Source organism: Schistocerca gregaria, chromosome X (genome assembly GCF_023897955.1).
Source record: "Schistocerca gregaria isolate iqSchGreg1 chromosome X, iqSchGreg1.2, whole genome shotgun sequence".
In the NCBI taxonomy this organism is placed as follows: Eukaryota; Metazoa; Arthropoda; class Insecta; order Orthoptera; family Acrididae; genus Schistocerca; species Schistocerca gregaria.
The window spans coordinates 119,570,049-119,630,996 of NC_064931.1; the positions used below are offsets into that span (position 1 = coordinate 119,570,049).

The window sequence follows — 60,948 nt, forward strand, 5'->3', positions numbered from 1 at the left end:
ACACATCTGCCGAGTTTGGATTCATTCGTAGTTTCTTTGTTTTACTTCCACATATGGTATATTAGTGTATTATTGTGACCGTATCTCATTTTTGTGATTACATTACCATTTTAATCTAAACTGAGAGAGAAACAGCAACCGTTTGCGGAAATCATGAACTTTTGTTCTTTGTATTTTCCTGTTTCAACTTTTGAATGCCGTTTCTCTGAGTCATATGCAGGCTGAATCAACTAAAACCTGCACCGCAAATATTTCACAAATGGAAAGTGCTGTTGACTTGCGATTTTCACAGAATGGATTGGTAGTCAGAGACTCGCATTGTTAGCCAAGAAACAAATTGTAATAATACTTAGAAAGTGCATTTTTTGTGCAAACATACACCTTTTTAAGTGGTACAATGCCTATTGACATCAACGAACCAAAAATATGGTAAATTAGTATAGCAGTGGTGTTTGTTGCAGGATTCTAGTGCGAGTCATTTACAAGATACCGTGATTTGAAAAGTTTGTACTGCGACACTTGTTTGTGCCATTCAACCTGCGTAGAACCTAGGGACGATGTTGTCATGTTTACTTACAGCGTTCTTGTGTGTTTCTTGTGTGCACTATGATTTGTTAGTCAGTTAGTGTGTGACAGTCCAAGCAGTAGGTAGTGAGCGGACGATGGGATTTACCATTGCAGAAAAAGCCGACATGTTCATGGTGTATGGAAGGTGTAGGAAGAATGCAGTTCGTTTTTGTTTAGTGTGTGCAGCAAGGTATCACAATAGACGTCGACCATCTTGGCAGTTATTTATAAACTTCCTCAACCTGTTACGTGAAAGTGCTAGTATAACACCTAGACAATGGAACAGAAGGAAACAGGTGACGACAGAGGAGGAGGAAATTAAGGGAAGTGACCTACGCATTCTAGATCGGCATTGGTTCCATTCCTATCACATCTCTCTCTAATAGCTGCATGGAAACAATTATGAGAATCTTGTTAGCTTCTGTGCATGGACATTAAGGCAGGTATCTTGTTTAGTGATGAAGCCACATTTACCAATCATGGCCAGAAAACCGCCGAAATACGCACCATTGGTCTATTGACAATCGCCGGCCGATGTGGCCGAGCGGTTCTAGGCGCTTTAGTCTGGAACGGCGCTGCTGCTACGGTTTAGGTTCGAATCCTGCCTCGGGCATGGATGTGCGTGATGTCCTTAGGTTTAAGTAGTTCTAAGTTTAGGGAACTGATGACCTCAGATGTTAAGTCCCATAATGCTTAGTGCCATTTGAACCATTTTTTATTGACAATCCCTGTTGCATTCGTCAGGTGAAACGTCATCGTCCATTAAAAGTAAACATGTGGTGCTGGATAGTGAATCATCGGCTCATAGGCCCCTTTCTCATAGACGGAACACTGAACGCGCACGAGTATCGCAGACTCCTAAAAGATCATGTTCCACGGATGCTACAACACGTTCCTCGGAACCTGTGGTGTCAGCCTGATGGCTCTCCAGCCCATAGTGCACGAAATACTACAGCATGTCTTCGCGAATTGTTTCCAAATCGTTGGATTAAACGCAGAGGGACTGTACCTTGGCAGGACAGTTCTCCAGATTTGACGTCTGTAGGCTTTTTTCTGTGGAGAAAGCTGATACACACTGTCTACAAGGACAAGCCAACTACATCTGATGATATGCCACGATGTATTATTGAGGCTTGCTCGGACGTCTCCGCTGAAATCTTAGCATGTGAACAGCAGTCGTTCCGTATCAGGCGGGAAGCGTGTACTGCCGCTACCCGTCATGACGACCAGTTTTAACACATGTGATGGTAAATTGTCTCCTTACTACATGATTGACTGACAATTGTTTATATACACGTGTTAAAACTACTAAATACAAAACGAAATGAAAAGTCCGATAGTCCGCTGTAGCTGTATTCATTTAAGTCAATTATAGACCCACACAACCGGTTTCGCAATTTTTAAGTAGGCCTAACCGTCTTTTGGTTAGCGGGTAGTTACAAAATGCCACAAAGTAAGAGTTGGCGTGGCTATGCAAAGTTCTCAGCCCTCTTCAATGTCCGTCGCCGTATCAGTACCCGGACGGCATCCACAGCGCAGGTTTGACAACCAACACACGGGGCATAGTTTATGTTTTTATCTGCTATGTTGGTAACAAACACACATGAGCATGTCGGCTTTTGGACCCAGTACTTTCCTCGACAACATTTATGAGGGGCATTATCTGTTGCTTGGCATATACCGATTTTTTTTTTTTTTTGGTCATCAGTCTACTGACTGGTTTGATGCAGCCCGCCACGAATTCCTTTCCTGTGCTAACCTCTTCATCTCAGAGTAGCACTTGCAACCTACGTCCTCAATTATTTGCTTGACGTATTCCAATCTCTGTCTTCTTCTACAGTTTTTGCCCTCTACAGCTCCCTCTAGTACCATGGAAGTCATTCCCTCATGTCTTAGCAGATGTCCTATCATCCTGTCCCTTCTCCTTATCAGTATTTTCCACATATTCCTTTCCTCTCCGATTCTGCGTAGAACCTCCTCATTCCTTACCTTATCAGTCCACCTAATTTTCAACATTCGTCTATAGCACCACATCTCAAATGCTTCTATTCTCTTCTGTTCCGGTTTTCCCACAGTCCATGTTTCACTACCATACAATGCTGTACTCCAGACGTACATCCTCAGAAATTTCTTCCTCAAATTAAGGCCGGTATTTGATATTAGTAGACTTCTCTTGGCCAGAAATGCCTTTTTTGCCATAGCGAGTCTTTTTTGATGTCCTCCTTGCTCCGTCCGTCATTGGCTATGTTACTGCCGAGGTAGCAGAATTCCTTAACTTCATTGACGTCGTGACCATCAATCCTGATGTTAAGTTTCTCGCTGTTCTCATTTCTACTACTTCTCATTACCTTCGTCTTTCTCCGATTTACTCTCAAACCATATACCGATAAGAACATATTTTAATGGGTAAAGTGATGACAGTTCGTGATTTTAACATATACGTGACAGTCATCACTGATGATGGTTTTTATCAATTGTGTGGGCTGAGAACTTCGCCTAGCCACGCCGACTCTTATTCTACTTGGCACACTGGACTCGCATTCGGGAGGACGACGGTTCAAACCCGCGTCCGGCCACCCTGATTTAGATTTTCCGTGATTTCCCTACATAGCTTCAGGCAAATGTCGAGATGGTTCCTTCGAAAGTGCACAGCCCTTCCCTAACACGAGCTTGTGCTCCATCTCTAATGACGGCGTTGTCGACGGGACGTTAAACACTAATCTTCTCCTCCTCTTTGTACTGCGGAATTCTGTAACCGCCCCCTAAATGATATAACATAACTTTTGTATACACCATAAGATGGAACTTAAAAGTCTTGAAACCGCTTGTGTTGGTCTACAATCGACTTAAACAAATACAACTACTGCGTAATATTGGACTTTTTACTCAGTTTCGTATCTAATAGTATCTAATCTATATGTAAACAAACGTTACTGTATGAATTTTCAATGAATCATGTATAATTATTTTACCTCTGTTTGCCCCAATTTTAAAATTATCGGTGTCTCGTTACTGATCAGAATCCCCATAAGTAGTGTATACACTTGAGTTCCCCTTTAGTGGGTCCTACTGCAGGTACTGTACGATTGTCGGTGTGGAAACTTTTGAAAATATTCGTAAAAGACTCGCACTGGAATCCTGCGATGAACACCACTAACGTTCTAATTTACCCCAATTTTAGTTTGTTAATGCCAGTAGGCATTGTTCCATTAAAAAAGTGTATATTTGCACGAAAAATACACTTTCTTCATTAATTACAATGTATTTATTGGCTAACAATACTAGCCCCTGACGATCAGTCCATTCTGTGAAAGCCGCACATCAATATCACCTTCCATTCCTGCAATATTTGTGGTGCGAGTTTTAGTTGATTCACTCTTTATAGGGAAATAATCTAGAATTTTCCTAGATGGCGTCGACAGCTCATGATCTCCTGGTTGGTGTTCTTGACTCTCGATCTCGCGGCCCCGTGTTCGATTCCCGCTCTGAACTAGGTGTGTGTGTTGTCCTCATCTTCATCTCATCACCATCGACGCGCAGGTCACCGAAGTTTCGACAATTCAAAAGACTTCCAATAGGTAAACGAATCCCGGGAAGGTGGATCCCAACCATAAATACCATACGTACTTTTCGTTTCGTTTTATTTCCAGGATACCTGTGGACGGAAGATTAAGAACAATTCATTGATTGGTGAGTATAACAGACCATAAGTCGTTAATTTAATGCGCGTAATTGTTCCCAGCCTGGTTTATCTCCCTGTCTCGGAAATTAGTGCTACCCTCGTTAAACTGTGTGTCCAGGTAAGCAGACTCGCATATCGTCACGTTAGCAGTATCACGAATGTAAAGAACATTTGAGACAGTTCAGTTCATATTGTTTATGCATGTCGCTCAGCATTTCTTCTCAGTCCCAAATGCATTTCTTGCTAACATAAATACGATTGACGCCACGGGAACACAAATTTAGTAAGAAGGACTGTGGCATGTGAGGTGTAAGGTTTGAGAGGTTGAGGCGTACATGGATATGTTCAAGTGGATGAGTAACGCTAGTGAAAGTCAGGAACGTCCGTGTTCACACATGCGGTTTCCATTTGCAACTGACATTCACCACAGTGAATATTCTGCAAAAATTACGCTTTAATTTCTCTACCCATACAACACCGGATAAGGAAAAAACCAGCAATCGCACGCATACATCCGACCGGTTAAGCACGTTATAACTGGTTCCAGAGTTTCGGATACCGAATCTTTTGTGACTTGCGAATATTAAGACAGTAATATTAATGATTCTTGTGTTCTTCCCCGCACTTGATTTCTCATTTGAAATACGTGAGCGGAAATGTAGTAAATCTATTCTATTTCCGATGATACCTTAAATTAAATGCAAAAATATTAAAGAGAAGGGAAATAAAGGGAATGTAACATGGTTCAACATATTTATAGGAACGAAAGTCAATAGTGTTTGCAATTGTGTAGGCGTAAAGCTCTCATTAATTTATGATTCAAAATTCCCAGACGCGATGCACAATCACTGTCGGTGAGATCTTCGTTATTGGTTCATTGTGAGCCTTTGAGATGTGACGTTGGTTGGTTCTGTCAATAGAGGAATCGCAGCAGTGGTCTGCTGCCTAGAGTTCGTACTCGACAGTCTGTCGGTGCGGTGGCTGCGTGAGAGAACGAGATGGGTCCGCGTGACGTGGCGACGTCTGACCTGTCGCGTACGCAATACTGGCACGCTTCCCACGAAATACCGCTCAGCTCCAAATGCCAGGGTTCCGTAACCTCCCGAAAGCGGTGTGACCCATCTGAGCGTTCTACTCACCACCTTTGCTCAATACTGCAACAGTGCAGCTAACTGCAGTGGAACGCGTTGAAAAGTCATTCCCAATTCAGTCAATAAATTAGTGGCTTTGTTGCTCCCGCGTGGGAAAAGAGACGTGTTCAGGTTGCTATGAAATCGAGGCAAAAGTTTCCCAGGATCTAAGTTATGCATATACACTATGTGATGAAAATTATCCGGACACCTGGCTGAAAATGACCTTCAAGTTCGTGGCGCCCTCCATCTGTAATGCTGGAATTCAGTATGGTGTTGGCACACCTTAGTCATGATGACAGTTTCCACTCTCGCAGGCATGCGTTCAATCAGGTGTTGGAAGGTTTCTTCGGGAATGGCAGCCCATTCTTCACGGAGTTCTGCGCTGATGAGAGGTATCGATGTCGGTCGGTGAGGCCTAGCACAAAGTCGGCGAAGTCCCAAATGTGTCTATAGGATTCAGGTCAGGACTGTGCAGGCCAGTCCATTACAGGGATGTTATTGTCCTGTAACCACTCCGCCACAGGTCGTGCATTATGAACAGGTGCTCGATCGCCATCCCCGAATTGCTCTTGAACAGTGGGAAGCAAGAAAGTGCTTAAAACATCAATGTAAGCCAGTGCTTTGACAATGCCACGCAAAACAACAAGGTGTGCAAGTCCCCTTCATGAAAAACACTACCACACCACAACACCACCGCCTCCGAATTTTACTGCTGGCATTACATACGCTGGCAGATGACATTCACCGGGCATTCGCCATACCCACACCCTGCCATCGGATCGCCATGTTGTGTACCGTGATTCGTCACTCCACACAATGTTTTTCCACTCTTCAATCGTCCAATGCTTACGCTCCTTACACCAAGCGAGGAGTCATTTGGCATTTACAGGCGTGATATGTGGCTTACGAACAGCCACTCGTCCATGAAATCCAAGTTTTCTCACCTCCCGCCTAACTGTCATAGTACTTGCAGTAGATCCTGATGCAGTTTGGAATTTCTGCGGAATGGTCTGGATAGATGCATTCCTATTACACATTACGACTCTCTTCAACTGTCGGCGGTCTCTGTCAGTCAACAGACGAGGTCGGCCTGTACGCTTTTGTGCTGTATGTGTCCCTTCACGTTTTCACTTCACTATCACATCGGAAACAGTGGATCTAGGGATATTTAGGAGTGTGGAAATCTCGCTTACAGACGTATGACACAAGTGTCACCCAATCTCCTGACCACGTTCAAAGTCCGCGAGTTACGCGGTACGCCCCATTCTGCTCTCTCACGATGTCTAATGACTACTGAGGTCGCTGGTATGGATTACCTGGCAGAAGATGGCATCACAATGCATCTAATATAAAAACGTATGTTTTTGGGAGTGTCTGGATACTTTTCATAACATAGTGTAGCCTCATAAATCCATTAGAACATATATCAGGATTCCTGCCACTGACGTGTCTTATATGCAGCAGTTGCTTTACTTTTTATTTAAAAGAGTCACTGCTTATATTAAATGTACATGGGAGAGCAGCATATTGAAAGAAGCATGTGTAGCTTGCATGACAGAAAATTATGAGCGACCCTTATGAGGTCTCTGAATGTAGACTTGTGATTGAACATAATTATTAAGACAGAAATAACTGAGCGCGAAGACGTTTCGTTATGGAATACAGAGGGAGATGCTAACTCACATGGGAGGCCAAGACGTCGGGATCATAGATTTACTTCACATTTTGTACATCTTTAGTAGGCCATTAAAACAATATAATGTGTACTACTCTGGTATTTCCGAGAAAATCGCAAGAGAAGTTTTACGCCTTTAAAAATAGGGTTCAAATGGCTTTGAGTACCATGGGACTTAACTTCTAAGGTCATCATTCCCCTAGAACTTAGAACTACTTAAACCTAATTAACCTTATGACATCACACACATCCATGCCCAAGGCAGGATTCGAACCTGCGACCTTAGCAGTCGCGCGGTTCCGGGCTGAGCGCTTAGAACCGCTAGACTACCGCGGCCGGCTGAGGAAACTGGATGGCAGTTGAAGGAGCAGTACGTTTGAACAGTGGCAACTGGTGCCACGGCACCAGGCAATCAGAAAAGACGTGTTACAGATGGCTTCGAACACCGTTGAAATATTATTAAATGATTTTCGTGGGAGCATTGGATGAAGTGTAGCCCTCGCACAGGGTATCCTTACAGCTTTACACACTAAGACGAAGCAGAGATTGTGAGACAAGTAAAGAATGACTCCCAAGAATCTTAGCAGCAGCAGAATAAGTACCGGGAGCATTGGTACATCCCGAAATCATTCGTGAGGTATAACAAGAGGTTCTATGTTATGGTTACATCTCTCTACAAAAGCCGTTCGCGAATATTATGGAGGAAAATCTCCGAAAAAATGAAAACATCAGATCAGTTAGAACTATCCTCTGCGTACTTGAACAGGGCGATTACATTACATTGTTTTGAAAAATATAAATTCTTTATTGTGCCCCCGTCGTAATAAGCTCTCGTCGCATTTAAAATGCTGAATGCGCACTCCACACCGTGACTCGCTTTTACTGAGCGTTCATTAAAGCCCTTCTCTGAAGTACGTAATTGCTTTGGGGATAAGAGCACATAAGCTATGTCTTAAACGGGTATGCTTCATCGTCCACTAAGACATGAGGCAAAGCTATGTTCGTACCGAGCGAGGTGGCGCAGTGGTTAGCACACTGAACTCGCATTCGGGAGGACGACGGTTCAATCCCGCGTCCGGCCATCATGATTTAGGTTTTCCGTGATTTCCCTAGATCACTTCAGGCAAATGCCGGGATGGTTCCTTCGAAAGGGCACGGCCGATTTCCTTCCCCATCCTTCCTTAATCCGGGCTTGTGCTCTGTGTCTAATGACCTCGTTGTCGACGGGACGTTAAACACTAATCTCCTCCTCCTCCAAAGCTATGTTCGTACCTGGTTGCACTTGTTTGTGCATACGTTGACAGAATAATTCTACAGTTGTCGCGAGAGATTAAAAATAGAAAATATGCCACTGTAACTTTTTACCATACGCACTTCACTCAACAGTGATAAATTTGTAGTTTGTATCTACTACAGATTCCAGTAAAAGCAAGAAAAAGTACACCTGTAGTAACAATATATTTCCTGAACGGGGCACGCTTTAATCCGTATATCACTCCCATAGATAAGTCGAGATGATTTAGAGAATCTTCATTTTGTCCAAAAACAGTTGGCTCCATTCACCGTAAATCTGACTTTTGCAAACCACAGATACATTTCCCAGTGTTTGTCGCATATCACTAGTATCACTAACTGTTACACCTCCAGTATTATTGCCCATATGCTCCTTCCTCCCGGTATTATTTAAAACCCTAAATGAACAGCAACCTTTTGAATGATGCACCAGTTGCCACACACTTTTTCGGCCATAAGAAGTTGAAATCGAGCTGCTAAGTGCTGTTATTATATCACTAGCCCCACTTCACCCCTTTCACCTTGTTTTTCTGGAGAAGGGATGACGAAACAGGGGATAAGCCTAAAAGATAATTTCAGAACAGAACTAGATAAAAGTTTCCTGTTTATTAAAGGCACAGTGTCTCTCAAAAGTCATAAAGGCCATACCACAGAAATCCTAGAGGACATTGATGCTGACTGCTGATGGGGACTGTGATGATACAACTGCATGTTCAGCCTCTGACGCCTCGCCTTCACATGCTACGACGTCGTCAAACAATAATGAATATACTACGATTAAGCCATTCAAAAACCCTTTAATGCAAGCTGAAAGAACAAAGGCACAATCACGTCTTCGGAAAACTGTTGCAGGCTGGAAAGGAGAAATTGAAATGCTTTCAACAATCAGTGAACAATTCTCATACCGAGTTTCTAATGAGTCTTCGACCATATTCGGAAGGTGGTTACAACCATCATAAGTTAATGGTACAAGCAAAGTTACAGCAAGTTCTAATAGATGAACGTAGTACTGTATCACCTCCCGAGCAAAATTCACTCAGAATTGTTGAAAAGAAAGATTGTATCCACAGTATTCTACTGCTAGTGTTGTTCAGCAGAAATAATCGAACAGCGTTTCCTTCAACAATTACATTTTTAATTTTGATCCACTAAACTGTACGTAATGTAACAGTTTTTACTTTTAGTGAAGGCTAAAGGAATAAAGAATGAAGTAAATGTGACGTACCAAGAGCGCCTATTATGTTAACTCAAGATAATCACGGATAGTTCTTCTCACAATCTTATTTGGCGAAACTACCTGCTTGTTGAGTCGCGCAATATCTGCAAAATGTTCAAAAGTTTCTTTCCTCATAAGTCGGTAACTGTCAAGCCGTTTGAGGTTATTGGATGATTTAGAGGAGGGAACCAAACAGCTTGGTCATCGATCCTATCGGATTAATGAAGAATGGGGAAGGATTCAGCCGTGCACTTTCAAAGGAACCATCCCGGCATTTGCCTGAAGCGATTTGGTGAAATCATGGAAAACCTAAATCAGAATGATCTGGAGCGGGTTTGAACCGTCGTCCTCCCAAATGTGAGTCCAGTGTGCTAACCGCTGCGCCACCTCACTCGCTCCGCTTGACATTATTGTTAAAGTTTGCCATTGTGTGACGAATTCACCGATTTAACCTTTATAGACATACTTCGTACTCCGATTCTGTTTTAGGCTGCCAAGGGAAGGAAGGAAGGAAGATTGGAGTTTAACGTCCACTCGACAGCGGAGTCACTAATGACGGGGCACAAGTTCGGATTACGAAGGAAACAGGTCATGCCATTTTCAAAGGAACCATTCCAGCACTTGTCTGAAGTGATATAACGGGAACCTAAATCAGGCTGCCTAGATGAGGATTTGAACAGTCGTCCTCCCTCATGCGAGTCCAGTGTGCTTACCACTTTGTCTTCTCGCTCGGTTTTTACGTTGTCGGCGTTTTGTCAGAGCCGGCCGATGGCCGAGCGGTTCTAGGCGCTAGTCCGGATCCGCGCTGCTGCTACTGTGGCAGGTTCGAATCCTGCCTCGGGCATGGATGTGTGTGATGTCCTTAGGTTAGTTAGGTTTAAGTAGTTCTAAATCTCGGGGACTGATGATCTCAGATGTTAAGTCCCATAGTGCTTAGAACCACATGTTGTGTCACAAGACAGAAGATTTAATCGTGTGTTCTGCGATAAAAATGAACTTCTATACTGTTAGGTACAGTCTTAAAAAATATTAGGTACAGCCTTAAAAAATTAAGCTATGTTGCAATATGCTTAAAAAAAGAACACTGAAAAGCAATTTGACCACAAATGGCCACGAAATACCCACAAGTACATACACTTACTTAATGTAGGCCAAACGTAAATGAATTTTCCATAGTCTGCTATTCAACATGAAACAAAAGTAATTAATCCTAAAAAACTAATCCAAAGATTATATAGTGTGCCTTATTTCAGCCTATAGCCCAAAGCACGGAATAATTTCTAAAACCACTCAGATAAGTATATAGCATCAAAGCAAAATTTCATCCTACTATTACAACTGAAAAGCTCCTCCCCCCCTCCCCGCCCACCTACACACACATCGTCACATATTGTACAAAATATCTCACAAAAATGTCGGATCATTGCGCATTGAATTAAGAAATCATTTATCTTGCACAACAGCAACCTATCACTCACCTTTCTCCATCTGAAACGTAATTCTATGCAAGGAACGGAGGAAGTATTTCTAACTTTTTGCAACAGTAAAATATAATTATTTCAGTAAACTGTTTATGTAATATTTAATAAGGGGACTGCCTCCATTCATCATTTCAGATTTAGTCCAGTTTTATGATATACTCAGGCCTTGGTCAGGAATGAAAATGATAGAGGTGGGAGCACCAGATGGACGAGCGTTTAGAAGACATAACATTTTTGCTACGGGTCGGGTGAGACGTAGTTTTTAGGCAGCCGTTGGTGCAAGGGAAAGAGTACAGAACAATAACCCGGGGGTCGTGGGGTCGAGACCCTGTGTGGAACCTTTATTTAATTTTTAATTTTTGTAATACTTACACTGCAGTAAAACGAAACAGTGTTTAGTGTACTGTATTTTTTAATATTTTTCTAAAATACATGAAAAGATTAGGCGAAGGAAAACTTGCGATTGGAAGTAAGTTTCCACATACGGATTATAAGGATTCAAATACAAAATTAAGAACTTTTATTATTTTACAGCTGAGGTTTTAAAAGTGCTGGCGTGCTATTCATCGTAAAAACAAGAAAAGCAGTAATTTTCTCGGATTCTTGTAAACGTTATATACGCCACAATTTTACGACTACGACTATAGAGAAACAAACTTTATTTACATTCATAAAAGGTTATCTTTCATGGCAAAAGTTGCAACAAACCACGAGTAACGCATCATTTCGCCAAATATTGACGAGAATAACTGGTGAAGTACGATGGAATGTGTTTTGATGCAGTCTTCTCCGGCTGTGATTTCTTTTTCTCTTTCGATGAGATTAGAGCACTTTTGGATCGCTTTGATCAAATTCTTTACCTGAAGGTAAAAACAGGCAGCGCAGTGTAATTGAGGGCAATCATTTTGATACTACACGATAGGAATCCTCCTACATCTCGAAAAATCTCGTCGTCTAGTTATCGATCCGATTGTCTTTGTCACGAGTCAATTATCGCTAGAAATTTGTTCTCCTGTACGCAGGGGTACGTCACATAAATCAAAAAGTTTGTTTATGAAGTTGTTGTAAGTTTCCAAATTTAAAAGAGGTAATGACGATATTCCCATATTTTGCCACCTACTTTTTGAATTCTCGATTCCAAAGAGACAGTACTCTCTTGAATACATACGTAGACAAAATGGCTCTGAGCACTATTGGACTTAACATCTGTGGTCATCAGTCCCCTAGAACTTAGAACTACTTAAACCTAACTAACCTAAGGACATCACACACATCCATGCCCGAGGCAGGATTCGAATCTGCGACCGTAACAGTCGCGCGGTTCCGGACTGAGCGCCTAGAACCGCTCGGCCACATACGTAGACTATTAGCAATAATTTTGTAGGAAGTTTCTAGCATATTGCACTGTATACTTCGGTCCTTTTCGGTTTATTTGCAGTGAAAATAAATGAAAAATTTGAAAATAGAAGAAAAATCCACCCAGGGATCCGATTCCACCACACTTCGATTCCCGTTCTGTACTGTCTCCGCTCGCCAACAACTACATAGAAACTATGCTAACATGAATGGCTAATACCTCGCCCGATCCTCGCCAAAATGGTATTTCTTTCAAACGCTTAGCCATTTGGAGTTCTCATTTCTGTCACTTTCATTCCTCATTATCCCAGCATACACCATAAATTTGGACGAAATCGGTGACGTCGAGTAGGCGCGGTCCGTTAGTAAGTATTTACGCGACAAAGCCGTCAGCTTTAAGTGTGCGGATAATGTGGTATGGAAGAATGTAGCTAAGTTACGTAACATACCGGTACTCAAATGACTTGCGTAGAGCAAAATACACTCCTGGAAATTGAAATAAGAACATCGTGAATTCATTGTCCCAGGAAGAGGAAACTTTATTGACACATTCCTGGGGTCAGATACATCACATGATCACACTGACAGAACTACAGCCACATAGACACAGGCAACAGAGCATGCACAATGTCGGCACTAGTACAGTGTATATCCACCTTTCGCAGCAATGCAGGCTGCTATTCTCCCATGGAGACGATCGTAGAGATGTTGGATGTAGTCCTGTGGAACGGCTTGCCATGCCATTTCCACCTGGCGCCTCAGTTGGACCAGCGTTCGTGCTAGACGTGCAGACCGCGTGAGACGACGCTTCATCCAGTCCCAAACATGATCAATGGGGGACAGATCCGAAGATCTTGCTGGCCAGGGTAGTTGACTTACACATTCTAGAGTTCTAGAGCACGTTGGGTGGCACGGGATACATGAGGACGTGCATTGTCCTGTTGGAACAGCAAGTTCCCTTGCCGGTCTAGGAATGGTAGAACGATGGATTCGATGACGGTTTGGATTTACCGTGCACTATTCAGTGTCCCCTCGACGATCACCAGAGGTGTACGGCCAGTGTAGGAGATCGCTCCCCACACCATGATGCCGGGTGTTGGCCCTGTGTGCCTCGGTCGTATGCAGTCCTGATTGTGGCGCTCACCTGCACGGCGCCAAACACGCATACGACCATCATTGGCACCAAGGCAGAAGCGACTCTCATCGCTGAAGACGATACGTCTCCATTCGTCCCTCCATTCACGCCTGTCGCGACACCACTGGAGGCGGGCTGCACGATGTTTGGGCGTGAGCGGAAGACGGCCTAACGGTGTGCGGGACCGTAGCCCAGCTTCATGGAGGTTGGCAGCATCACATGTAACTGCCCCGGCAATTCGCAGCCGCCCTGTAGACACACCTTCTGCCGCATGGGCAAGTAGTGCGACCAGCAAGTCGGCTAAGAAGACGCCCTTCGCAGTGTTACTAGTTTGCCTCTCTGTTAATGAGATTGTTTATGCCGTGCCTGTATAAAGAACTAGTGTGGAATACTATTTTGACTTGCAGAAAGAAGTTAAATAAACAACGTTACATACATATTACGGGTGCTTATAATTATTTTGCTCTCTGTCACAACACCCACATATCACTCGGCGTCTACCCCTGAAGCAACAGTAAGTACGTTCCATATTTCCTCCTAAACCACCGTACTAATTTCAACCAAACGTGGTTCAATGTCACTTAGTGTCTGGAAAGAATCGCTTTGGGGATAAGAACCACCTACCTAACAAATGGGAAGGTGTCGGGGATGAAAAAGCAGTGTCGCCCAAGACACAAGAATACTTTAATCGTCCAGTATTTGAGGATGAGAGTACTTAGTGACTTGCAAGAAACATCACAGATAGTTTCAAACCTTTGTGAAACTTTTTCTTACAGACAAACTTTACAAAATGATTTTTGTTGTTCATGCAGTAAAACTGCCACATGAAGCATGACGTTTTAATTTATTACTTCTTTACTACTATCTATATACGCGACACATTTCGCAGACTACTGAATGTACCAGAAAAATTTTATCATTGTGCAACACACAGCTCAGGAGATTTGAGTTTATAAACACTCGAATGTGTGAGAAACTGTCGCATCATGTACGTCGTTTTCATTTATTACGTCTTTACTACTAATTCAGTTCGTAACACATTCCGTAGACAGTATCTACATACGCCACTCATTGTACATACAAAAATATATCATTTTACGTCACATAGTTCAGGAGATATAACGCCATAAGCCGTGAGATGCATGAAAAACTCTCACATCATGCCTGACGTTTCTATTTATTACTTCTTCATTACTAACTCCATTCACAACACATTTTGCAGACAGTAACCACATATACCACTGTATACACCCGCAAAATTATATCACTATACAGCACATAGTTCAGGGCATACAACGTCATAAACTTTGTACTGCAGGGCTAAATTCGCTACGAATACAGATGCAATGCGTGTGTAAATGCACGTAAAATATGTTAAATACATATAAAATGTATGTGACATATGTGTGCGTGCACGAGATGGGGGAGGAGGAGATAGATGAAGAGAGGAGGGTAGGAGGAGGATATCGACAAAGAGAGGGGGGAGGAGGAGGAGACGGACGAAGAGAGGGGGGAGGAGGAGGGGGAGGAGATGGACGAAGAGAGGGGGGAGGAGGAGGAGATGGACGAAGAGAGGGGGAAAAGGAGATGGACGAAGAGAGGGGGGAGGAGGAGATGGACAAAGAGAGGGTGGAGGAGGAGATGGACAAAGAGAGGGGGAGGAGGAGATGGACGAAGAGAGGGGGAGGAGGAGATGGACGAAGGGGGGAGGAGGAGATGGGCAGAAAGAGGGGGCAGTAGGTGATAGAGAGTGGGGTGGGTGGAGGAGGTGGACAGAGATGAGGTGAAGGTGGAGATGGACAGAGAGAGGAGGAAGAAGGAGATGGAGTAATAGAATATATGAATAAATCTCGGGTACTGCGCTAGTACATTTCTACATTGTCCTCAAGGTAACACTGTTGACTTACAAACCCCACATGAATGCAATTAAGTCCCAATAAAATATACCATTGGCAGCACACCACATAAAACTAATTACAGTGTAAAATAAAACCCACTTAGAAATAACGAGAAAATAAAATAGTATGAATTTTTATTACAAAACACTTGATACTAAACATGTCATAGCAGCCTTTTATCACTTTCACTGTGAGACGTCTGTGTTAAGTTATTACATGTAAAGTGATTCTTCATTATCTTAACTAAGCAGTTAAAATATATTCTGTGAATGTCAAATTCTGTAAATACTGACTACATGAATTTTTATTTAAGATTAATCCCAATAATTTTTGATAAAAATATTTTGTTCTTGGAACTGACCTAGCAAAAAACAACTGTTCACATCGAAACTTTACCATGTTTTGACTATGTACTATGCACTCAGCAGCACACATTTGTGTGCACGTGCACACACACACACACACACACACACACACACACACACACACACACACACACACACACACACTTACAAGCTTTCTCTTACCTCACTAATTTGACAACCTTTGTGGTAAGAGTAATTACAGAAATCTTTGGAAGTTGATGACTGATCTACAGTACTGGTTGCCCATGCCGCTGTTCTTACTGTTAACTTACTGGAGCATTTGGAGGGCTCCAGGACTTCATCCTCCTCTGTTTGTGCCAATCATGCAGCCAGCATTTCATCTCTGGACAGTCAAGTGAGCCCACCATTGTTACTGAACGTATGTCATTCTACTAGGAACGCCATTGTCCTCTGTGCATTCCGTGACAGTCAATTATCTGCGACATCAGTCAATTGCTGATCAGTTAGACCATGCATTGTGCAGTAGTGTGCCAGCTTCTATCAGGGTATCTGCCCCTCTTATAGATACATAAAAAAATCATAAGAAAAATTAGTTTATCAGCTTCATATGGCATATTCAAATATATACATCATTAATACATGTCACCTCCTAAACTTCGGACTATTTTAATGACAACTAGTTATTCCAATCTTTCTCAGATTTGAAAAATATTCGAAATCCATGACAGGTATCCACTATGTTTGTTATACGAGGTGTGTGAGAAAAGTAATGAGACTAATTTGTTTATCTAAAAAAGTTATTATTTTATTTTATTTAAAAAAAAAAACAATTTTGTCCCCTTCAAATTAGTATCCATCGGCAGCTAAACACCGGCGGGGTCCTTGTTCCAAGTCTTGGTAGCAGCGTCGAAAGGCTTCAACTAGCAGGGGCTTTAACATGTCGGTCACATTCTTCTGAATATTCTCTAGATTCTCAAAATTACGACCTTATAAGACGTTTTTCAATTTTAAGAAAAGGAAAATGTCACAAAGACTGTGGAACAACAGGAATACCTTTTGAAGTCAAAACTTCTGTGATGGAAGTGGCCGTGTGATGTGGGGCGTCGTCATGATGCAACATCCACCTGTCTGTCCTTGCTGTCAAAAAAGCAAACCAGCATTGTTTTGATTGCTCATTCGAGCTTTTTTTCAGTCGAGGGGATGTTTCAGTGTGCCACTCCTCACGTTGCCGCCTTTTCTCAGGGACGTACTCAAAAATCCACAATTCATCACTTGTGATCACACGACTGAATCATTCGTGGTCATTGGAAATTCTCTCAAGAAGATCAACGTACACGTTTCTTCGACTGTCCTTCTATTCATTTGTGAGGTTATTCGCCACCACTTTGGCGCCAACCTTTTGTATGTGGAAAACTTCATATACGGTGAAAGTGTTTAACAGGTTAGGCATTATCCTTATTGTTAAACATCGGTTTTATCTCACAAATGCATGCACACGAGCTTTTCGTCTGGTTTGAAGCTAAATGTCTCCCTGAAGATGGTTCATCTTTAACGTGTTCTAGGACTTCCAAAAAGATTGAAGCCAGCCCAAACTTGTGCTCTTGATAATTAGTGTTCCCCATAGGTCTGTTTCTACTTTTCAAAGATTACATTCGCAGATTTCATAAGTTTAACACAAAATCTGATATCATATCATTGTTCTAAATTCCGCTATTACATTTTCGTAACACGCAACATACGCAACTTCACTTATGGCGCTATCAAAAACCACGTGATGGCTGTATGAAGCTGAAACTCTGACTTAGCATCTGAACTGGACGAACACACAGGTCTACACAAGTAGAGCAACACAGCGTTGCCAGATCGCTCACAGCGTTGTCAGTCTTATTGCTTTTCTCACATACCTCTTACATAGTCGTAATTATTGATCTCATCACATATCATAAAACCGGCTTCATACAAAAGCAAAGATAAAATTTAACAATATACCTCATTAGTTTGCACAAAGGTATCATATTACATACAAACAATGAATAGAATTCATGACAAAATAGGCCTTGACTTGGATCCATGTTTGTACTATCATCCTACTATCTCAGTATACGTTAACGAAAATTCCTACTTCAATTCTGCAACACATACTAAACAGTGCGACTTTGAACCATCTACAGTACCGTCTACTACTCATGCTGAGCAAGTCCTCTCTTAACAACATCCTCTGTAACTGTAGAAAAGTTCAAGCAAAGAATGCATCATGCCAAAAATAGGTAAGATGCGATCAACATTATATAAATTACCTTTTTTAATTTCGAGTCAGTTATCTCCTCTCATGAACTCCACATGTAATTGAAAGGTAGGCAGGCAATGATTGTGTTCATTGTGGTTGCAGTCCTGCAATTCTTGTCACTTCCTGAAAATCATATTAACTAACGAAATTCTTCCGTTTGTATATCCAAAAGGAAAACAGTACGATATAACACGATAATCAATGGTAGTAAAAAAACATAAATACAACGTAAAAAAAAAGAAGTAAAATGGATAAAGACATAAACGTTCACAAAAGAGAATCAGTCTTAATCCTCATCCTCCATCATTTACTCATTTTAGACCAACAACATCACCACTTAGTTTCGTCATGGGTCTCATCTTTGAGCTGCCCTTCACGCCACTATACTACATGTTGATGTTGTTGTGGTCATCAGTCGAGAGACTGGTTTGAAGCAGCTCTCCATGCTACTCCATCCTGTGCAAGCTTCTTCATCTCCCAGTACCTACTGCAACCTACATCCTTCTGAATCTGCTTGGTGTATTGATCTCTTCGTCCCCCTCTACGATTTTTGCCCTCCACGCTGCCCTCCAATATTAAACTGGTGATCCCTTGATGTCTCCGAACATGTCCTACCAACCGATCTCTTCTTCTAGTCAAGTTGTGCCACAAATTTCTCTTCACCCCAATTTTATTCAATACCTCCTCATTGGTGATGTGGTGTACCCAAGTAATCTTCAGCATTCTTCTGTAGCACCACATTTCGAAAGTTTCTATTCTCTTCTTGTCCAAACTATTTATCGTCCATGTTTCACTTCCATGCAGGGCTACACTCCACACAAATACTTTCAGAATCGACTTCCTGACATTTAAACCTATACTCGATGATAACAAATTGCCCTTCTTCAGAAATACTTTCCTTGCCATTGTCATTCTACGTTTTATATCCTCTATACTTCGACCATCGTCAGTTATATTGCTCCCCAAATAGCAAAATTCAGTTACTACTTTAACTGTCTCATTTCCTAATGTAATGTCCTCAGCATAACTTGATTAATTCGACTACATTCCATTATCCTCCCTTTCCTTTTGTTGATATTAATCTTATATCCTCCTTTCAAGACACTATCCATTCCGTTCAATTGCTCTTCCAAGTCCGTTGCTGTCTCTGACAGAATTACAATGTCATTGGCGAACCTTAAAGTTGAAACTTCCTGGCAGATTCTGCAAACCTTAAAGTTTTTATTTCTTCTCCATGGATTTTAATACCGACTCCGAATTTTCTTTTGTTTCCTTCACTGGTTGCTCAATATACAGATCGAATAACATCGGGGATAGTCTACAACCATGTCTCACTAGCTTCCCAACCACTGCCTCCCAATCATGCCCCTCGACTGTTACAACTGCCATGTGGTTTCTGTAAAAATTGTAAATATCCTTACGCTCTCTGTTTTTGACCCCTGTGACTTGCAGAATTTGAAAGAGAGTATTCCAGTCAACATTATCAACAGCTTTCTCTAAGTCTACAAATGCTAGAAACGTAGGTTTGACTTTCCTTAATCTATCTTCTAAGATATGTCGTAGGGTCAGTATTGCCTCACGTGTTCAGCATTTCTATGGAATCCAGTCTGATCTTCTTCGAGGTCGGCTTCTACCAGTTTTTTCTGTTCGTCTGTAGAGAATTCGTGTTAGTATTTTGTAGCCGTGACTTATTAAACTGATAGTTCGGTAATTTTCACATCTGTCAACACCTGTTTTCTTTGGGATTCGAATTATTATATTCTTCTCGAATTCTGAGGGTATTCTCCTGTCTTATACATCTTGCTCACCAGATGGTAGAGTTTTGTCAGGGCTGGCACTCCCAAGGCTATCAGTAGTTCTAATGGAATGTTGTCTACTCCCGGGGCCTTGTTTCGACTCAGGTCTTTCAGTGCTCTGTCAAACTCTTCACGCAGTATCATATCTTCCATTTCATTTTCATCTACATCTCTTCCATTTCCATAATATTATCCTCAAGTACATCGCCCTTGTATAGACCCTTTATTTACTCCTTCCACCTTTCTGCTTTCCATTCTTTGCTTAGAACTGGGTTTCCATCTGAGCTCTTGATATTCATACAAGTGGCTCTCTCTTCTCCAAAAGTCTCTTTAATTTTCCCGTAGGCAGTATCTATCTTACACCTAGTGATATATGCCTCTACATCCTTACATTTGTCCTCTAGCCATTCCTGCTTAGCCATTTTGCACTTCCTGTCAGTCTCATTTTTGAGACGTTTGTATTTCTTTTTGCCTGCTTCATTTACTGCATTTTTATACTTTCCCTTCGATCAGCTAAATTCAACTAAATTCAATATTTACTCCTTATCGTTTCAATACTCTTTCCATTCATCTTCATGTCCATCCATCTTATTGTCATCCCTCACATTTCTACAAGACTCTTCGTACTTCCGTGGTCATTCATAATGGGATGTTGCAATCATGTTATTCGTATAATTTCATTAATCTGTAAATATCAAAACATTTTACATATAATACAACACAGAAAAAAATGGTTCAAATGGCTCTGAGCACTATGGGAGTTAACAGCTGAGGTCATCAGTCCCCGAGAACTTAGAACTAATTAAACCTAACTAACCTAAGGACATCACACACATCCATGCCCGAGGTAGGATTCGAACCTGCGACCGTAATGGTCGCGTGGTTCCAGACTGAAGCGCCTAGAACCGCTGTGCCACACTGGCCGGCTACACAACACAATTTCTCTTATGTAATGCAATGTATTATTCGTTACCACTCTACTCCCTGAATCTGTTGATGCTGCTGATATCCAAGAGAGCCGGCCGGGGTGGCCGATCGGTACTAGGCGCTACATTCTGGAACCGCGTGACCTCTCCGGTCGCAGATTCGAATCCTGCCTCGGGCATGGATGTGTGTGATGTCCTTAGGTTAGTTAGGTTTCAGTAGTTCTATGTTCTAGGGGATTGATGACCTCAGAAGTTAAGTCCCATAGTGCTCAGAGCCATTTGAACCATTTTTTGATATCCAAGAGACTGCTAAGAGTCTTGACTTTAGACTTTAGTTGTATTTGGGTGCACCGTAAGTTTCACTCTGCAAGGGCCTAAGTGTACGAGAAACATTCTATGTATCAACGACTGCCATTTGCTAGATAGATTGTGTGACTTTATTAGTAATTTCATCTTTACTTTGAACGACTTTGCTGACCTCTTCTATCTACCATATCTACTGCACCTCTCGACATCATTTCTGAAACAGGCTGTATCAAAAAGGATCATCCGATTAAAAAAAAATCTATTGTGTTCTTTGAGATATGTGCGTGAACAACGTACTGTTATAAAGAGCAAACTCTCGAGTTTTATATGGGGCACCGCCTCACTGACATCTAGAAGTGCGGAAATTTATAAATCAAAGGATTACTGTACGAAATACAGAAATAGAGACGTTACCAAATCGGATGATTCTTTTTGATTCCCCCTGTATTTTACAATGCTTGTCTTACTACATCGCTATATCTCAACCTAGCAGAAGCTGATAGCGGGACATTCTCCCGTATTTTATTTGGTGGAAGCTGATACTTTTAACTAAGATTGTTGGAAGGGATGTCGAGTTATTTGACCGTTTTTGAATGATTTCTTCAAACAAATGTATGTACGAGTCCTGAGATTTGTGGCACTATTGGCAATACAGTCTACATGATTTATCAAGTTCTTTCATGTTACACACAAATGGATTAGATTCTGAATGGTACAATGAAATGTAAACTGTGTTTACCCACGTGCTATGCAGCGCACTCTCTCTCACTAATGATTGACCAATAGCTCTCCTCAATGGTGTGTCACAGTTATCCTTACATCTACCAGCAAAAATACTTTGGAGCAAACGTGAAAGAATGTTCATAAGACAAATGTGAATCAACTTAGCAAGACCATAAGAATTGTACAGATATTGATTTTTTAGTAACATTCGTTCAAATAGTCGAGCAGGATTGCTAAAACCAGAGTGACTGAAACATGGGGTCGTCAAGATACCATCTTTGACTCGTTTTGTGCTACCTCAGACAGTATGCACACAAGAACAAATGACGAAGCTCCTCATATGAGTCACGGTTCCTAGATAAAGTGCGCATACGCGTGGCATCTCACCTTCCCAATAGCCACACTCAATCTTAGTCTTATGACCATCAAGTCAAGTTGGGGAAAGTGAAAAATGAAACTGTCCTAGCCAAGTGTCAGGATGAATACTATTTCACGTATTTCTAAAATCTTGAAACTTTCGAACAGATAAGAAATGACCGTCGTCAAAACCGAGCATATATTCATGACTGACATGCTCACAATTGAAATGAATATGCCTGTGATGAGTTCTTATCCTTTCATAATGAGACACATTATCTGGCTCATCTTCCAGACCACAATCCACATCATCAGGTGCACGTCCAGTACTATAATAGATATATTCAACAACACATTCCCCTAACTTTTGTTTAATTTTACAAACCTTATAATTTAATTCCTGACCTAACTCTTCTCCACACTGCTTGACACTTGCTCGAACCTCAATAGTGATATCACGTCTTCAGACTCAACAGTACCCACAGGTACATCACCACTTGACTCTCTTCTCCATTAAAAATTAACTGAGCAACAGAAGATACTAAGTCATCAACCTTCTAAACGGTATCCTGAATTCCCTCCCCCTTCTCTGACACCTCCTTCTCTGCGTCATCTTTTAACTCTTGAAAACCACTTTATTAACGTTCTAATAACATAGAGCGATTTGTGACTTGTTCTTGAATCCGAGTAACAACCTCCTGACTAGACACCACTTCACCTTTTTGTCTTATTATTTTCATATTCTTCCCGTATAACATGTAAATCACCATGTATCTGGCTATTTTGTTCACACAACACGTCTTGAAATTTGATATAATCTTCCTCAACAGTGACATGTGAACCACCAATCTGAACTAACTAAAAAGCAAATCGACAATTATATTCTTCTGACAAGATACAGGTACAGCAAACAAACATTCACACCAAAAAATACAAGTTCCAGACAGCAATATACATAAATGAAAATCATCAACGATGTAAGAAATCCAAATCTCAGAACGCAAAATTAACACTTCAACAAAGTGTAAAATATTTACCTCTTCAGTATGAGAAGTTCGATAAGAAAAATATATTGCTTCTCTCTGCAATGATCTGACAGTAATCTCTTCTAATATAGTACTTCACACACATGTATCTTCAAAGAAAAGTTATTATTTCACTTTATATTTAAAATTGTTCAAAACATTCTGATTACATCCCAATTCCAAATATTCCACCAACTGTCCATACTATTTTGTTTCAGCCCACAATATTACATCAGTAAGTCACCATTAAAAAGTTGCACTTCTCTTTTAACCACATATGAAATTGAATTCTGCACACACTATTCCAAAAGTTCGTCGCAACCTAACCACCAAATTTCATTCCTGAAGTACAAACACAAATGTAAAACGTTTATATCCATCCAATTAAATTTAATGTTTCTGCCACAGTATCATAAAGGTTTCACAGAGCAAATAACACCAAACAACAGTAAATTTACCCTCCAGAATGTTATTACTTGCCACAATTGTTGACATATGTGACTGGCGGTGATTTATTTACTGTTCTTCAGCACAGTTCAATGTTATAACTTATTATGATTTCTTAAAACATGCATGTATATTCCAATTTTCATTTAACTGCTAATTTAAATCCAAAGTATTCCATTTTCATATACTCACGATTCATTAATGTAAGCTACTTTCAGATTAATGCATTTAATTTGTACTAAGTCCCATAAGGCAAAAAAATAATTACTGAGCGGTAAATTTTCTTGCACAATATTTCTCATAAATGTTAATGCATTAGGCCATGTGCTCTCAGCACCGTTAGTCGTACAATGTAATAAAACGTGTGCCAAATCTGATGGACACTGCAGAGGAAATAAAGTCTTTAACAGACAGAAATAAAAAGATTATTGGATACTCATAAAATTAGAAGGTAAACGAAAGACGTATATCGCTGCAGGGTACCATTACACCATGGGTAAGTGGTGTGTTGCGTAATCAAAATGAACTACTACCATAAGCAGCTTAAAAAATCCCTGAACTAGGCTATAAAATATGGTTATTTATTTCACAAAAATAATTTGGAAACGCAATCTGATCACAAATGTTTACGAATTATCCACAGACACAAATACGTAACTTAATATAGGTGCAACGACAATGAATTTTTGATACCTTACGATTCAAATATGTATCACCAAGTAATTAATACTCAAGAGCCGGACCAAAATTCGTATCGAGTCGTTGCTTACATCTTATAGCCCGAAGCTGTGCAAATGAGGTTATTCTCTCTTATCTATAACTATTGAAAGTATATTTGAAGTATAATTAAAAAATACTTCCTTGAAACTCTAAGAACAGCATGTAACTTCAAAACAAAATTTCTTCCCATTGTTAGAATTGGAAAGGCCCTTGCTGTCATTTATTGGAATAAATGACAGCAAGGGCTTTTCCAATTCGTAAAATACCATATCATTATGCATTGTGTTTAGAAATCATCCTCCTTCTAGGACAGCAACCGGGAACTCGCCTTTCTCCATCTTAGGATAATATTGTTGATTCCCAAAACCCAAATGGGTTCTCAAAGTAGCTAATACAAAATCAGTTCTCAAAATGAGTAGCGAAATTACATGCTTCCGATTCATGACTTCTAGCAATGGCTCATTTACAATGCAGGAGCGAATAGTAAGTTTGACCTTATAACACAAATGATGGAAACGATAGTAACGTTTCTTGTAAGCAGTTTTCATTTAACTAAAAGTAAAAACTGTTTATTTTGTCGCAGAGGCGGACTTTATGTGAAGGAGGCGATCAGAAATTATCGTTTCCTATAAGCGATAAACATTGAATGTTAGTAACCTTATTAGTAGCAGCAACATTAGGGTATTAAATAATTTTCATTCTACAGCTCACTTCGTCATCCTAGTTACGTTTTGCAGAATTCGATTATGTTTCGCGCCTTCTTTTTAAATGACGCTGATTCATGCGATGTGCTGAAATTAAACGTAAAATCAACCAGCTGCTAGTATTTCCTACGCACCTTCCCAATAGCAACATTATGTTTCTTAAATGTCTACACAATTCTGCTGTCACGTGTAGCAATTTCACTACCGGTACCTGGCGCTATGTGGCAATTTCGTCGATCACTTGAAGGGGCTAGACTAAAATATGGAAACACCACAAGAAATGGATGCTTGAACATAAATGTAAATTCTGGCCAAACCTACAGGTTGCGCTGTTGCGTTTGACCACGAACGGCAACTATTCAATGTCGAAGAAAGGAAGGAAAGAAGATTGGGTTTAACGTCCCGTCGACATCGAGGTCATTAGAGATGGAGAACAAGCTCGAATTGTGGCAAGGATGTGGTACGAAATCTGCCCCTGCCCTTTCAAAGGAACCATCCCGTCATTTGCCTCGAGCGATTTAGGGAAATCACGGAAACATAAATCTGGATGGTCGGGCGCGAGTCTGAACCGTCGTCCTCCCTATGTTGTGTTACCTGCGCTCGGAACAGTTTTCTGTGTAGTTGTGAGTGCATTATCTCTGAGCTAAGTAAATTCGAACGCGGGCAAATTGTTGGTCCTCGTAAAGTGGTAGGTTCCATAACCAAGGGAGCCGAAATGCTTAATGTTTCAAGAAGCACCATATCAAAGAATTACCGGTATACAGTGAGAGCGGAAAAACATCATCTGTTAAGTCGCAGTGCGGACGACAATATGTCGAGTGATCGTTACAGACTGCCATTGAAGGAGATTATGAAGAAAAATAGGAAGAGAAAGCTCCAAAAGTCACCGCAAAACTTAATGCCGCACTCGTGAACTTCGTCCGCGCCAAAATAACAGAAGGTGAGCCCCATAAACAGGGAATTACAAGGCTAGATGGAATTCCAAAACCACTTCCTTTCTTTCTCAGTACCTTTGTCCCTCTCCAGCAAGGGGTCTGCTTTGTTATTATGGATTTGGCAGTGTTAAATGCAGTGGGTGGCCGGATGCCCTTCCTGATTCCAACCTGAACCCCCCGGGACGGAAGTAGTGTACCCCAGCTGTCTGCATCTAGTGTAAGTCATGAAATAGTGGGAACAGTTTCAAATGTCTGTGAGTTGTGTAACTGAAGCGGAACTTGGGGACCAGTCCGATATTCACCTAGCGGAATGTGGAAAACCGCCTAAAAACCACATCCAGGCTGGCCAGCATACCGGCCCTCGTCGTTAATCCGCCGGCCAGATTCGATACGGGGCCGGCAGGCCTATCCGAGTCCAGGAAGCAGCGCATTAGCGCTCACGGCTACCCTGGCGGGTACTTCCAAAACCACTGATTATGATGAAAATGTCCGTAACAGGAAACACAGAGCCGAAGTCATGAAGCAATGGAAGAAAGTCATTTCGTTGGATAAGTCTTGTTACGCAATGTTTCCAACTTCTGGTAGAGTTTACGTGACAACAGTGAAACATGGCGGGGCTTCAGTGATGATTTGGATAGCCATATCTTGGTATGCAATAGGTCTCATGGTTATTCTGCAAGGTGGCATTACTGCCAAGGATTACTGGGCCATTTGGGGTGATCATATCCATTCCGTGATATAATGTTTGTTCCCCAATGGTGCTGTTGTGTTCCAAGAAGACAGGGCCTCTGTTCACACAGCTAGCATCGTCTAGGACTGAATTTCTGAGAGCAAGGATGAATTATCGCATCTTCCCTGGCTACCACAGACCGAGATCTCAGTGTTACTGAGGATTTGTGGCCTACTTGGTAGAGAAGGGTGGGTGATCACTGGCTGCCTATAGCATCGTTACCTGAACTTACCATAATTTTTTCTGGAAAATTGCATAAAATTCTCTTGAAAACCACGCAGGACCTGTATTTATCTCTTCCGAGAGGATTGGAACTTGTTTTTCAACGCCGAAAGGTTTCCTTCACCGTATTAGGCATGGTCAGGTGTCGTGTTTTGGTGTTTCCATATTTTTGTCAAATTACTATCCAAACGTGCATGTGGCAAAGGTGATGGCGTTTAAGGCTTATAAAATCACAAGAAACTGTAAATAGTGGTGTGCGTTACACCTATAGAACACTTGCAGTTATTATATGGCACCTTGTAACGAAAACACGCAAAATGACGAGAGGACATGTCATAGAAGTGTAAATCTGGTAAGTGCAATGAAAGTGCCTTGGGCAAATGCAAATACTCAACACATACACGTGGAAGACGAAGAAGAATGTAATAAACAACAAAAAATGTGACCATTGAAGATGCTTTAAAATAAAGTGAAACGCATCTGATCGGAATAAGACTTTTACTACAGTTGCTAAAGAACGCAATTAACTAATACAACTTGAATTTTTTTTATTTTACTCATTCAGTTGTTCCCGGAAGCTATTTAAATTCTAGGAGATCTATCGTCAAAGCAGAAACGGTGGTCGTTGCATCGGTGACCAGTAACACTGTTTCTCAACTCCATGCAATAGTTGGCACTATTCTGGTGACTTATTCGATGGCTAAAAAGGCAAACTTGAAATTTCTGAAATGTTTCACTTATTTACGTGCAATGAAGTGAGACAAATCTCTACTAACTTCTTATTGATCGATGTCACTAGTGAAACATTTTTCTCTGGGTGAACAAATCTGCCACAGGATCTAAAACAAATTTGGAACATAAATAAAATCAGTAGAAACTGTCTAAAATACGAGGACTATAATGTTTTTCCAAGTATTCCCAATTTTCATTGTATTAGATCTACTCCTAACTTTCTAGGATGTACCTCAAACGAACGAAAGAAGGAAAATTAAAGTTTAACGTCCCGTTCCACAATGATTCATTTGTCATACTCGGATAGGAATAATGATTTAAAGAAAAGATTGCAGAAACGCAAATTCGGGAATCCATATACAGTGCGTTTTCTTCCATCTGAACGACAAGCTCGTTTCTCATAATCTTGGAACAAAATTGCCTTAGTTCATTCATATGCAAATAGATCTATATAAAATTACATAAATCGTCTCTTAAAAATGCGGTAGAGTTCGTGACTTGTACAGAAATCCACATAGATATTCGTGTATCATATGTTGATGAAAGGGACAACCTGCTTGTAATATGACTGAATTGGTACAGATTCCTTCAATATCACTGTCCCAATGATGTTATTTAAAAAATAAAAAATGAAATTGCTTTCCGTTAAACAGGGTCAGATTATCACTATATTTCTAAATCCTTTAAACAGGGTCAGAATATCACCATATTTCTAAATGCTTTCGATACAGATTTCGTTGCCAGTCTTGTCACAGGAAATTCTATGCCTGAGTAGATACCTCAGTAGATCCAGGACATTAATCACAGGATCTCACAAAAAAATGTAACCAGTCCATAGTTCTAAAGCCCCCTCTAAACTTGTCTTTGGCCAACGTTTCATTGGTATCTGTAAATTTGACGGAGGTAATGTCAAGTTGTTCTCTGTGCAAACTAAAAAAGATTATCATGTTTTACACTGAATATATCTCCATGCGTCGTAAATAAACGATGTTCGTAATAATTGAGGAATAAGTAATAAATCTAACAGAATGAGCTAAGTATCAGGATTCTCCTCTGTATTGTGTAACTTCCGTGATAGATCTTCCACACCAGATTCAACTTTGAACAATCGTTTCTCTTAATATCTAAAGAATATCTATTGTATGCACCTGCACCTACTGGGTCCCTTCTGCCGTAACTTTGGCAGTCATATAATCGTTCAACACCTTTGACTATATTGGCACGAACAATATGAAGCTTGTGGCGTCATGAAATTTCTTATGAAAGGGAAAATGAGTATTAAGCCATTTATTGTTTGAGTTCTAATTGCCGCAGTTCTGTTCACCGATTGTGGTTGGTTGGTTTGTGGGACTGAAGGGACCAGATTACAAGGGCCAACGGTCCCACCGATTGTGCTGATTCTCGTTACCAAGTAGGAGGAGACTTACCAAGCTCAGCACAACACCCTCCACGCGAAAATCTAGAAATCTGAAGTGCAAAAGGAAATAAAGGATAAGTTCCTATCGGTCCATAAGCAAGATATAACTTACGGGCCCTCATATTAATGCTGAAATTGCATTAACGTGGCCAAAATAGTGTTAAATTTGCAAAGAACAACTTCACACGATATGAAATCACAGGGACGTACATAGAGTTTTTCATTTATGGTGATAGTGAACAATCTATCAAAACTAAAGGTGTTGTGATCAAGCATTTTTTTAGAGGATTTTAATCCCAATGAACATAAATGATGAGTTACATTCAACGTTATATGCATCTTGTCTTAGGATTAGTAAATGGTTTGCTGATTTCGAACTAAGACGGGCATCCAGTGAACAAGATGAGAGCTAAGAACATCGTAACATCTATGCGACAGATGAGACAGTAGCAAACATTCACTATTTCCTGATCTGCGATTGATGACTGAAGATACGCAACCTCACCGATATTACGAAGATCTCGACTGTCTATAATAAACGCATCGTACAAGACGTTGGGGGTATGACAGAACTTTGTAACTGACGTATCCCGCGCCTATTAACCACGTTTATAAACGTATTTGAATTAACATTGATGAGAAGTGGTTAACCCTGTTGAAACGCAGTTACAGTGAGTTCCTCCAATGTTTCATAGCAGCAGATTAAACATGGATTCATTACTAAATACTACAGACGGTGGAGGAGTCAAAAGTTTTGGTGACACAAGGAGAAATTGCATCAAATACAACATAAACGTTTCCATCTGTAGGTAAAGCCAACACTAGTGTTTTTCGTATCCTCGTGGTATGGCGCTCACACAGTACATTCACAAGATGAGAATAATGACCGGAAGGTATTACGCATACGTTTCACTACTGTACAAATTGAGCACGCCAGAGGCTCTGCCAGTTCTGCCTGGGGACGGGTCCGGTGCGCCGCTAGCTGTGCAACACCGTTACCTCTGGACACGCTTCAGCGACCACCGCGGGCGTGGCGGTGGAACGTTGCTTGCACAGAGAGCACGGACCTTGGCCTAATTACTTCAGTCGCAGGGATCATGCAGACCTCTACAACAAACCCTCAGTCCAGACGTGAGTCCTTACTCCACGGATGTGAATGCGGGTTGTGGTGAAACAGACGACAGAGAGCAACCGTTAGAGCCCCTGCTACACCCTAGTTTCATTCGGGCTACAAAGACATGTAGGACCCTGTCTAGAGAGATTTTTATTTTCCGCACGTCTCATGGGCCTGCATACGCAAACACTGATGTGAAAAGCTCAACGATGGAAGTAACTTCCTCATGATAAGTCACTGGCAAGTACCATAGCTCTATGAAACTAGTGTCATACATAGGGAGAACTGCAACAGTATATTGCTTGGGCGTACTGACCCCCAAAAATTGGTACACGGTGAAATACGTACGTTAATCTGGCACCTCTTTCATGAATCTACAAATCTCTAACTTACCAATGTACCAAACTGATCACTCTGTCTCATTGATACGCTATGTGTTCGTGCCAATGCCTAGAGGAAACGTTCTGTGTAACATGTATTTTATTTTATTTTGCCTATATTGCCTCCATGATCAGCAGCCTCTAGTCTGTGCATATTTGTATCTCGCATGAGATTCCTGTTGTAAGCTTGTCAGTGGGCTGGAGCAGGCCTCTTCTCTGTTTTTCTGGAAGAGGCTAGGGAGAGTTTCCGTTATCTTTCTCGGGACAGTAGTAGGATAGACCTCCTTAAAAGCGGACAATACCGGACACTTGCACATGATTTAGTGGCCTGCGTACCGCGTTCAGTGTAAGAGATGAGAAACCTCAACGGCAGAACCAAGGCTTCCCCTATAAATTGAACAAGCGAGACGTTTCGTTGGATCCTCTGAATTCCTTATATAAGCTTCTAGAAGTTTCTAGCAAGTTTTCCTCTGTTCATGAAAGAGACTGAGATGACTACATCAGCACTTTCCCTTTGGCCCTGACTGGGCAAGTGCATCATGTTTTCTGAGTTTGACAGCAGACTGGTCACGCATGCTGCACCAAAAAGTTCAGACGCCACACGTTGCGTGTCCTGCAGGCTAATAGTTGGGGGAGTTGAGCTGAGGACTTTAGAGCAAACTGCTCAGGAAGAGCTGTTGCTTCTGAGAGCTGGTTACTGTAGTTTAATACACTACTGGCCATTAAAATAGTTACACCAATAAGAAATGCAGATGATAAAAGGGTATTCATTGGACAAATATATTATACTAGAACTGACATGTGATTACATTTTCACGCAATTTGGGTGCATCGATCCTGAGAAATCAATACCCAGAACAACCACCTCTGGCGGTAATAACGGCCTTGATACGCCTGGGCATTGAGTCAAACAGAGCTTGGATGGCGTGTACAGCTACAGCTGTCCATTCATTTTCAACACGATACCACAGTTAATCAAGAGTGGTGACTGGCATATTGTTACGAGCCAGTTGTTCGGCCACCATTTACCAGATGTTTTCAATTGGTGAGAGATCTGGAGAATGTGCTGGCCAGGGCAGCAGTCGAACATATTCTGTATCCAGAAAGGCCCGTACAGGACCTGTAATATGCGTTCGTGCAATATCCTGCTGAAATGTAGGGTTTCGTAGGGATCGAATGAAGGGTAGAGCCACTGGTAGTAACACATCTGAAATGTAACGTCCACTGTTAAAAGTGCCGTCAATACGAACAAGAGGTGGCCGAGACGTGTAACCAATGGTAGCCCATACCATCACGCCGGGTGATACGCTAGTATGGCGATGACGAATACACGCTTCTAATGTGCGCTCACCACGATGTCGCCAAACACGGATGCGACCATCATGATGCTGTAAACAGAACCTCGATTCATCAGAAGAAATGACGTTTTGCAATTCGTGCACCCATGTTCGTCGTTGAGTACACCATCGCAGGCGCTCTTGTCTGTGATGCAGCGTCAAGGGTAACCGCAGTCATGATCTCCGAGCTGATAGTCCATGCTGCTGCAAACGTCGTCGAACTGTTAGTGCAGATGGTTGTTGTCTTGCAAACGTCCCCATCTGTTGACTCAGGGATCGAGACATGGCTGCACGATCCGTTACAGCCACGCGGATAAGATGCTGTCATGTAGGAGCTGTATTCGGCAGTGTCCGAGGCTTGTGATACTGCGACCTGTCACGACCCAATGCGGTACGGCATGCTGCGAAACTTGCAAACAGCCTTAAATTCTCCTAACCAAACGAACAAGACTTTTCTGAACTGGCCTTGAAATGCCCAACTGTACCGATCGACCGCCGTGTCATCCTCAACCGATAGGCGTCAGTGGATGCAGATATGGAGGGCCGTGTTGTCAGCACACAGGTCTACAAGCCGTTGTCAGTTTTCGTGACTGTAGCCGCTACTTCTGTATCAAGTAGCTCCTTAATTGGCCTCACAGTGCGCCCCTCTTGCCAACAGCGCTCGGCAGATGCGGACGGCCGCCCATCCAAGTGCTAGACAAGTCCGACAGCGCTTAACTTCGGTGATCTGATGGGAACCTGTGTTACCACTGCGGCAAGGCCGTTGGCAAAGGAAATCCTCATAGAATGTTTTAATTCGATATGCCACAGAGGTCAATTTCCCCACTCGTCGAGAGACATAAATTCGATTCCTCTCCTCAAACCAGATAAGAACCGAAGTGTCCCATCAGTCACAGGAGCGTCACATTAATGAGCTGTGTATTGAGCCTTTTGAACGAATGGTCCTCTGATGTCTGGTCTGCGTAGTAGAAGCCAGGTAGCTCCATGGCCGCCCTCTGTGGATTTAGGAGATGATCCACGACGGCAACCTGATCCTACCAGAGGCGTGTGTCCAGCAGATTTTCCTTAATACACAACTGGCCATTAAAAATTTTACATCAACAAGAACGGGTATTCATTGGACAAATATATTATACCAGAAATGACATGTAGTTACATTTTCACGCAGTTTGGATGCATAGATCCTGAGAAATCAGTACCCAGAACAACCACGATACCACAGTTCATCAAGAGTAGTGACTGGCACATTGTGACGAGTCAATTGCACGGCCACCATTGACCAGACGTTTTAATTTGGTGAGAGATCTGGAGAATGTGCTGGCAAGGGCAGCATTTGAACATATTCTGTATCCAGAAAGGCCGTACAGGACCTTTAACATGCGGTTGTGCATTATCCTGCTCAAATGTAGGATTTCGCAGCGATCGTATAAGGGGTAGAGCCACGGGTCGTAACACATCTGAAATGTAACGTCCACTGTTCAAAGTACCGTCAATGCGAACGAGAGGTGACCCAGACGTGTAACCAATGGCACCCCATACATCACGCCGGGTGATACGCCAGTATGGCGATGACGAATACACGCTTTCAATATGTGTTCACCGCAGTTTCGCCAAACACGGATGCGACCATCATGATGCTGTAAACAGAACCTGGATTCATCCGAAAAAATGACGTTTTGCCATTCGTGCACCCAGGTTCGTCGCTGCGTACACCATCGCAGGCGCTCTTGTCTGTGATGCAGTCTCAAGGGTAACCGCAGCCAGGGTCACCGAGCTGATAGTCCATGGTGCTGCAAACTTCGTCGAACTGTTCGTGCAGATGGTTGTTGTCTTGCAAACGTCCCCATCTGTTGACTCAGGGATCGAGACGTGGCTGCACCATCCGTTACAGCCATGCGGATAAGATTCCTATCATCTCGACTGCTAGTGATACGAGGCCGTTGGGATCCAGCACGACGTATTGTATTACCCTCCTGAACCCATCGATTCCATATTCTGGCAACAGTCATTGGATCTCGACCAACGCTAGCAGCAATGTCGCGATACGATAAACCGCAATTGCGATAGGATAAAATCCGACCTTTATCAAAGTCGGAAACATGATGGTAAGCATAGTACAGGCATACTTTCTAAAATCACTTATTCCTTCAACAGTACTTGGAGGCACAATTTTGTTGGAAAAGTCCACCAACGGGGATTTTGTGGCTACTTACCCGTCATCATTCGGTCTTTCTTATTAAAACGTTTTTTAGGTATCGAGTTGGTGTCGTGCGGTCAGATAGTTTTAAAGAGGAGAATGGCGTTCCCTAGGAAAAAGTTTTAGGTGTTACACTGTTTGCCATAGCAATAAACGGTATAACCTGTATGGTATGAAGTCTTGTGCAATGCTTCATATTCATGAACGTTTTTGCAGTTTTTGGTTCTCCGCCAATCCTGCAAAAATAGCTCGTCAATTACAACTGACGGTTATGTGGTCGGAGCAGTGGGATGCAAAGACAGGTTATATGTTTTCTACAGACAAGTGTGATAATTTTATTGGTTCACGTTACCTTACTTTTATATGAGGGGCATCATTCAACACTGTCCAATCATATTAAAGTAACCAACTGTCAAAAGCCTAAAAACCGCACTTTGCTATTCTGAAGAGTGGTTACAGGGATGTGGTGCCATGTCGACTCCTGTACCGTGGCCATCTACGCTGGATTCCTCGACTGAAGATCGGTGTCCCGAACAGCCCGATCGAGGAGATCCCGCCGACCCTTGACTGGTTTTAAATCCAGGGAATCTATGGACAGGGGAGTATGGTAAACACATCGTGGTGCTCTTTGAACCACACCTGCACACTTCGAGCTCTGTGACACGTGGAATTATCCTGCTGATAGGTGCCATACCGAGGAGAAAACAAACTGCATGTGGAAGTGGACATTGTCGCACTGATAGTCGCGTGCTTGTATTGATCCATTACACTTTCACAGCATAACGAGACACCGAGGGAATGTCATGAAAGCATTCCACAGATCATAACGCTCCCGCCGCCGGCCGTACCTTTCCAACGATTGTTGCAGGGCAGTACTCGCCAACGGCCATCTACTCTACTGGCCATTCAAATTGCTACACCACGAAGATGACGTGCTACAGACGCGAAATTTAACCGTCAGGAAGAAGATGCTGTGATATACACTCCTGGAAATGGAAAAAAGAACACATTGACACCGGTGTGTCAGACCCACCATACTTGCTCCGGACACTGCGAGAGGGCTGCACAAGCAATGATCACACGCACGGCACAGCGGACACACCAGGAACCGCGGTGTTGGCCGTCGAAGGGCGCTAGCTGCGCAGCATTTGTGCACCGCCGCCGTCAGTGTCAGCCAGTTTTCCGTGGCATACAGAGCTCCATCGCAGTCTTTAACACTGGGAGCATGCCGTGACAGCGTGGACGTGAACCGTATGTGCAGTTGACGGACCTTTGAGCGAGGGCGTATAGTGGGCATGCGGGAGGCCGGGTGGACGTACAGCCGAATTGCTCAACACGTGGGGCGTGAGGTCTCCACAGTACATCGATGTTGTCGCCAGTGGTCGGCGGAAGGTGCACGTGCCCGTCGACCTGGGACCGGACCGCAGCGACGCACGGATGCACGCCAAGACCGTAGGATCCTACGCAGTGCCGTAGGGGACCGCACCGCCACTTCCCAGCAAATTAGGGACACTGTTGCTCCTGGGGTATCGGCGAGGACCATTCGCAACCGTCTCCATGAAGCTGGGCTACGGTCCCGCACACCGTTAGGCCGTCTTCCGCTCACGCCCCAACATCGTGCAGCCCGCCTCCAGTGGTGTCGCGACAGGCGTGAATGGAGGGACGAATTGGGACGTATCGTCTTCAGCGATGAGAGTCGCTTCTGCCTTGGTGCCAATGATGGTCGTATGCGTGTTTGGCGCCGTGCAGGTGAGCGCCACGATCAGGACTGCATACGACCGAGGCACACAGGGCCAACACCCGGCATCATGGTGTGGGGAGCGATCTCCTACACAGGCCGTACACCTCTGGTGATCGTCGAGGGGACACTGAATAGTACACGGTACATCCAAACCGTCATCGAACCCATCGTTCTATCATTCCTAGACCGGCAAGGGAACTTGCTGTTCCAACAGGACAATGCACGTCCGCATGTATCCCGTGCCACCCAACGTGCTCTAGAAGGTGTAAGTCAACTACCCTGGCCAGCAAGATCTCCGGATCTGTCCCCCATTGAGCATGTTTGGGACTGGATGAAGCGTCGTCTCACGCGCTCTGCACGTCCAGCACGAACGCTGGTCCAACTGAGGCGCCAGGTGGAAATGGCATGGCAAGCCGTTCCACAGGACTACATCCAACATCTCTACGATCGTCTCCATGGGAGAATAGCATCCTGCATTGCTGCGAAAGGTGGATATACACTGTACTAGTGCCGACATTGTGCATGCTCTGTTGCCTGTGTCTATGTGGCTGTGGTTCTGTCAGTGTGATCATGTGATGTATCTGACCCCAGGAATGTGTCAATAAAGTTTCCCCTTCCTGGGACAATGAATTCACGGTGTTCTTATTTCAATTTCCTGGAGTGTATAAATGATTAGCTTTCCAGAGCATTCACACAAGGTTGGCACCGGTGGCGACACCTACAACGTGCTGAAATAAGGAAAGTTTCCAACCCATGTCTCATACACAAACAGCAGTTGACCGGCATTGCTTGGTGAAACGTTGGTGTGATGCCTCGTGTAAGGAGGAGAGATGCGTACCATCACGTTTCCGACTTTGATAAAGGTCGGATTGTAGCCTATCGCGATTGCGATTTATCGAATCGCGACATTGCTGCTCACGTTGGTCAAGATACAATAACTGTTAGCAGGGCATCACTTACATCCATGCCTGAGGCAGGATTCGAACCTGCGACCGTAGCGGTCGCGCGGTTCCAAACTGTAGCGCCTAGAACCGCTCGGCCACTCCGGCCGGCTATGCCGATTTCCTACGTAATGTTCTACCGTTGTTACTACAAGATGTTTCACTGCATGACAGAATGGCGATGTTCTTCCAACATGATGGATGTCCGGCACGTAGCTCGCGTGCGGTTGAAGCGGTATTGAATAGCATATTTGATGACAGGTGGATTGGTTGTCGAAGCACCATACCATGGCCCGCACGTTCACCGGATCTGACGTCCCCGGATTTCTTTGTGGGGAAAGTTGAAGTATATTTACTATCGTGATCCACAGACAACTCCTGAAAACATGCGAACATTACGGAAGGCGAACTACTCGCTGTTGAGAGGAATGTCGTTACATGTATTGCCAAATGCATCGAGGTTGACGGACATCATTTTTAGCATTTATTGCATTAATGTGGGTGACCGTGCGGTTCTAGGCGCTACAGTTTGGAACCGAGCGACCGATACGGTCGCAGGTTCGAATCCTGCCTCGGGCATGGATGTGTACGATGTCCTTAGGTCAGTTAGGTTTAATTAGTTCTAAGTTCTAGGCGACTGATGACCTCAGAAGTTAAGTCGCATAGTGCTCAGAGCCATTTGAACCATTAATGAGGTATTTACAGATAATCACGCTGTAACTGAGAAATGATAAGTTCATAAAAGTATATGTATCACATTGGCACAACCGAAATAAAATGTTCAAACCTACCTACTTTCTGTATTTTAATTTAAAAAACCGTACCTGTTACCAGCTGTTAGTCTAAATTTGTGAGCCATATGTTTGTGACTGTTACAGCGCCATCTATCACAAAGCGAAAAAAGTGGTCCAACTAAAACATTCATATTTCTTTACGTACTACACGAATATGTAATAAAAATGGGAGTTCCTATCTGAAACAACGCAGTTGATATCCGTTTGACCTATGGCAGTGCCATCTAGCGGGCCAACCATAGCGTCATCTGGTTTCCTCCTTCAAGCTAGACAAGTTTCGTTCTTTGTAGTTTTTTCGTTTGACGCTTATTTCGTGAGATATTTGGCCCGGTCACGATCAATGGACCACCCTGCATAGCTGTACACTCGCAGGCACCTACTAGTGTGAGCATGGTCACATACCCACGTGATATCACGCCTGTATTCCTCGGCGGATGTCAACTTAGATCGGTGTCCATCCATCGAGAGCTAGTTACTCGGCTACAGCCGACCGACAGCCGCTATAAATCTCAGATACGAACCAAACGACTGATACTGCCGCTGCCCGCCAAAGTGTCTTTCGTTCTTACCGTGAGCCCCGTACGACGCTGCGCTACCGTCGGGCACTCACGAGGGCACCGCTTTGCAGACTCTGCATGTGACTGCCCACGAGCTCATTGTCTCGCCGGACCTATCGTTACGGCACCTTGCTGCTCGTCAGTCGACTGCCTACAAGCTCCCAGCCTCGTGGGACTGTGGTGTTATTTATCCTCCAGCTCTTCGTGACAAGCCGGCTCTAGTGGCCGAGCGGTTCTAGGCGTTACAATCTGGAACCGAGCGACCGCTACGGTAGCAGGTTCGAATCCTGCCTCGGGCATGGATGTGTGTGATGTCCTTAGGTTAGTTAGGTTTACGTAGTTCTAAGTTCTGGGGGACTGATGTCCTCAAAAGTTAAGTCCCAAAGTGCTCAGAGCCATTTTAACCATCTTCGTGACATCGACATTTCTGATCTTCGTCCTTGTGTGCACATGTTAGGCACTGTCGGGGGTCGATATTTCTGTTATCAAGTTGTGTGGACGTTGGTTCTCAGAAGCAGTATCTAGTTTAGTTCCGTCAATAGATAGTTGTTACCGCGAAGTGTGTATCGCAATACTGTCAATCACGCCACTCAGTTGAAGGCTACTAAACTATCACCTCACTGTTGAGGTACAGAGTGATGCACAGATGGAAAGAAGAGTATTTAGAAGTGACAGATAATAATCTACGCCTAATAACGTCAACAGCTCGGAGATGACTTATCTCTATGCAGCCACACAGACGAAATGAGATCCATCTCACTCGTCTTCTCATTCGACACAGTTCTATGACGCCGGCCGGAGTGGTCGAGCGGTTCTAGGCGCTACAGTCTGGAACCGCGAGTCCTCTACGGTCGCAGGTTCGAATCCTGCCTCGGGCATGGACGTATGTGTTGTCCTTAGGTTAGTTAGGTTTAAGTAGTTCTAAGTTCTAGGCGACTGATGGCCTCCGAAGTTACGCCCCATAGTGCTCAGAGACATTTGAACCAGCTCTATGACACATGGCTTCTTGCACTGGTGAGAGGACCCTCCAATGCTTAGTGATTGCGGCATACAGATCACAGTGCGACACATTTTAGTAGACTGTGTTTTATATTCATACAGCAGCTAAGTTACTGACAGATTTCCACTCTATTTTAACAGTAAACGACGCGAATGTTGCACGACTTTTACGTTTACGTACGATGTCCTAGTTTTTTCCTAAAATTATATGGAGTAGTTGTTAATGTGTCATGAGGGTGGCTCGCTCCTCCAAGTGTTTGTAAGTTATAAGCCCGCTACGTATTCCTATGTAATTGTTTCAGCTTTCATCTCGTACTTGGGTTTTAATTTGCAGTTTTAGAGCTTCTGCTCATACTTGCCCTCTCTTCAAGGTAGTGTGATTGTGAGTGAGATGGAGCATTTGATTGGCTGAGGGTGAGTGTAATTATATAAAACATACTTTTACTTGTTTTACAACATTTTAACGACGTTCGTTTCTATTACTTTTCTTAAGAGCACTGATAAGCTCGCTGTTGAGCGCCCATAAAACACACACACACAATGAAGAAATAAAAGAGAGCCAGAGTAAGAGCGCCAGTTTCATTATTACTTTCAATTCTCCTTTGCTACCCGAGTGTATCACAGCAGGTTTTATCAACCTTAAGGTTGAATGTTACATTCCTAACTCTACGAGGTGTTACAAGCGCCAACGGTTCATATCAGTTTAGTACTCACGGCTTATCTCCGGCCGTTTCCATTAACTGGCCTGGAGCCGAGACTGCCTAACTTCACCGGGATTTAAGAAAGGTTCAGCAAGTAAGTGACAGAATATACACCCAACGCGGAATCCAAGAAAGAATGTAACATAGCAAAACCTCAAATCTTTCCCACCTCCTATGCTTCCGTGGTGACACAACCTATAACTAAAGCAGATGTTTCGACACAAACAACCTCTGGCGAAATAGAAGCCAGCGCATGTACTTTCAATTGCAACTTCAATGGCAGACAGAGTAAAGAAACAGAAAAACAGGCAGTGCAATGTAAGAAAGAAAAATTTTCTTTCAAAGTCTGTCCCACGTGTGGTATTCACACAACTGAACTAGGACATTATGGACCTAGATTGTTCAACGCCAGACCCAGTTTTTCCGCGACTTACAACTGCTGCGCAAAGAAAGTGGTAAACTAAAAGTACAGCGTGAAAATGGCGATGGAATATTAATGGGTTTATGACATATTCGGAGAAATCGAGGCTCTTTGTTCAAGAAAGATCTTGCTGCCTGTGCCTTCAAGAAACACTTTATAAAAAAAATACAGATCTTGTACTCAGAAGCTCTAACCTCCACATGAAAGACAAGTAATAAGGTGAAGTGTGGAGGACAAGCGTTTATCAAAAACACATAGACCTTTCTTTACACTTGTGTGTCTACATTAGACTGAGGTGACAAAAGTCATGGGATAGCGAATTTCATGTGTACAGATTGCTGCAGTATCACGTACACAAGTTTTAAAAGGGCAGCGCATTCGCGGAGCTGTCGTTTGTACTCAGGTAACTCATGTGAAAAGATTTCCGGCGTGATTATGCTCCAATGACAGGAATTCAAGAGCTGAAAGTAACCAGAAATATCTGTTATGATAAAGCAGAACGATCGTTCAAGTCAGGGCAGCCTCCAAGCTCAATGACCTTGTCTGCAACAGCACTGAAGAAATCAGTATCTGAAGCTAATGCTGCTACACACACAGATTGCTGATACTATCGTGAACATCTGTACTCGTAAATGTAGTTTCAAAATAATAAATATTGCGTTGTCCACAACTACTTCCAAATTAATGGTTAGCAGTCAAGCTAGATATCACCATAGCATCGCAGGAGAGCCGGATGAAACACTGGTGGTGCTTATGCCTATGCTATCCTGAAAAATGAGCCGAGGCAGAATATGCTTTAGAAAATCGATGCCGAATTCTATTCGACGAAACATCTGTCATTACGAGGGCGAATGGATGTTGGGAGAGCGTTGTAAAAGAAGCTGTAGAAATAAAAAAAAACTCTGACAACACCATTAATAAGGACGGCGGTTTGCAGTTCAGCACAACTTGGGACACGGCCATCGCGAGGTTAAAGCGGGCGCGACAGTCAGAGGATGAGACCATTCCGATACTTAGCGAGGAAGAGAGCACCACTGACGTCACAGCCAGCAGAGAGGCTATACAACGATGAGGTCACGGCGATACGGCAATATTTGTCAGTTGCCAGTGGCCGAGGCGAGTTCGTGGGATTTTAACCACCTGACGCTTTTGGAAGCCCAAGATTTTACACTAACGGAGAAAATAGCACCACCAAGAATGAGTTGTGTGACTTAATATGGTTCAAATGGCTATGAGCACTATGGGACTCAACTGCTGTGGTCATTAGTCCCCTAGAACTTAGAACTACTTAAACCTAACTAACCTAAGGACATCACACACATCCATGCTCGAGGCAGGATTCGAGCCTGCGACTGTAGCAGTCGCACGGTTCCGGACTGCGCGCCTAGAAACGCGAGACCACCGCAGCCGGCTGTGTGACTTAAACCAAAGTTCTACACATGAAAGATGATATCCACTAAAGTTTCTAGCCAGTCGCATAAGAGTGGCGCTAGGAGCACGATTGTGACTATGCAAATCAGGTTTGCTTCAAATACATGCTGCAACGCTCGTGAGCTTTCTTAAATTTGAGATTGGATGTAGTCAGTTGACGTTGGTCAAGGATGCCTTTACGGCGACAAAGACGCCGTTATCAACACCTCAATGAATTTGAACGAGATCGTGCAACCGGGCTACGAGAGGCTGGATGTTCGTTCTGCGATATTGCATAAATACTTGACAGGAATGTAACCACCGTACACGACTGCTGGCAGCGGTGGTAAAGAGAATGCATTGTTCTAAGAATACCGGGCTCCGGACGGCCACGTGGCACTACTGATACCGCAGACCGTCCTGTTCGGTGTATGGCTCTGGCGCATCATATTGCATCTGGAGCAGCAATCTGAGCAGCTGTTGGCACCGTAGTGACACAACGAACTGTTAAAATCGGTTACTTCAATGTCAGCTCCGGGCCAGACGCCTTGTAGTGTGCATTCCACTGTTACTTCTGCGACATCGATGGGGTCACTGGAGGGCAGGGTGGAGGTCTGTTGTAATTTCTGATGAAAGCTGGTTCTGCCTCGGTGTCAGTGATATCTTGTCTGAATCATTTTGCCATTCGCTTTGATCATCTGATGACTTTATATGACGGTAAATTAAAGCATTGTCTGCAAACAATGTAAGAGTGCCGCTCAGATAGTCTGCTAAATCGTTAATGTACATCAGGACCACTAAAGACCTGAAACTTCCTGGCAGATTAAACCTGTGTGCCGGACCGAGACTCGTACTCGGGACCTTTGCCTTTCTCGGGCATGTGCTCTACCAATTGAGCTACCCAAGCACGACTCACGTCCCGTCCCCACAGCTTTAATTCCCCCAGTACCTCGTCTCATCGTTCGCAGGAGAGCTTCTGTGAAGTTTGGAAGGTAGGAGACGAGGTACTGGCGGATTTAAAGCTGTGGGGACGGGGCGTGAGTCGTGCTTGGGTAGCTCAGTTGGAAAGGACAAAATGGATTTTTGGCATTTTCTCCTGGATGGACACACGACGCTGCAACAGCATAAGAAATATGGGCAAGACTTCGCTAATTACTTGCGACTTACATTTACCGACCCGCCGGCCAGATGGGGTGTGACGGGTGAGAGATGAGATATACGAAGAAGCCGAGATAGACATCGATCACACTTACGAACCCTTAGTTAATTTCGAAAAGACGACCCAGTCTTACACCAACGTCTGGAGAACGAGTCCAACATGGCTCTTTTGCTCTATCGAACGTCGGGTCGTGAGCAGGTGTCGCCCCCGACACGAATTTCATTTCATTGCTACAGGAGCATATTTCTTTTGTATTTGTACTATCCGCAATGTCTTCATGTCTTTCATTTGGACATTTTCAGTTTTATTCATTTCCTTAATTAATTAATTTTCTAATTAGCCACTATTTGTCAAAATTCGGACATTGTAGATACTATTTATGCGGTAGTACAACAAAATGTATGTCAGCAAAGGTTGTAAGTCTGACATCGGGAAAAAATAATATAAAATAAAAAATAAAAATAAAAAAATAAAAAAAAGTAACGTTGAAGTCTCAGTCTGAGCTTCAAACCACATTTACTCTGTGTTTTTCTTACTTTAATACTTAAAAAAATAAAAACAAAAAAACAAAACAACCCAAAGAAAAAAATAAGATGGATAGAGCGTCTGCCATGTAAGCAGGAGCTCCGGGATTCGAGCCCCGGTCGAAAAAAAAAAAGTTGGTGGAGCACCTGCCCACGAAAGGCAAAGGTCCCGATTTCGAGTCGCGGTCCGGCACATAGTTTTAATCTGCCAGGGAGTTTCGTATCAACGCACACTCTCCTGGAGAGTGAAAATTTCATTCTACAAACAGAGGACCTATAACACTTCCTTGGTAAGATTAGATTAGATTAGATTAATACTTGTTCCATAGATCACGAATACGACACTTCGTAATGATGTGGAACGTGTCAGGTTAATGAAAGATGTCTGTACACGATATTACATTACACAAAATATTGCATGACACTAATGCTTAAGTTAGTTTTTTCCCCTCCCTTAATTTATATCTAAAAATTCAGCCAATGAGTAGAAGGAGTTGTCATCTAGAAATTCTTTTAATTTATTTTTAAATGTTGGTTGACTATCTGTCAGGCTTTTGATGCTGTTTGGTAGGTGACCAAAGACTTTTGTGGCAGCATAATTTACCCCCTTCTGTGCCAAAGTCAGATTTAACCCTGCATAGTGAAGATCATCCTTTCTCCTGGTGTTATAGCTATGCACACTGCTATTACTTTTGAACTGAGCTGGATTATTAACAACAAATTTCATAAGTGAATATATATACTGTGAGGTTACTGTGAGGATCCCTAGATCCTTAAATAGATGTCTGCAAGATGACCGTGGGTGGGCTCCAGCAATTTTTCTGATTACACGTTTTTGAGCAATGAATACTTTTCTACTCAACGGTGAATTACCCCAGAATATGATACCATACGAAAGCAGTGAATGAAAGTAGGCATAGTAAGCTAATTTACTGAGATTCTTATCACAAAAGTTTGCAATAACCCTAATAACATACGTAGCCGAACTCAGACGTTTCAGCAGACCATCAATGTGTTGCTTCCCGTTTAACCTCTCATCAATGGACACACCTAAAAATTTTGAAAATTCTACCTTAGCTACAGACTTCTGTTCAAAGTCTATATTTATTACTGGAGTTGTGCCATTTACTGTACGGAACTGTATATACTGTGTTTTATCAAAATTTAAAGAGAGTCCGTTTGCTGAGAACCACTTAATAATTTTGTGAAAAACATCATTTACAATTACATCACTTAGTTCTTGGTTTTTGGATGTTATTACTATACTTGTATCATCAGCAAAAAGAACTAACTTTGCATCTTCATCAATATGGAATGGTAAGTCATTAATGTACATCAAGAACAGTAAAGGACCTAAGACCGAACCCTGTGGGACTCCGTGCTTGATAGCCCCCCAGTTTGAGGAATCAGCTGTTGTATTAACATTACATGAACCACTTATTCCAACTTTCTGCATTCTTCCAGTTAAGTATGATTTAACCATTTGTGCACTGCCCCCCTCAAACCATAATGATTTAGCTTATCTAAAAGAATTCCATGATTTACACAAAGGCCTTTTACAGATCACAAAAAATACCAATGGGTGATGTCCGGTTATTCAGAGCATTTAATATTTGATCAGTGAAAGCGTATATAGCATTTTCTGTTGAAAAGCCTTTCTGAAAACCAAACTGACATTTTGTTAGTACTTTATTTTTACATATATGGGAGGCTACTCTTGAATACATTACTTTCTCAAAAATTTTTGATAGAGCTGTCAGAAGAGAGATTGGGCGATAGTTGTTGACATCCGACGTATCCCCCTTTTTATGCAATGGTTTTACAATGGCATATTTCAGTCTATGGGGGAAAACACCCTGCTCCAAAGAGGTATTACATACGTGGCTGAGAATCCTACTTATCTGTGGGGAACAAGCTTTAAGTATCTTGCTGGAAATGCCATCAATTCCGTAAGAGCTTTTACTTTTCAGTGAGTTTATTACTTTACTGATTTCAGAGGGAGAGGTTCGTGGAAATACAGTTGTTTCAAACTGCACAGGTATGGCCTCTTTTATTAGAAGCCTTGCCTCTTCTAGTGAAGATCTAGATCCTACTTTCTCCACAACATTTAAAAGATGATTATTGAAAATATTTCCAATTTCAGAATGTTTGTTAGTACACTTGTCATTCAGTTTTATGGCACTAAAGTCTTCCTGTGCTCTTGGTTGCCCTGTTTCCCCTTCAATAATATTCCAAATTGCTTTAATTTTATTATCAGAGTTACTGATCTCAGACATGATACACATGCTTCTGGATTTTTAATAACTTTTCTTAGTACAGCACAATAGTTTTTATAATATTGAACAATTTCGGGGTCAGTACTCCCTCTTGCTGTTAGATACAGTTCTCTTTTACGGTTGCAAGATATTCTTATTCCTTTAGTTAGCCAAGGTTTTTTATATGTTTTCTTGGAATTATGTTTCACTGTTTCCTTGGGAAAACAATTTTCAAATATCCTTAAAAATGTATCGTGAAATAAGTTATATTTCAAGTTTTCATCGGGTTCCATATACACTTCATCCCAGTCTAGCTCCTTTAGTCCTTCCCTAAAGTTTGCAGTATTTATATTGTTAATTAAACACACTGCTTTGAAATTCTGATTTGATATACTGCATGGAGCTATGCCATGTACTGTAACTAGCTGTGCACCATGATCTGAAAGACTATTCGCAACAGGATAAGCATTTATGTCCTTAAACTTATCTTGGTCTATAAAAAAGTTATCTATCAATGTCCTGCTGTTCTTTGTTATCCGAGTAGGGAAATCAATGACGGAGCTCAAATTGAAAGAACTGAGTAATACTACAAGGTCATTCTTCCTATCACACTCTTTCAGGGAATCAACATTGAAATCCCCACAAATGATAATTTGCTTCTCCCTGTCTGACAGATAGCACAACAAAGCATCCAAGTTTTCTAGAAATAGCTGGAAATTCCCTGAGGGGGATCTATACACTGTTACAATTATGAAAGTGCCATCATTTAGCTTTAGTTCAGTGGCACATGCTTCCATATGTTGCTCTACACAAAAATTTTTAGTTTCTAAATGTTTTGCGCTGTGGGAGCTTTTGACATATATGGCAACTCCTCCTCTCATCATATTATCTCTACTTACATGTGCAGCTAATTTGTACCCATTGATGCTAACCTTTTGCATATCAGTGACAATGTGATGCTCAGACAGGCATAGTACATCTATTACATTCTCAGTTTCTATATCTTCTAAACAAAGCAGAAGCTCATCAGTTTTATTCTTCAATCCCCCAACATTTTGATGAAATATACTAACATTATTTTTCATTTAACTTTTGTATCTTGAACTTTTTTAACGTCTTTAGTACTTGCCTGGCTGAGTTTCCCACTGGACACTGATCTTACACTAAAAAAGGGTTACCACCATGAGATGTAGTTCCTCCCCTTTAAATTTCCTGCTACCAGCCCAGCCAGTTTACCCTTCCCCTTCTTGTTGAGGTGTAGGCCATGTCTAGTATAATCCCACCTACAGAGTGAATCAACAGGAACCACACCAATGTGTGACCCCGCATCAGATCCAAGTAGCCGTTCCAACTCCAAATTAACTCTCCTGACAGAACAGCTCAAATGACGCCGGTCGTGGCGCTCCAGAACCGACACAAACCCAACACTGGTATGACTCGATGCCGATGCAATATTTGCCAGGTCACACTCTATGCTGTACCCCGGATCTCTGTCAATACTGTTGCCCGGCCCACCCACAATAACCACGGTATCTTCCTTAGTAAAGCCTGTACATAGTGAACCTAAATCCTCTGTAACCTGCCCCAGTCCAGCACTAGGTTTGAAAAAACTTGTGACCTGGTAGTCTGGCCCTAATTCATCCTGCAGAAGTTGGCCCACACCCCTAGCATGCGAACTACCTAGCAACAAGACTTTCTTTCTCTTTGCACACTTCCCTACCTTCTTATTCAATTTGCTGCTGAAAGCTTGTTGAGCCCTGTCTACATCTACTTCTGTGAGAGGCTCATCAGTTTTCGACTGAGGCAACAGGTCAAACCTATTTTGTACATTAATAACAAACCGGATATTACATCTGTTTTACTCTATGGCTTTCCGCCAAATGTTACGCACTGTGTCCTTTCTGACAGTAGCGCACAACGACTCATAGCACTGGTATGATATGGCTATGTCAGGTGAAATAGTGTGATCAGTTGTCCAATTCATTTTTGATTCTGTACGCTTTGCGGAACAGTCCAGTTTTAGATATATGTTCAAGAGAACTTTCGTCCAGTTACGGATTCTGCTTGTGCCTCGGCAGCATAAAGAGCCATCCAAAGTGATAAAATGAACGCCTTTCGCCTGCTTCTCACTTTCAGACCACTCCGGAAATCTGTGTGCATCTGCAAGATTCTAAAACACGTGCTGCCGGTTCAGGGCGGGCAGAGACTCTCATCTGAGTTATCAGACGATCTGCTTGTGGGAAAGCTGTGCGTAACCAGTCGAAAAGAAAAGTAGCACGCCTCTCATTAGACATAGTCTCAGCCTTTTCTTTAAATGAAAGAAGTTTCGTGCGATCATTTCCATGCCCCTGTTTTAATAAACTTGGCTCTCAGTAAAATAACTATTTCGTGTAAATAATAAATAGTATAGCTGAATGCTGCGGCCGATTTTTGAACAGAAGACTATTCCTTCAATCTATCAGGTATAAGAATTCACTACTTCATTGGAAAAAGTTGTGGCCGAGCGGTGCTAGGCGCTTCAGTCCAGAACCGCGCTGTTGCTACGGTCGCAGGTTCAAATCCTGCTTCGGGCATGGAAGTGTTTGATGCCCTTAGGTTTAAGTAGTTCTAAGTCTAGGGGATTGATGACCTCAGATGCTAAGTCCCATAGTGCTTAGAGCCATTTGAACCATTGGAAAAAGTAAGACGCTTCCATTAGTTTCTTAAAACTTTGTACCGAAAACATCTCTGTATGCTTTTCGTAGAGTAAATGTGTCATTTTTTCACGAAGGCACTCTGCATTAGTTTTTTATGATTCTCTTTGACTTCTCTATAGCAGATCCTTACTTAGACATTTAAAGTATGTTGTCGCTTTCTTCATTGCTTTGCTTTATTCTCTGCTATCTTAGAATGCCCTCAGTAAAAGATGTTGGATCCACAACATAATTTTCAAAACTGTAGGTGTTGCACGTGTTATGTATAGCAGCCATTGCTTGTCACTGGAATCATTTATGCACAGCTTGCAGTCATTAAGAAGTTCTAAACAACGAAAAAATATTTCTGTCTCAGAACCTGGAACCAGTTATCACTGCTGCTGCGTCGGAGTTCACGTGCGACACCATCGTGCCATTCCTTCAGGACAAAAATCAATATGTTGAACTGATAGCGAATAGCTGAGGATCATTAGACACAACACTTACTCGAATGGAGAAGAGAACTGTCCATTGCAAAGAAAACCATTCCGACATTCGTCTGAAATAGTGTAGAGAGACTTAAAACTAATCTCATGTACGGAGATACCACTCCAATGAATCCAGTGTCTCTAATAGGTGAAACTTGCAAACATATTTCGTCGTGAACTAGCAAACATGAGACCATTATTCAAACCGAAAATCGTCGGAATATCGGATATTCGTGTAGAGTTCTATGAGAAATCCATTCTATTATGACTGCGTGTATCAAGAGTTCTATAAATGTGAATCAGAATTTCGGACAGGGGGCGATGAGCTCTGACGCCACGTTCAGTCGCATGCCAGATGCGTTCGATCGAGTTCAGAGCTGGAGTGGGAGGGCCAGCATATCAATTGGAACCCGCCACTGTGTTCCTCGAACCACTCCATCACACTCCAGGCCTTACGTGATGAAATAAGTCACTGCCGTCGGAAAACATGATGGCGAAGGAGGGGTGCACGTGGTCTGCAATCAGTGTGCGATACTCCTTGACCGACATGGTGCCTTGCACGAGCTCCACGGGAACTGTGTATGCCCACGTGAATGTTACCCAGAGCATACTGGAGCCGTCGCCAGATTGTCTCTGTCCCGTAATACAGATGTAAAGAAACTGTTCACCTGGAAGACGACGGATTCACGCCATCTCATCGGCATGATGGAGAAGGTACCGGGATTCATCAGACCATGCAACGCTCTGCCACTTCGTCAACGTCCAATGCCGATGGTCGCGTACCCATTTCAGTCGTACTTCACGATATCATGGTGTTCGCACTGGTACACGCATAGGTCGTCGGTTGCGAAAGGTCATCATTAGGAGTGTTCGGCGCACTCTGTGTTCACACACTTGTACTCTACCCAGCATTAAAGTCTGATGTTAGTTCCGCCACAGTTCGCCACCTGTCCTGTTTTACCAGTCTGCCCAGCCTACGACGTCCAGCATCTGTAATGAGGGGTGGCCGCCCAAACCTGCAACATCTGGACATAGTTTCACCTCGGTTTCGCCACGGCACTCCTCGAACCCCCGACAAGTCGTGCAGTTTCCGAAGTGCTCGTTCGTAGCCTCGGACAAATCAGACGGATCGCGCGCCTTCCCCATTCTACACACGGACAGCGTACTCATTATACTACATGCACCGTGCATATGTCTGACTAGCAGTCATTCCTCGCCACGTGACGATGCTATCACCTGGGCAGGTTTGTATTGATAGTAGGTCGGTGGACATAACGTTCTGGCTGATCAGTGTATACAGTAATTGATATGCTTTCTGTTCCCTTTCTGGTTTGACTGATTGCAACAATTTCGTTTGAAAATGGTTTGACTCTCATAGATTTTTGGTTTGAGGGAACTTCGGCATTTTGACTTAAGTTAAATTATCATATTTGAGCACTGTTATCTGTGCACAGATATTTGCGTGCGTAACTCTAACCTCTCCGTACATAAGGAAAATGCAGATGCATTATTGGAGGGTAAAAAGTGGACATCGGCTGGAAAAAGTTTAAAATTATAGTACACTTTGGTGCCGGCCGGTGTGGCCGTGCAGTTCTAGGCGCTTCAGTCTGAAACCGCGTGACCGCTACGACCGCAGGTTCGAATCCTGCCTCGGGCATGGATGTGTGTGATGTCCTTAGGTTAGTTAGGTTTAAGTAGTTCTAAGTTCTAGGGGACTGATGACCACAGATGTTAAGTCCCATAGTGCTCAGAGCCATTTAAACCATTTTTACACTTTGGTGACTCAGGTATAATTTAGAAGTATTATGCTAATGCCAGTACATTACTCAAAAGTTAAGGAAAATAAGTTTTTTTTTTTTAACCTTAGCGACTGATGACCTTAGCAGTTAAGTCCCATAAGATTTCACACACCTTTGAACATTTTTTTTCTGTTTTCGTTTGCTCTAAATTCTTTCTGATTTCCGCAGGACACTTTTGCGGAATCACCTCATCGATGTATCTTTATCCTACCAAATGATAAGTCAACAAGTGTACCAGAGAGAAAATTATGTACGTTTCGATTTGAAGACTTCCACATTCCATGTGATATCTGATGGACCCTTGTCTTGTTGAAATGTGGTTACAGACATCTGTACGACTTTTCCCTATGAAACTCCTCAGAAGTAGCAAATGCTGTGTGGCACATCAGTATTTCCAATACCATAAATAACAAGTGACAACCGAGGCATACTGCACCAATCACCCATTATGACGTACAAAAATGAAAGCAGAGTCATAGTGCTTCGCATAATACCTGTTATTATCCATTATCCACAATGTCTCCTCTAACTCCTTTTTACCGGATTAGCTTCCACGTTCCCCCTGTGTTCTAGAGCATTCTGTAGAGCGAATCGCAAGCGTGATGCTATGGAGTGGCACGATGCACATTCGACATTTAAGACTCCTACAGAAATATGATTATTCCCGACAGCAATTATTATCAAGGGATGGTCGTAGATACACAACTTATTTTAATTTTTAACACGGCAATGCTCGACCGAATCATACTCGAGTATCCACACACCTATAACAGTATAGTAACGAACTCATAGTCAGCAGTTCGTAGCGTTGTAGTTAGCGCTGCTGACTCTTGATAATGACGCACTGGGTTCGATTCCCGGCGCCATCGGTTATGTTTCTCGTTCGGTACTGTGTGTGTGTGTGTGTGTGTGTGTGTGTGTGTGTGTGTGTGTGTGTGTGTGTTGTCCTCATCATCATTTCATCATCATCATCATCATCATCATCGGCACGCAAGTTGCCGAAGCGGCGTCAAACAAAAAGAAGTCGAGTCCCGGCCAACAAACCCGTGCGCACATACCGCATTTATTAGAGAATTCATCCCCTTTGAAGTTAAATATTTATGGCCAACCAGAAACAAACTCATCATTCTGTTTGAAAAACATTAACGAATTATGCTGTAGAACCGAAGTAACCTAGCAAATAATTGTTTATAACGGCACCAAAAAGGTGGCTAATTCGCTTTCGAGATCTACATTATGTGACCAAAAGTACTTAGAAATTCCCAGAAACATACATTTTTCATATTAGGTGCATTGTGCTGCTACCTACTGCCAGGTGCTCCATATCAGTGACCTCAGTAGTCATTAGACATTGTGAGAGAGCAGAATGGTGATCTCTGCGGAACTCACGGACTTCGAACGTGGTCAGGTGATTGGATGTCACTTGAGTCATACGTCTGTACGCGACATTTCCACACTCCTAAACATCCCTAGATCCATTGCTTCCGATGTGATTGTGGAGTGGAAACGTGAAGGGACACGTACAGCACAAAAGCGTACAGGCCGACCTCGTCTGTTGATTGACAGAGACCGCTGACAGTTGAAGAGGGTCATAATGTGTACAGACATCTATCCAGACCATCACACAGGAATTCCAGACTGCATCAGGATCCACTGCAAGTACTATGACAGTTAGGGAGGAGGCGTGCGGTAGCGTTCTCGCTTCCCGCGCCCGGGTTCCCGGGTTCTATTCCCGGCGGGGTCAGGGATTTTCCTCTCCCTCGTGATGACCGGGTGTTGTGTGATCTCCTTAGGTTAGTTAGGTTTAAGTTGTTCTAAGTTATAGGGGACTGATGACCATAGATGTTAAGTCCCATAGTGCTCAGAGCCATTTGAACCATTAGGCAGGAGGTGAATAAACTTGGATTTCATGATCGAGCGGCTGCTCATAAGCCACACATTACGCCAGAAAATGGCAAACAACGCCTCGCTTGGTGCAAGGAGCGAAGACATCGGCTGATTGAACAGTGTAAATACGTTGTGTGGAGTGACGAATCACGGTACACAATGTGGCGATCCGATGGCATGGTGTGGGTATGGCGAATGTCCGGTGAAAGTCATCTGCCAGCGTGTGTAGTGCCAACAGTAAAATTCTGAGGGGGAGGTGTTATGGGGTGGTCGTGTTTTTCATGGAGAGTGCTTGCACCCCTTGTTGTTTTGCGTGGCACTATCACAGCACAGACCTACATTGATGTTTTAAATATCTTCTTGCTTCCCACTGTTAAGAGCAATTAGGGAATAGCGATTGCATCTTTCAGCACGATCGGGCACCTGTTCATAATGCAGGGCCCGTGACGGAGTAGTTGCGTGACAATAACATCCCTCTACTGGACTGGCCTGCACAGAGTCCTGACCTGAATCCTATAGGACACCTTTGGGGTGTCTTGGAACGCCGACTTCGTGCCAGGCCTCACCGATCGACATTGATACCTCTCCTCAGTGCAGCACTCCGTGAAGAATGCGCTGCCATTCCCCAAGAAACGTTCCAGCACCTGAGTGAACGTGTGATGTGAGAGTGGAAGACATCAAGACTAAGGGTGGGCCAACAACATATTGAATTTCAGCATTACCGATGGAGGGCGCCACGAACTTGTAAGTAATTTTCAGACTGGTGTCCGGATACTTTTAATCACATAGTGTATATAAGCTCTTATTTCAACCCAGTTTCGCGTAATACCATGTGAGCTGACAGGCAAAGGAATGAAAGAAGGATGGAAGAAAATTTATGTTAACATAACGCCGACGACGAGGTAATTAGAGACGGAGCACGTTGTAGACTTGGGGAACGTAGAAGACGGAAATTGACTGTGCGCTTTTAAGGAAACCTTCAAATATTTACCTTAAGTGACTCAGGGAAAGCACAGAGAAATTAACTCAGAATGGCTGGACGAAGACATGAACATCACTCCTAGAAATAAGAGTCCAGTGTCTCAGACACACGACTGTGTGGTGTCTTGCGGTCTTGTGGTGTACTCGCTTCGGCGGAACATATGCTAAAATTGGAACCATAAGAAGAAGATTAGCTTGACCTCTGCGCAAGGATGAAAAGCAAAGTTGTGCAAAAAGTGGTAAAACGCATGCCTGGATCAAATTCCAGTCACACCATGGATATTTCAGTCATCACTTCTTCTCAATGTGAGGAGTCGCCAGGAACAACATAGGATTCGGATTCCACGTTAAACTGTATGTCCCCTTTCCCTGGTTACATAACGGGGTAGGTTAGAGGCTCGCAAATTCCCGAAGTGAGACCAATTGAAAGAGTGGCACCCAGCTGCAGAGCTACACGAAAATTTTTAATTACCACAGTACTACCTTGCGTAGAGGAAACTGAGGATCGAATACCTTCTCAGAGTGGATATTTCTGTGACGCTTTCGTGTTTACTTAAGGAGGCGTGACAAAACCGCTGCTCCTCTTTGGATCTTCTCAAATTCCTCCAACAATAGTACTTAGAAAAAATTCCAGACTAAGTAGCGGTCCTTAAGTATCAGTCAAACAAAGATTTTGTAAGCTACTTCTTTCGATGGTAGGATACGCTTCCAGAGAAGCCTCCCTGTGATTATGTCTCGCATCTGCCTTCCCTGCGATTAGTTTTATCGTGTAGTTTCACTTTCAGTCGATCCGTGAGCGTATTCTCAGATATTTAATGGATCTCGCTGTTTCCACTGATTATTCAGCAACAACATAATCAAACAGTTACGGGTTTTGTCACCTATTTATTTACGATACCTTTTTTCATGTCTTCCATTTTTGGTAATTTATTTCATTTGCTACCCATCACTGCAACAATTTTTCCTGCTCTTCACAACAAAGTTAACAATATTCCTGGTACTTTAAATTCAGTTGTGATCAATAGACCTTTCGCCATCCTTTTAACAGTTTCATCCTAGACGACAACATTTGTTTACGTCCTACTAAGCACAAAGTTAGTTTTATACAGACTGCACTAACCGAAATTTGGACGTTCTATTCACATGCGTTCGAAAGATAGCAGTAGATTATAAAAACTGTTATTGTTCTCCGCATTTATAATCCCTATGCAGTGGTTAGCACACTGGACTCGCATTCGGGAGGAAGACGGTTCAATCACGTCTCCGGCCATCCTGATTTAGGTTTTCCGTGATTTCCCTAAATCACTTCAGGCAAATAAACTCGAAAACGTCTGAATATTTTTTTCTTGCAGCTGCATCAAAACCCTCTCGCGGAAACACGACACAATCTGCTTGACCCACCTGTTTCAAATATTCGCGCTTCATGTTTATCCGGAGGCAGTCAGACACTGCGATTGAAACATTGCAAAACCTCCGCCTCTAAAAATCGCTCCGTCACCAGCTCTATCGTATAGTACACTGATAAGCAAAACTTATGGACGACTGTAACTTACGTGTGATGTGTCACTGCCAGATAACATTGCTCGATGAAACTTGGACAATACATATAAATAACTACTACAGTGTAATACATGAGGTGAATGATGGAAATACGCAATGAGACGAATAGAAATGACACTTTTATTCAAAGACAGTAAATACACTGAAGTCAGCGCGGTTCATGATGGTCCCCAGGACATTACAAAAGGCGAAACTCGGTTCTTAATGGGGTGTGTGATGACCACAGCCAGCCACTCATGCTCTGGAACGTGCTGCCATAATGACCACAAGGTTGATATGGAATTCTTGTGGTAGGACGTCCATTCTTCCACCAGCGCCGTTGACAAGTTGGTTCAAACGGATCTAAGCACTATGAGACTTACCATCTGAAGTCACCAGTACCCTAGACTTAGAACTACTTAAACCTAACTAACCATACCCAACGCAGGTTTCGAACTTGCGACCGTAACAGCAGCGCAGTTCCGGACTGAAGCACCATAGCGGCCGGCTGTTGACAAGTGCTGGATGGTCGTTGGTGCATGAGGACGTGCTGCAATGTGTCTCCCCAACGCATCCCAGACGTACTCGATAAGATTTAAGTCAGGGAGAACGGACAAGCAAGTCCTCCACCTACGCTATCCGATGCGGTCGCGCATTGTCATTCATGAAAATAATGTCAGGGCTGTATGCACCCCCGAAAAACACACATGGAAGGACTACGGCATCACAATAACGCTGACCGATGAGCGTACCGTGTTCAGAGACTTGGAGTTCAGTGCGCCCATGCAACATTATGCCGCCCCATAACGCAACAGCTGAACCACGGAAGAGCTCATGTTCGACATTGCTCCCGGGTGCATTACGTACTTCATTATTATAGATGACAATGCGTGTCCGCATCGAACAGTGCACAAGGAGGAGCTCTTGGAAGGAAAGGATATTCGGAGAATGGCCTGGCTTGCCCGTTCCCAGGACTTAAAACACATCGACCACGTGTGGGATGCATTGGGGAGATATATTGCAACGCGTCCACATTCACCAACGAGCATCCAGCATCTGACAAACTGCACTGATGGAGAGCTCATCACCAACCTTCTGGCCATAATGGGAACACACAGCAGAGCATGCATAACCATCACACACCCTATCAAAAACAATGTCGCACCTTTTTTAATGTCCAGGGGACCTTTATAAATCGCGGAGACTTCAGTGTGATTATTGTCTTTGAATGAAGGTATCATTTCTCATGGCGTAATTTTTTTTCAGTTACTCCGTTATTACTGCATTTCTTTCTAGGTATGGCCCAAGTTTCATCGAGCTATGTTACTCGACAGTGCAACATCACGCGGAAATTATTTTCGTCCTTAAGTTTTGCACACCAGTGTACTGTACGGAAGATGTAATAAAAAATACATCCATAAGCACTCCAAATAATATAATACAAGAAAAACTTGTTGCATGAGATATACTGCGAATTATGAATCAGACGTAGAATAGGAAAGGAGTACATTGCAGCCCATTACTTCTTTCTACCGAGATGCATTTGGGAGAAGTGATGAAGAATGATGTTGAAGTGCACTTACATAGTATTCCACGCAAAGTAACCCTCTCACCTTCAAAAAAAGATGACCGTCAACCAACTCTAAATAAGCAGCTGCAGTATTTGCGAGGAGTAGTCATAAAGTTCCAATTATCACCTCGGAAAAAAAAGCCAAGCTGCAGCCGTGAAACTTTATGACGTTAACAGCCGTTCCCTAAATATTCGCACCAAAATGCCACACATCTTTTTCCAATGGTGGAAGATTTGGCGGAGATCTCGATTTTAGATGTCTACAGTTTGGATGTCTAGGAAACGCTCCACCTCGAAATTGACATCGCCGTCATTCAGGAAATGTCTGCCGCGAAATGGATTCTGCATCCTAAAAAAGAGGAAGTTCAAAAATGGTTCAAATGGCTCTGAGCACTATGGGACTTAACATCTGAGGTCATCAGTGCCCTAGAACTTAGAATTACTTAAACCTAACTAACCTAAGGACACCACACACATCCATGCCTGAGGCAGGATTCAAACCATCGACCGTTGCGGTCGCGCGGTTCCAGACTGAAGCGCCTAGAACCGCTCGGTCACACCGGCCGGCCCAAAGAGGAAGTCACTGCGGTCCACAAGAATAAGAATATGGGGCAGAAGACAAATTCTGATAGCCCAAGATGGCAGCGGGTGTGACTGCGTGCTGAGCAATAGCGGAACTCTGCTGGCAGCGTCCTTTCTCATGTTCAAATTGTCGCACAAGATATTGAAAAGTGATACATGACTGATTTTTAATTTTCCCACTATCGCCAGGGCCACCGATTCTCTTGCGAATTCCAATTCTCCACAGAGAGATAGTCTGTCACTTCGTTGATCATCGTTGATCGGTCCTGAGGTGTCTGTGCTACTAACTATTGTCTCGTATGATGACCCATATTTGCCGTACTCTTTCATCTGACGAGCGTAGCTTGTTGCGTCGCTGTTCCTCTTCAGATGCAGAAAACAAATTATCACACGATATTCCACTTTATCAATGGGCGGATAATTTTTTTTCTTTTTTTGTCAGCTCGCCTGGTTACGATACTGTGGCGCGTGGATTTAAATGTGTACCAAGACTGCATAAATGTTGCTGCAAATAAATAAAAAATCACATAAATTTATTTTTTGGGTGATAATTTGAACTGTGTGACTTCACACGTAAACACTGGGCTTCGACAGCAAAGCCTGCCACGGTGGCCGAGCGGTTCTACGCGCTTCAGTCCGGAACGGTGCGACTGTTACGGTCGCAGGTTCGAATCCTGCCTCGGGCATGGATGTGTGTGATGTCCTTAGGTTGGTTAGGTTTAAGTAGTTCTACGTTCTAGGGGACTGATGACCCCAGGTGTTAAGTCCCATAGTGCTCAGAGCCATTTGAACCATTTTCTACAGCACAAGTTTGTCAAGACATATTTTATAAAGACAGTCTTTCTATCTAGAAGCTCTTATTTCAACTCTGAGTACCTTTATAAAATATTTATTATGTGCTGTTGTAACCTCCCCACTATATTCATTTCTATATGAAGTTTAGCTCACCTTTACCTACCATTCTAGAAAAGTCTACGTATTACCAAAACTATGTTGCCACAAACTGTTACCCAACTTAAACTCGTATGCCAACCTTTGACTTAACAGAACTAAACTGAACTGTAACGGATCTGAATCCAACTTGTCTTATATTAAATGCGCATCTGAAGTAAAAAAATTACCTGGCCCTAATCAAAATTTCCACTTACCTCTCGTCTTGGCAACATTGCTGCAGATTTCTTGAAAGTACAACAGGAAACAGCAAGCAGGCAGCGGCTAAGCTAGAATTCTATTTCGAAATGAAGTTTCCAAACTATACTCAAACTGTTTCATACCACATGGTACAATGTGGTAAGGTGTATTGATAAACAGTGGGATGGGATGAGTAACTATTCCTATGAAATGATATTCCAAAACAACGATTTTAGACTGCAATATGTATTCAAAAAGACAGAGCAAAATTTCGCGTGAACTTCACACATAACGTAAGTCTGAACAAAACTATGCTTAACCAAGCGAACAATGATTTAAAAAGAGTACAATATTAACAGAGAATTTATATGAAAAGCAAAGAGCTCAATCAATTAATATATTAATGCATGATTCAGGGAAGTGAGATGGTCTTTCTGTCGGGTCTAAGCAAGTTAACTAACTGAAATATTTATTCTGACAAACTAGCTGTGCACTGCTGCAGACTAACCTAAAGCTTCTTCTCTTCAAATATAGTGACATTATTCAAAATATACATTCTCTTCTCTTTCCAATAAATACATCTTATTCATCCTTGCTGTCCTTTACAATCAATCTTTCTGCGTCTAACAGATACAATCACAAGTCCACAGCACTGCAGAGTACGTCCATCACCTGCCATGCTTCGATTAAGAATGTATTAGACCTATCAGAGGCTAAGACTGTGCCACGAGAAGACCGAAGGTTGTTTAACAGTAACGTGACTTGCTCTTTGTCGGACATAACCTCGATAACATACAAAAACTAAAATGTCATGACCACCTTTCAACGTGACTTCGACATATACTGACTAACAAAAAAATAAAAGAACCCAGAAGGCATGGTCGGACGTCAATATAACTTTGCACAGGAGCACACCATCGACAGGTATGTAAATGATTAGACTTGCAAATTTCTATGACAGGTAGAACGGTCACCAGAGTGCATTAGAGTTGTTCATGTTTCGTGTAATTACTAGGCCTGGTAGGATATACAACGGCCTTGAACAGCGTCAGATATTGAGTGATCACGGTGAAAGACCTGGAGACGCCACATACTCCTGCGTTGCAGCGTTATCAGTAGCTGACAGAGTAGAAAGTGCCACATGCGCGAGTAGCGAGTAGCGGGGCACACGTCAGAAAACAGGAGAGAAACGATGACGACGCAAGGCGGGAAGATAGCCTGCGGACGGGACTCAAACCCCCGCCAGAGTCGAGCAACAAGGCTGACCGAACGGCGGACCCGACACAAGAGCAAGTCAGTAACAAGCTTTGCAACAACGAAGTGCCGCGCGCGATTAGCCGAGCGGCCTGAGGCCCTGCAGTCATGGACTGTGCGGCTGGTCCCGGCGGAGGTTCGAGTCCTCCCTCGGGCATGGGTGTGTGTGTTTGTCCTTAGGATAATTTAGATTAAGTAGTGTGTAAGCTTAGAGACTGATGACCTTAGCAGTTAAGTCCCATAAGATTTCACACGCATTTGAACAACGAAGTGCAACTAACTTTCAACACAACGCAGCCAACAGGTCAAGTACGAGCCACAATACAAATCAGGACCAAAAAAGAAAATCAGTACAAAAGCGAAGTCGTCGACGAGTAGTCAGTAGTATGGTGGATACAGCAACGAACGCTATCAAACAAACTACACGACTGACCGAGCGGTCTTTTTTTTTCTTTATTGTAATTTCATTCTCCTGCCCGTGTGGGGCAGCACAGTCCACCGCTCTTCAGCCAAACGGCTTTGTAAAGTACAGAAATGGGGATTCTTACATTAAAAGGGGGACAAAAAACACTGGAAATGGAGATAATGGGAGTTAAAATACACACTAATATGGGAACATGCATTGGGGGACAGTTAAAAGTCGACATAAAGTTAAAAGAACACAGCTGGCAATTTGAAACACACTTAAAAAACACTCGAGGCAAAAACAACGTAGAGGTGGCCACAGCATAAAAAGCACACAAACAGGTCGAACACATAATTAAAACCACATCACTAGATGACACTGTGTAACGGCACCGAACACAACACTAACGTTGCACACTTGATAATAATAAAAACCTGGGAGGATCTGCCGGGAGGGGGGAGGACAAGGGAGAAGAGAAAAGGAGGCTAGAAGGAAGAGAGAGAAAGGAGGATGAGGTGGGGGGACGTGCCGAAGGAGGGCTGGGGAGGGAAGGGACGAGAGAGGAAAACAGCTGAGGAGGTAGTGCAGGGAATCAAGGGGGGAAGGAGGAAAATCCGCTCTGGGAGAAGGAGGGGAGACGAGAAAGGGGGCTTTGCAGAGGGGGAGGAACAAGGCCAGGTTACAATTGGATGGAAGAGTAGATGTGATGGTGAAGTTCAACATCCAGGAGTGGGAGGTGCTGGAAATGGCCCTGATGAAGGAGATGGAGGGTGCGGAGGTGGAAAGAGGGAGAGATACAGCGATAAAGGTGCGGCAACAGGTGGATGTTGGAGAGGAAAGAGGAAACCAGGGGGTGGGGGGATCAAGCCTGCAGACAGTGTAAAGGATGCAGAGATGCTGGAGGAAAAGGTGGAGGTGAGGGAAGTGGATCAGGTCATACAGGAGTCGTGTGGGGGAAGGAAGGCAGATACAGAAGGCAAGGCAAGGCATGGCATTCAAGAATTTGGAGGGCCATGTAAA

At 42.9% G+C, this 60,948-nt stretch overlaps 1 non-coding gene and 1 pseudogene across 1 annotated transcript; one reads left to right on the forward strand and one right to left on the reverse strand.

Annotated features, from left to right (window-relative positions):
- Positions 1 to 32,569: 32,569 nt before the first annotated feature.
- On the reverse strand, positions 32,570 to 32,688 carry LOC126299838 (5S ribosomal RNA; annotated as a pseudogene).
- Positions 32,689 to 53,586: 20,898 nt separating this feature from the next.
- Positions 53,587 to 53,688, forward strand: LOC126300063 (U6 spliceosomal RNA). Its single transcript, XR_007552876.1, has one exon. It is a non-coding gene; the product is annotated as a U6 spliceosomal RNA (small nuclear RNA).
- The last annotated feature ends 7,260 nt before the right edge of the window (positions 53,689 to 60,948 follow it).